General features: G+C 39.0%; 5 protein-coding genes and 1 long non-coding RNA gene across 11 annotated transcripts in view; 1 reads left to right on the forward strand and 5 right to left on the reverse strand.

Moving 5' to 3' along the window:
- Nucleotides 1–9,118: 9,118 nt before the first annotated feature.
- Nucleotides 9,119–11,125, reverse strand: LOC141646343 (uncharacterized). Its single transcript, XR_012545518.1, has 3 exons — nt 10,529–11,125; nt 10,393–10,452; nt 9,119–9,618 (listed from the first exon to the last, which is right to left on the reverse strand). It is a non-coding gene; the product is annotated as an uncharacterized LOC141646343 (long non-coding RNA).
- Nucleotides 11,126–15,140: 4,015 nt separating this feature from the next.
- Nucleotides 15,141–19,551, forward strand: LOC141648189 (uncharacterized). 2 transcript variants are annotated; one of them, XM_074456684.1, is made up of 3 exons: nt 15,141–15,375; nt 16,447–16,547; nt 17,055–19,551. In XM_074456684.1, the coding sequence occupies exon 3, from the start codon at nt 17,085–17,087 to the stop codon at nt 19,323–19,325; it is 2,241 nt and encodes a 746-aa protein (XP_074312785.1). In that variant the 5' UTR covers nt 15,141–15,375; nt 16,447–16,547; nt 17,055–17,084; the 3' UTR covers nt 19,326–19,551. The 2 variants fall into 2 exon arrangements, with proteins under 2 accessions (XP_074312785.1, XP_074312784.1); XM_074456683.1 differs by lacking the exon at nt 16,447–16,547.
- A 137-nt stretch (nt 19,552–19,688) lies between these two features.
- LOC141648191 (heat shock 70 kDa protein, mitochondrial-like) lies at nt 19,689–24,309 on the reverse strand. The gene is made up of 6 exons (XM_074456685.1): nt 24,034–24,309; nt 22,933–23,009; nt 22,751–22,829; nt 22,100–22,666; nt 21,206–21,826; nt 19,689–20,521 (listed from the first exon to the last, which is right to left on the reverse strand). Exons 1-6 carry the CDS (start codon nt 24,100–24,102, stop codon nt 19,901–19,903), a joined length of 2,034 nt encoding a protein of 677 aa, XP_074312786.1. The 5' UTR covers nt 24,103–24,309; the 3' UTR covers nt 19,689–19,900.
- A 3,099-nt stretch (nt 24,310–27,408) lies between these two features.
- LOC141648192 (uncharacterized) lies at nt 27,409–48,782 on the reverse strand. Of its 5 annotated transcripts, none has more exons than XM_074456690.1 (6): nt 48,684–48,782; nt 47,250–48,238; nt 46,408–46,487; nt 44,686–44,950; nt 44,072–44,341; nt 27,409–27,839 (listed from the first exon to the last, which is right to left on the reverse strand). In XM_074456690.1, exons 2-5 carry the CDS (start codon nt 48,004–48,006, stop codon nt 44,073–44,075), a joined length of 1,371 nt encoding a protein of 456 aa, XP_074312791.1. In that variant the 5' UTR covers nt 48,007–48,238; nt 48,684–48,782; the 3' UTR covers nt 27,409–27,839; nt 44,072. The 5 variants fall into 5 exon arrangements, with proteins under 5 accessions (XP_074312791.1, XP_074312789.1, XP_074312788.1 ...); XM_074456687.1 differs by lacking the exon at nt 27,409–27,839 and adding an exon at nt 43,296–43,717 and having other exon boundaries at nt 48,684–48,781; XM_074456688.1 differs by lacking the exon at nt 48,684–48,782 and having other exon boundaries at nt 47,250–48,672.
- LOC141649808 (uncharacterized) lies at nt 35,405–39,103 on the reverse strand. Its single transcript, XM_074458485.1, has one exon. It carries the CDS (start codon nt 39,101–39,103, stop codon nt 35,405–35,407), a length of 3,699 nt encoding a protein of 1,232 aa, XP_074314586.1.
- Nucleotides 48,783–68,934: 20,152 nt separating the features above from the next.
- The window catches only part of LOC141648193 (uncharacterized), a 6,144-nt gene continuing 2,989 nt past the window's right edge, over nt 68,935–72,089 (reverse strand). The window contains exons 5-10 of the mRNA XM_074456691.1: nt 71,765–71,834; nt 71,549–71,616; nt 71,287–71,402; nt 71,102–71,208; nt 70,106–70,245; nt 68,935–69,291 (exon numbers count right to left, since the gene is read on the reverse strand). Coding sequence (XP_074312792.1) covers nt 69,050–69,291; nt 70,106–70,245; nt 71,102–71,208; nt 71,287–71,402; nt 71,549–71,616; nt 71,765–71,834 — 743 coding nt within the window. The 3' untranslated portion in view covers nt 68,935–69,049. The remainder of the gene's footprint in view (nt 69,292–70,105; nt 70,246–71,101; nt 71,209–71,286; nt 71,403–71,548; nt 71,617–71,764; nt 71,835–72,089) is intronic.

The raw sequence follows: 72,089 nt of genomic DNA on the forward strand, positions 1-72,089 counted from the left end.
TAAAATATATAAACTTGATTTTTCAATTATTTTTGTAATTTAAAATATTTAAAATAATAATAATAATTTCTCATTATTCTTCAAATATAACATACTCAGTATAATATATAAGTATTAATATTGAATTAGTCAAGGCTTTTATTTAACTCATTAATTATTTATTCTACGAAGAAAAACTTACATTTTCTTTTTTTTTGATGACGAGGGGTTGAATCCCCCCGGGTCCATGCATTCCCGCACCACCACATGGACCATGTAAGCCACCCCTTTGGGGGCTGCAGTGGCCAAGTGATCATCGCCCCAGCTGGTAGTCGAACCCGGGACCTCTCAACTCCTGCACTTCTGCAAGCTTCAAGGTTTAACCCGGCTACCACTGGACTAACACCACTTGGTTAACTTACATTTTCCAGATGCAAAAAAAAACTACATTTGTATTGTACAAATTGTACAAGCTCACCTACAAACAGAACACTATTTAGTTACTCGTGCATGGCGATTATAACTTTTATATACACAAATCATAAAAAAAGGTTAATTTATTTGTATATACTCATATTCTAAAAAAAATATTTCAATTTATTACTATATACTCACATTCTCACGAGAAAACTAATGTTAAGAAAGTAAACATAACTTCTCAATTTCGAAGATACAATTAGAGACGAATCAATATTATAACCCGTACAACGTACGGGCACAAAATCTAGTTCATAAAATAGAGGAGACGAGATCTAGAAGGAGAAAGAGGAGAATTCTAGCTAGGAGACCATCACAAGGTAATTTTCTATCGTATCTTGACATACTCACCTTAAGACGAATATAACTCGTTAATTAGACCACCATAGGACATGCTAGGACCGTGACCTTGACCGTGGGACACCAGGGTGTGACCGGACCTGGGTTTGACCACCGTTGACCGGCTGGAAGGGAGGTGTTGGAGGTGTTTTACGTGGTTGGTTGTGTTGTTTGCTTTGTGGATTTTTACACGGTTTTTACCCCTTGCCTTGCTGTTTTGAGACCAGACCATGGGTTGGGTGGTTTACTGGTGGTGAGTCGACCACATTGGGTGATCGTGGGTGGTTAAAGGTAGAGTTTTTCCACGGTGGTTGGCCGGAGTTCGTGAAATTGGTGGTTGTTGGTTTATGGTGTTGAAACCGTGCATTGAGACCTTCGTGCTTGACTAAGACCCTGACCAGGGGACATGGGTACTGTCGGTGGACCACCGTGGGTCAGAGGAGACCACCGTGGTGGCCTTCGGTAGTGTGTGTGGCGGTTGTTGTGGGTGGATTGTCGGGTGTGCTCTATTTTCGATATTGTCGCTGTTTGAGTGTTTCTGGTGGTATGGTGGGCTGCGGGTGCCACCGTGGAGTAGTGGTGACCACGGTGGTGACTGGGTCGAGTTGGGGTGGCAGTGACATGGGCTGTTGAGTCGGGTTTTGGGCTGCACTCGTGATTTGCGTGTATAAAGTAGGACGTAGTGTAGGGATGGGTTGTGGGTTGTTAGGGCGGGGGTTCCTGGTCGTGTGTGGTGGCAGGAAGGGTTGTGGTGATGTCAGTAGTGGTGGTTGTTGGTGATGATCGTGAATGGTGGTGTAAAATCGTGATTTGTATAAGGTTGCATCGGTCTTGAATGCTATTGTTGGGTCGTGGGAGTAACAGCTAGGGCGTGAGGTTGTGGGGTTCTGGTGACGGTTAGGCTGGTGGTTAGTGGTCGTCGGGATACGGCATAGAGCAGGCTGGAGGTGGCAGGTTTGGGTGGTGTCGATGGTGGCTAGGGGTGTCGGATATAGGCGGGTGAAGAGTGGTTGGTAAACACGGGTGAGTGTGGGGGTATTAAGGGTGTGTGACGTGGGTTGTAGGGTGCTTTTGGTGATTATTTACATGTTGGGTTAATTAATTATAAGACGGGCTAACAAGGGTTTTAATGGTAATCGGGTTTTGGCTTATTGAAACGGGTTTTTGAATTATATTATACGAGATTATAATTAACATAATTAGTTAATTAATTTATAATTAATGAATTTATTTGAATAAAGTAAATAATTAAGTAATTATAAATATATTATTTATTTATCTATAGGTGACAGACTTGTGGGACGGGTTTGTTGAAGAATATTTTTAGTAGATTGCATTATACGGAATTGCTTGTCAGGTAGGAATTTCCTACTCAACTCGGGTTTTATTGTTCAGTGAATGAATGCTTAATTGTGACGATTTATGAGGTTAAGGTTAATATTGTGATTTATTAATGGAAATAGAGTAATTGTGTATGCTAAGATGTTGGTTGAGCAGTAAGACGGGATTGTCATTGAGTATTTGATTGTTAGAGAGTTGATTATTGATTGAGCATAACACGGAGGGTGTTTCGCGATTGTGCATAGCGAGCAATCGTTATCGCGGATGAGCATAGTAAATAATTACTACTGCCAGAGATAGTTGTGCATAGTAATTAATTACTACTGCCAGATGAGCATGGTACGCAAGTACTACTGCCAGTTGAGCATAGCACGATGTTAAGAGAGTTGTGCTACTGCCAGTGACGTAAGTGAGTTGTACGGATGAAGTGATGAGAATTCGAAGGATGTCTATTTTGGTTGGATTATTATTGTTGTTTAGTTTATTCCTACTCAACCTCGCGGTTGACTGTGTATTCGTGAACACCTGCGGTGAACCATAATGGGGTGCAGATTTGACAGGTACTAAAGATTAGCTGACTTGGGAGCTATGGGATGCGTGAGGACTTGGCCAACCTACCTAGAAGACTAGACCACATAGAATGTTTAATCACTTTATTTATTTCCGCTGCGAGTTGTAATTATTTTATATTAACTTTTAGTTGGTTAGGTTGTAATAAACATGTAATCATTAAGTTTTAATTTAAAATACTTTGGTGAGTTGGACTTTGTTATTCTACCTCGGAAAACCGACATGGTAACAGTTCTATTTATTTGGGAATTTCTAGCTAAAGGCTCCTGAATAAATGGGGGTGTTACATACAATCTCTTACAAGATGTTTGAAATGGAAAGTATGCTCTGTGGTTGTCACACTTAGTGGATCTTCCACAACAGAAATTCATATTAAATACATGAAAAAGAATATGAGAAAATAATACCATGGAGTTCTATGTGTCTTGTACCTGGAGGTGGAAATTAATTGGTTGAAGAATCACCTCGGTTTTATGACAATATAAAGAAAATAATGGAAGACATGAAGTGATAGCTAAATAGTAGTCTAATAAAGGAATGATGTATAATATAAGCTTTAATTCTTTGGCGTATATTGTGTGATGTGATTGGCATATGCTTGTAATATTCTCCCTAACTTGTACTATAAATAGGAGGACTTGGTACTTGCAATAACCAAGCTAAGTCTAAGTGTGTTATCTCTCTAAAAATATCTCTTATAAAACTATTTAAAATGAGCTCCATAAGTGGAGTTATCTTTAGTGTTACTATTAACAAGGTTCACCAAACCCTAAACCACGAAACTTGGCTAGTCACTTTAACATAACCAGTGTTACACACAAACTTGAGCAATAGCCTCACATCCACGTTCTCCAATTTTAGAATATCTACCAAAAAAGCAACTTTACAGAATCCAAATTTCCTATTCATTCATGTTTATTCTTTCCTGTATGGATTTCATGGAAACATGGGCGGATCTAGGGGGATCCGGGTGGGCACGTGCCCACCATGAATGTGCAGATATTATTTTGAAAGTATCCTATTTTGGCAATACATTTGCGTGGCTGAGTTCGTAAGCTTCCTAGTTGTTTGTCTTAAGGTACAAGGTTTGATTCTTGGTGCCCCTAATTTTTGTTAAATAATTTTTGGTTGAAGCCACATCTCCTTTAAATCATGTAAAAACTATTTCTTTCGAGAGTCGAACCTCTGACCTCAAGATAACACATTAATTTCTTTACCATTGAACCACTTGTATTTAGTGTTCTTTGTAGTAGTAGAATATAATATATCTTATCATAAGGGATATTATTATCATTACCTACAAAGTACATCTATCTATATTATTAAAGGAAGCTTTTTTCGAGCGATTATAGATATTCCAATTTTTACAAACTATCTAAAATATTTTTTAATGATCATATTTTAGAGATAATAATCAATACGTATAAGATAATATTTAATAACATCATAGACATAAACACAACAGTTTAAAAAGTGTAGTGCTAATTAAATTCTACTTCGTATTATCTTATACGTAACTAAATTGATTAAAAATAGAACTACCAAAGAATTAGTATATATAAATCCTACTACGGATGAATGTTTGAAAATTAACTTTCAATACCCCTGTCCCCATAAATTAACTTTTGTGAATGTGCCTAACCTTTTAATTGTTGTTTAGTTTGTCATGTTTAATATTATTATTTTACGATGCGATCTAATATTATACCGTACTTTTCCTGATTTTTCAGGAAGGGTGTTGAATAATTGCAACCTCAACAATCATCGGCGATTACATGTCTAGAGTACCTAGTATGGCTTATGTTATTATTGTAGTGTAGTTTTATTTGTTATTATTTTTGTTTATGAAACTATTAGTTCATTCTAGATATGTTTGTGATTAATAAACTTCAATTATAAACCAAGTGGTGTTAGTCCAGTGGTAGCCGGGTTAAACCTTGAAGCTTGCGAGTGTGCGGGAGTTGAGAGGTCCCGGGTTCGACTACCAACTGGGGCGATGATCACTTGGCCACTGCAGCCCCAAAAGGGGGTGACTTACATGGTCCATGTGGTGGTGCGGGAATGCATGGGCCCGGGGGGATTCAACCCCCTCGTCATCAAAAAAAAAAACTTCAATTATATATTGTTTAAGATCACTTATCATACGTTTCTCTTAGAGTTGCAGGTGTTCATATAATCGTTCAGAGATGCGATTACTACTGCTTATTAAGCTTAAGAATAATGAGGTAGTATCATATGTAAATGTGGTTATGACGATTCTTTTCTTGATCAATTACTTTGTAGGAAAAGTTTTATAATTGTCGTTTTGATTTTATTTTTCCGAGCTTAATCAGATAGATTAACTTTTGTGAATGACTTTTGAACGAGAAAGAGTCCATTATCTTTTATGAATTTAGAGTTAAGAGAATTTAGTTAGAGATAAAGTTTTGAATTACCTCAACCATGTAAGACGTTTCTTTGATAGAAAAAGTCGATGACCGATTTTATAAGTCGCACTATTGTTAGAATTTAGAAAGTTGTTCATTGTTGGTTTTTGAGTACCTTATTCTCATGAAGTAAAGTTTACCAAAGTTGATATTAGTGATAGAGTTGGAGTAGAAGTTTAAGAGTAACTATTTCATCCACCTATTTATTAAGTAAAATTTAAGTATTTGATAAGCAATGAAAGGTGTATTATTTCAATTTTATAAACGTAAATACAATTTTCTATTGGTTATCTTGTGTACTTAAATACAAGATGTCATAAAAACAAGCAATTTAAAATAAAAATAAAAATTGCAAAGCTAACATAGGAGTACATAATACATATATATTCATAAATAAATTATCTACTATAATGAGTTTATACATGTATAAAAGTATTAAAAGTAAATTTATGCACACTAGACACTAAAATTTATGAAAGGATATAATACTTCTGTCCCGGTCATTTATTTACCTTTGTAGTTAGGTGGATGATCAAATTACCCTTGAAAAATGTTTCCATATAGAAAGGTAAATAAATGAATGAAATACTCATAAATGGAATAGGTAAACAAATAATCGAGACGGAGGAGGTATAATATAGCAAAAAATAAGATGTACGGTTCATAAAAACTTCAAATTAAACATATAGTGATTTCCAATGCAATTTAATGTCAAAAACCTAAATTTACTTCATCCTTATATCGATAGATTGATCAGATGGGACTCATGCGTGAGGTCTTCATCCATAATCCGCTCATCTGCTTTTATTGTTGTACTATATTCTACTCCCTTTGTTTTTCTATATATGACTTTCTCACATTTCGAGACACACACTTCTCTCTTCAATATCTCTCAAATTATATGCTTAAATATAGTGATATGTATACTCATATGAAAGAGTTTTTCATAAATAATTTAATGGTATAATTTTTATAATTTTTTACCAATTTTTTTTTTTAAATATTAAAGTCAAAGGCTCGCCTCGAAAAAGCAAAACGTCATATATTAAAAAGAAGTACAACCCTCATGATTATTTCGTCTCAATCATTTAAACAAGTAATTAGGAGAAAAGAAGTACTTATTAACCTACTTTTTTCACATATTCATCAATTTGTCGTCTATATCCTCATTCTTTACTTCAATTTTGCAGGTGAGTTTGTTTTTCTGTCCACATCGACATGTTTATAACGAAGTAAACTTGGGAACAATTATAATACTAATCTAACTATCAACATGTATGTTTAAGAGTCGTAAACACAGTGAAAGTGTACCTTACTACGAATTCAAATTATGTAATGTACTAATTAGAGTGCCATTGGAGCTTTTGTACCCATTATTATTATTAATGGGTATAATCAATCAAAATGATTCCAGAACTCACACCAAAAAGTATATTATGGGGCGTAGTTAAAGTCAATTTGCATGGAAGAAGTTTGAATAGAGCAGAGTTGGGATTTGGAACTTATTACAGTAATTTACAAGTATAACGTAGTACTTGCCTGCGGTTCATAAACAAAATATTACTACAGGTCCGTGCATCGCACGGGCATTAAATCTAGTTTATTTTAATTTAAGTATTTTGGAAGAATGTTTTAAATAAAATATTAATTTTTGAGTCATACGATGAAGTTATGGGAGCGGGTAATCGAGCAAAGGCTTAGGAGATGTGTAGACATCTCGGAAAACCAATTTGGATTTATGCCCGGGAGATCGACTATGGATGCGATTTTTATCATGAGACAGTTGATGGAATACCATCGGGACAAGAAGAAGGACTTACATATGGTTTTTATTGACTTGGAAAAGGCATATGATAGGGTACCAAGAGAAGTACTTTGGTGGGCTTTGGCGAGAAAGGGTGTGTCGCGAAAATATATTGACCTCATAAAGGACATGTATGAGGGGGCTAGTGCAAGTGTTCGCACTAATGTTGGGAGAACGGAAGAATTTCCTATTACCATCGGGGTGCATCAAGGTTCCGCACTTAGTCCTTTTCTCTTTGCTATAGTTATGGATGAGTTGACAAGGGATATTCACGACGACATCCCTTGGTGTATGATGTTTCTTTGATGATATTGTGTTGATTGATGAGACAAAAGAGGGGGTGGAGAGAAAGTTGGAATTGTGGAGGCAGACTTTAGAGACTCGTGGGTTCAGGCTGAGCAGGAGTAAGACTGAGTATTTGAGGTGTCAGTTCACTAAGGTGGCAGGGTTGAGATTAGACCTGTCAAAACTCGACCCGACCCGAAAACCCGACCCGACCCGACCCGTTTTCTTAGGGTTACAAACCCGGTTTTTTCGACCCGCGACCCGTTTGACCCGAACCCGAAATGACCCGTTATTTTAGGGTCGAGACCCGACCCGAACGGGTCGACCCGTTGGGTCAAGGGAAAATCATGAATTTTATTAAAAATATTATTATTTATATATTATATTTGAAAATATAGTTAAAAAATTATTTTTTTATTACTTAAAATTAAAAATTCAACTAAAAAGTCAATTTTATATAACTTTTATAATATTTAATAATAAAATAATTATTAAAAAAACTTTATTTTAATAATTATATCAATATAATTATTGTATATGATGAATATGACTAAAATAATAATTTTAAACATATTTTAATTTTTAAAAATATATTTTTTAAATTAAAAAAATCGTTTAAAAAAGGCGTTAAAAATTATTTCTTGACCCGTATTCTGACCCTAACCCGACTCGTGACCCGTATGACCCGACCCGTATCTGACCCGACCCGTATTTGACCCGACCCGTATTCTGACCCGACCCGTATGACCCGACCCGTATGACCCGACCCGGGACCCGACCCGCCCGACCCGTTTGACAGGTCTAGTTGAGATCGACAGAGGCGGGGAGTATTATTTTCGATGGAAATGTTGTCGAGGGTTCGGATTTCTTCAGATATCTAGGATCTATTATTCAAAAAGATGGGGAGTTAGACGGAGATGTGGCTCACAGAATTAAAGCGGGATGGTTGAAATGGAAGAGTGCTTCAGGGTTTCTATGCGATAAAGATATGCCCCAAAGATTAAAGGGAAAATTTTATCGCACGGCAATTAGGCCTGCCCTACTTTACGGCTCCGAGTGTTGGGCCGTGAAGCATTGTCACATTCAAAAGATGAGTGTGGCGGAGATGCGCATGTTGAGGTGGATGTGCGGACATACAAGGAAAGATCGGTTAAGGAATGAGGTGATTAGGGAAAAGGTAAAAGTGGCGCCAATAGAGGACAAGATGATGGAAAACCGACTAAGATGGTTTGGCCATGTGAGAAGGAGACCTATGGACGCACTTTTGATTGGGTTAGGAGGCTGGAGACTTGGAGAACAGAAAAGGTCCCTAGAGGCAGAGGAAGACCGAGACAGACATGGTTGAGAGTGATAGAGCACGATATGAGAGTTCTGGGGCTTGAGGAGAGTATGGTGACGGAGAGGGCACAATGGAGGGAAAGGATACATGTGGATTTTTAGTATTTGATGTTTTTTGACAGATTTAGTGTTTTTTATTTAATTTAAAGAAATTAATTTATTTATTTTTCTCTCCTTTATTACACTTTTTAACCAACCACTTTCTTATAGATTTTACCTGGATCATTCTGGATCCTTAACTCTATTTCGGTTTTTAAAAATCGTTTTAATCTTTCTTTCGATTTAAATTTTAAGTTTTTATAAAAGAAAGACGGAATTCGACTTTAAAACCCCTAAGTTCACCTTGACTTTTCATTACATTTTCGTTCTTCCTTTTTGTTTTTCATCTTCCCTTTTTTTATTCGCATTTTGAGGCGTGCGTTCACCCATGGACGGTTCGAAAAGATGATTCATGTCAGCCGACCCCAAATCATTTTGGGATTAAGGCTCTGATGTTGTTGTTGTTGTAAATTAAAAAATTATTAAAATCAATTAATTTTCTATTTTTTCGGAGGGAAAAAAATCCAAAATATTAAAAAATGCGGTTTTAAGTGAAAGATAATGAATCGGAAAATTTTTTGTGCCCACCTTTCAATAAATTTCTGTATCTGCCCCTGCATGGAAAGATTTGAATTTTGATCGCAACAGCCTGACGTCCACATTCTCCAATTGAAAGGTATTGAAGATTAGCAGAATATAGGCTATTGGGAATAGTGTTGACTACTTCTCATTTCTCAACCATCTGAATCTTTATACATGGTTAAGCTCACTAAGGTTTTGTATACTAGTGTTACAGCAGCAAGCAATTCGATTTGTTCAGATGATACATCCCAAAGCATAATTTTCACTATAGTATTATGTGTGCAGTTACGTTTGTGAGTTAATGTGAAGTGACAGTCAGTCCCAATGCAACTTCATCTTTTTCTCAATCCTAGATCCATCTCTCTGACTTCTTCAGTTCTTCACCTTCGTACTTCAATTCCTTGTTGAGTGGAAACGAGAGTTACATGGCCATAAGATCTGCAACAATAAGCCAACACATTCAGCCAAGAAAAATGATGCAAATAAGCAACAAGGATACATCATTATACGAAAATCACCGTTACTCGAACAAAACAAGGCTAGTCTAAGGAGCACTACACACAAAAGAGTTTCATATATTGATCCATCGCTAAAAGGCATTCTATTCAGGATCCAACCCTTCTAAACTTTTCTATTTATAGGCATCCCAAATAGAACCCAAAACATTGCACTCCTTTCATCCCATTTCCATATGCTGTTGGCAAAATCCTCGCGTATTTTGAAAAACATATGGAATTGAAACGAATGGAGGGGTCAAGTCGTTCACTAGTTGTGGCACCACGCCCTATCAGGCATGACACCTCAATTTCGTAAAATACTACTTCACAACTGGTTTTAGGAGTATGATTGTAAACTATGCTAATCAAACGTAACGGGACAGTGTTCACTAAAAAAATACAGTAGTTTGCAATTGGTATAGTGTTATATCACTTCTGAAATTCCTTCAACTGAAACCCGACAGAGACATTAAACGCATATGGGATTCATGGAACTAAATTAATTGCCTCTTAAGATGGATATAAATAGTTTAGATGCATCTTACAGCACTTCCAGTTCCAGCCAATCTTCCCCTCTGGCCAATAACCACTCCTATCTCCCTCATTTACCTCCCTCTGTATCCCACCTACCAGCATACCCAAACAAGCCGTGAATTTCATCTTGTGGAAATTTCATTTGGGTAAATTGAATTGCTAAGTTCAGTCAGTAACGTACCAAATCCAATCCTGTACCCAATGATCTTGAAGCTCGGGAAAGGTTGTCCTATCTTCGTTACTGCATAAACCATAACATTAGCACACACCTATCTTTGGGTTTACAATGATATTACAGTAAACGTAGATGATCATACCTTCCTATTAGAAATAGGACATGTTCGATAGCATATAATTCGTCTTTCGGCACAAATTTTGCTCGTGGCATCCACCCTAAAGCTTTCTTCCCCCAATCACCATATGAATTTCTGAAAACCCACATTTCCTCCTCCAGGCACATAACAAAACTGCGTGTAGTGGTCCAGGGGTGTATTCTGAGAGCGGAATGGTGTAAACAGGGTCGACCTGCAAAAATAACATGACATAAAATTGTACCCCTTCAAACATTAATAAAGCTATGACCTATGTTACTCAGACTCGTTTAGAAGTATCCGACACGGGTACGTGTCCAAGTGTCGGACTAGGCTATAATTTTGAAAAATATGCACATTTTGGTCTAAAATGAGGTGTCCAAGTGTCATACCCATGTCCGAGTGTCGAGGGTCGGACACGGGTACGCGAGGAAATTAGAAGAGTCGGAGTAACATAGGCTATGACACGATTACCTGTCAACAAATGACAATCAATCAATAATCAATCAATAAATAAAAACATTAGAATTACATGTGAGAGTTTGGCGAGCCTTGGAATTGCCCTTATCAACGCTAACATAGGCCTTCTCAGCAAACCCTTCATGATGCCTATGTCATCTGTTGGATTTGCGAAGGCGACGAACTCGGTTGGTTGATAGTTGAACCAACCCTAAACAAAAAAAATAGTTAAAAAACACTTCTAATCAAATCTGGAAAAAACGATTATAAGTTACATAGCTACAAAAACTTGTTGGATTCTTGTTTTTTAAAGAATTTAGGTGATAGATTCATCTTTTTTTTATCTTTTTTTTATCTTTATTATTGTTATAATCTAACTTAAAAAAGAAGGTTCCGTTGGAACATACCTCTCCTCGAGGAATAGGCCGCTGTTTTCCTTGAAAAGTATCGGGGTAGTCTTCACAACTACCAAAATCATTTAGTTGGTTGTCCCGAAAGCCGTCGATATTTGGGCGGTCGTCGTCGGTGGGACCCACGTGTTTACCAGAAGCAACAATAGGTTGTTTAGAAGCATTGCAGGCCCTGCAATCAGGCACTTTCTTGAGCCTTTCAGTGCAAGAGTTAATTGACAAAGTCCCAGAATTCACTTATGTACTCCGTATCAAATATTGCCGAATGGGTCGTAAGTAACGGGGTAGTCTTCACGAAGTTAAAAAGTTGTTATTATTGTAGTTATATTTCTTTTTCTATTAATCAGTACGTATATTGCCATAATATATCGTCAAGGTATAATTATGTTATGTATATGACCACAATTTACTAAAATTTTGCCACAGATTATTAGTATTTTGCCATGAATATTGTTATATTATTAGTGTTTTGCCACGATTATTGTTATTATTGTAGTTATATTCGAATTTTTTCGGCTTGTTTATTATACTCCTTTCCTCCCGGTCATTTCTTCTCGGTCATTTGTATATTAAAATAAAAATTAATGTTGATTTTGTTCCTAAGATTTATTTTAACAATAAAATATCTAAAAGTATTTGTTTTGATGTTTAATGATGATAAAGCTAAAGTCGTATCACATATATCAAAATAATCCTATCTCTTTATACTAAAAAAGTAGCTTGTGGCAAGAAATGTTCGAATCCACAGGGAGACGAGTTAATAATCTAGTTTGTTTATATTTAAGTTTGTCTTAAAGGTAAATTTTTTATGGGGTTTTGTTTGCTTGATTTCTAAACTAATTGCAATAAAGTAAAAGACAAATTCAATAATATTAAAGAGTCTAGGGATCAATTTCACTAGGCAGTTATACGAGCTGTCATTAAATTCATTGGTAGAGCTTTACGTTGTTTAAGGTTATATGATCGGTTGATTCAATATTCCTTTAGGTCTAATTTAACATGCTGTCGCTATCATTAAATTATCTCTATTCAGTTATCACAGCCTATATTGATTCTAATCCGTCGGTGAAAGTCTCAATTCGCTTATACTAGTCAATTAAGCTCGACTAGTAATTAACTAGCTAGATGAAGAACAATAAACTGAACAACAACGAATAACCAATTTAACTATCAATTCATTAATTAATCCCCCTTCTAACAATCTAGATCCCCATTCACCCTAGATAAGTAAATTAGCTACACATGATAGAAAGAACAATAACAATAATATGAATGGAAAACATAGTTGCAAACATAAAAAATGAACAACGAAATTTTAATTGCATAAACTAGAACTTTGAATCAATAATATCTAGAGAAAGATTAATGAATACCGTAATTAGAGAGTGCTTAGATCCGGAATAATAGCAATAAAAACGAAATTAAGAGTTTTCTAGGGTTTTAGAAGTAAATAAAGCGTAACGTAACATATGGTACGAATTGGGTATTTATAGTAAAACATAACCGACTTAAGGAAATTGCGGAAAATCCTAAAAATAAAGTGCATTCGATCGAGCCTGAGTGTACTCGATCGAGTACATACTCAACTGATCGAGTCTGCTTTGCTTGATCGAAGACTCTCCCTGTTTCAGCTCTTTTTTTCGTGTTGTTTTCTTCACTTCTCTTCCTTTATTCTTCTAGATTCTTGTGCCATGCTCTGTATATTCTTTCATGGCCACTACACGGTGCTCATTTCATTCCTTTGCTTCACAAATGCACCATTCCTGCATTAAACACCGAATAGCGGAAGTATCGACATTCTAGCATAAAAGGCATGTAATTAATATAAACTAGTTTAAAATCGTATCAAAAGTAACTAAGGGAAGGCATAAATATGTATATAATTATGACTCATCAAACTCCCCCAAACCATCTCTTTGCTTGTCCTTAAGCAAAGCATCATACAATACAAAAGGCAATCATACAAATGACGAATAAACAACTCAGAGCTAATGTTGATGCACATAAAAATCCCAAGCTATCCATATCTATAACAAAGCAATGACCAAGGAGTACCAATAAAACAAATTTAAAGGCACGGGTAATAGAAAACGCAGCTCAAGTCTCATATCACTATGTTAAAGACAAATGTCAAATACCTTTCGATCTTGCAAGACAAATTAGTCGGATTCTCGCGGATTCACTCATGAACTCATAAGTAAGGGTGATTTATATGTAAGATAGAAAAAAGTAGAAACACTCACTCAACTTATGGAACATGCATGCAATCTAATGTGATAGAGATTTCCCCAACTAATATGCATTCATAATGTAGACAAAAGTACATGTATCAAGGATAATAAGGGTGGCAAATGGGTTAAAGGGATAGAAATGGTTTGTGCCAAAGCACGTTATGGATATGTGGAGCTAAGAAGATAGTCGCGGTGCTAAACCAAAACCAATACCAAATCTATGATAACAAATACAATTGAACCCAACTTAGAGAAATAATCTTGACTTTACAATACATGAGAGCGTAAGAAGTACTCTCTAAATATGCATTAGACTCTAACGACCATTCTTTTGATCCTTGACAAAACCAAATGAAGCAATCAATTTCCTAAATTTTTCGGTTTTCTATGTTCTACCCCCCTTTTTTATATTCCACATTATACCCCTAAACTTCTTACTTATTTCTTCATCATAACCTTATTTAACCCTCCATTAACGTTATCACTATCAAATAACCGTACTTTGACCTTTATTCTCACTCATTAATGTTGTATCATCATTCTATATGAAAAGCATCACAAATCACTTTTGATAAGCACAAACTACTATTAAAAACATCCGCTATGATTTAGGACATGACGATGAAGATTTGATGAATTTTTAGCTAGATTCTTATAATATTTGGTGGATATTGGTAATTCCGTGAACTAATTTTCTTTAGCAAATTTAAGAGTTAAATGTAACAACGGAATTTACTAATGTTAACCGAATTGGTCTCAGTTTAGGTTCAAATAGTCTAAGAATGACCGAAATAGCTAAACTTGAGCTCGACTTTCATTTGATTAAAAAAGGTAAAAGCTCAAGCTCACATTATATTCTTCATTTTCACCTTTTAGAAATCTAACTAATACTAAATACATAATTATAAAAAAAAAAGTATTATAAAAAAATTCTTAAACGGAGTAAATATATAACAAAAACTTACAATAAAAACTAAATTGAATATAATTATAAAATGCTAAAACTATAACTAAAAAAACGAGCTTTCAATTCAAGTCTTTTAAGCTTGAGATCAGCTATTTATTTGGTCAAGCAAGGCTCGAATTAAACTTGAGCATGGTCATACCGAATTCAACCTAAAATTTGATCAAAACAATTCCGAGCGCTTGTCAAGAGACATACTACTCCATTCAACTCCACTTTACCTATTTGTATTTTGCACAAATATTAAGAAGGGTGGGGTTGGGTGAAAAATATTGTAAATAAGTAATGGGGTATGATGTAAATAAGTGGGGTATGAGTGGAAAAAGGGTGGAGTTTGATGTAGAAGTAGTGGGGTATGAGTGGCAAATATTGTAAATAAGTAATGGGATATGAGGACAAAATGGTCATTTGGCATTCCTTTTTAGGAAATAGGTAGAGTGGAGTTGAATGGATGAAAAATGAAATATGGTAGAGTGGAGTTGAATGGAGGAAGTACCTTTTTTCGTGACTATTTTATATCCTTTAATTACCGTATCACTCCTACTAAATAATCCACAATTAATTATTACGAGACCGTGTCAAGGCCAAGGGAGACCTACCTTTACCCTTTGTCTATATCCGTTCCTACTTACAAACCCAAATGTCCCTGAATCCTGATTATAAGGGGTGCGACCGTACGAGTAGTACCTTATACATTCATGCTCAGGGTTTTTGAGTTGTGAATTGTATGATGCGTTACAACTTTTACAAGTTTCCAACATCTCATCTCAACAAATTAAATTCAATTTGGTAAACTAATTGCCCTCTTTTTTTTTCTTCTTCTTCTCTTAATTTTACTTAGCTGTTATTCTGCTTTCAGCAATTTCTTGCATACATGATGTTTTCCTTTTTATTTTGATAGATCTAATTTTTTATTCTGCTTTTGTGTTATTAAGAAGGATTAAACGGATATATTTGTCTTAAGGACAGGTGGAAGACTAGCTGTTGGTCAAAAGATGAAGTCTTTCCTACTTTGTTTCTGCAAAGTTATGTTCTTTATAAAAGTTTGCATTTTTTATTTCGTGGGTTTTGGCTGGTGGTTGATGAAATAGGACTGTAGGACTGAAAATAGCAGAAAGACTTGTAAAGAGACGGTTTTTGACTAAGTTATTGAGATTCCACCCTTTCCGACTTTCCATACCCTTGATGTGTTTTTTCTCAATTGTACTGAAACATGTTTATCAGTAAATTGTTTTATAGACTTAAGACTGTGCCAATGTAGGACTGTACGAGTATCGACACAAGTTTTTGACTGTAGGAGTTGTGTACCTTTTTTTCCATAGACTTGGGCTGTGCCAATGTTTATCAGTAAACCGTTTTATATACGTATCCATTTTAGTTCTTTTGGTACCATTTTTACTTCAAACGGTAAAATGGTCGCTCAATATCTTAGAGTGAAAGATGATGTGCATGGAGCTTTGTTTAGCTGATTACTGTGTAGAAATATTAGTTCAAGTCTATGAAGATGCTATTTGCCTGATTTTGCTACTGGGATTCCTTTCAACAGATGGGGTGGCGGAGTGTAGAAGTCGCTGGGATGATGTAGTTACAATATCATTTTGATAACCAATAATAATGGTCAGAGTGTAGCATATGATTTTTATTTTGAATGATCACCGACTCACCGTGTCCTGTTTGAATCGATTCTGTTTTCCAAGTTTGTTTGCGTTTGTACTGCAAAATTGCTCGTGGAAAACTATTTTGTGTAAATTATTGTTAGAGAAGCTAATGTTCAGTTTTGGTCCCTGTTATTTGCTTTGTTAAAAAGGAAATTAGTAGTAGTAAAGTATCTAACAAAATTGTGTTCTAAAACAAATCTAGGAAATACGGAGTATGCATGTAAGAGTAAAAGGGAAGTAGGGGGCATTAGGGTATCAGGATTCGGATTGGGGAAGAAAAGGACTAAAGAAAAACCGATTAAGGTATTTTTAATCTTTTGAAAAATACTTGTGTCCTCCGGGAGGCCTGCCCTCCTTACACCTAAAGGCAATCCACCAAATGGAATATTATGAAGGCTTAGGTGTAAGGAGTACGGTCCTCTTCCCGGAGGACACAAGAATTTTTCTAATCTTTTTACTTTGGAGAAGTCACTAAAAAAAATTCTTCTTTGGTAATTACAAAATAACAGGTTGTGCTACCATGAATCCATGATAATTGCTTTGGTAATTACAAAATAAATAAGTTTCGTGATAATTATAAAAAAAACATCTTTTTTTTCATCCACCACCTTTGTTAAGCTCATATATCACACCACCTATGTACTCACTTATCCGCACAACTTGACGTGCATTTTGCAATGCGTCTATGTTTATTGGAAAGGGCCATTGCCCAAATTGTTTGAATGACTGGATGTGTATGGCTGGCTGGCTAGGAGTATATTATCACATGAATTGTTTCTTGGATTATTAATCTTTGTTTTTTCGCATCAGTGTTGGCATTAGGAAATAAAGTCAAAACCTATGCCGTGGGATCAAAGCGTTGGCATCCCTGGCGTGAAAGCAAGTATGGCTGTGGAGGGTGATCTGCAGGCTGATATATCTGAACTAGGCAGTGATATAATATCCGAAGATAAGCTTAATGTCGAATCTGAAATAATGGACCTAGGAACAGGCATGACTTTGAAGGAGAATGTAGGAACTGACACCTCTAATTTAGCTTCCGGAGAAAAGATGACAAATGATTCTGAAAGAAACAATGCTGCCGGAGATGCATGTATGGACATTTCGGGCGTGGAGAAGAGCCAACAAGCTCATGTTACTGAACTAAGCCGTGTTTTACCATCTAATGCGAATTTAAAAGACTATCCTGAACTTAAAAAAGATGATGTAAGGGAACATGCTAGGGTTTGTGATGCTTCTGAATTGCTCTCCCCTATGAAAGGTGAGGTGCCTAGGAATGTAGGCGAGGTGCCTGACGCTTCGAAAGTGCTCCCTCCTAAGAAAGTTGAGGACGGTGATGCTACTATGGGAATACATATCTTCAGGGCTGAAACTGAAAACCCTGATGCTTCTAAAACAATCTCTCTTATGCAAGATCAGGATGATGATACTGAAATAAGAACCAAGAAGTTAACGGATGAAGGCGGGGCCAGACTAAATTCTCCTCCTGTCCTTTCCAAGTGTTCTTTTGCTGTAGATGGTATCGTTTTGGCTGCTCAAAATAGAGACGGGCAGAGTGACTCTAAAAGGCTTGTGGTGTCAAGACAACGGAAGCAGAGTAAATATCTATCTCCTCCCTATGTGAACCTGAGCAAAGGTGTCAAAGCCTCTGATCAAGAAAATTCTGCTGTGCTTGGAGATGAGGAGGGTAATGATTTGCATGGTTCATCCCCTCCTCCTTCAAAGAGTGGAAGCAAAGGAAAAAAGAGAGAATTGTCGACAAAATCTGTTGTCTCGGCTGATAATTTGCAGGACATAAGAGCATCTTCTGGTGAATTACTCTCAGAATTGCATTTAGCCGCTTTAGACTGTCTTTATCCGTGTGAGAATGAGTATTTTGATCCTATCGAGATATTCTTCACTATTTTCCGTTCTTCTGTTTTTCGAGACAAATCTAATTCTGAGGCGGACAAGAAAGATACAGGTGTTCGTAGAAAGGAGTTATTGGGCGGGATATTTGAAGAGAATGCCAGTGAGATGGAAATTAAATCTGAAGCAAAGAAGAGAAAGAGAAAGGAGAAACCATCCAATGGCTCTACCACAAATTTGCTCCCTGCTTCTCTCAATGATGGTAATGTAAATGTTGATCTTACTTCGCCATTGACGGGAATCCCAGTTATCTGGGAGGCTAAACCAACTACTCCAAATTCCTTGGACTTCTCAGAAAAGGATACACACTCAAATTCAGAGTCTGTAGACTTCTCTAAGGATTTAAGAAAGACAATATCTGTGTCATTTGAGGACACGGAACCAGTTTCTATTCCCGATTTAAATGGTAATTCTATGAACAGTAATGTGCTGGCGGCTGGTTCTCAATCGGAAGGCCCATCTGTTCTTACTGGTATGCCTGGGACTAAAAAACGGGGGAAGAAGAAAGGAACAGTTCGTGCTATTACAAACCTCGATGCAAATGAGAGTTTTATGAACAGCGAAGAGCCGGCGGCTGGTTCTCAATCGGAAGGCCCATCTGTTCTTACTGGTATGCCTGGGCCTAAAAAGCGGGGGAGGAAGAAAGGGATAGTTCAAGCTGTTACAAACCCCGATGGAAATGATAGTTCTATGAATAGGGAAGAGCTGGCGGCTGGTTCTCAATCGGAAGACCCGTCTGTCCTTAATGGTATGCCTGCGCCCAGAAAGCGGGGGAGCATGGAGCGGACGGTTCTCGCTAATACAAACCCTGTTGGAAATCACGAGAGAAAGAAGAGACGGAGGAGGAGGAAGGATGGAACTTATGCCAATGATTTGCCTAATGCTGATGCTCATATTCTGAACACTACACCCATTTCATTGGAGGTATGTCTTCGAAATGTGGAACCGACCCCACCTGCTCCAATGTGTCCATTGAATACCAGCCTTTCCCCTGATGCTCTTCCTGCTGAAGCGCCATCCCTTGATCAGGTGAAAAAGAGTCTTGGGTTGATAACAACCATGCTGGAGAACTCGTGGAACAATCTCTTACCCGAAATGAAAGGAACATTAGAGATCGAGATACAGGGACTTTTGCAGAAAATAAATACCATGTCCAGCTCATCGTCTTCTTAATCAGGCTTTGGAAGTAAGATATGGTGTCGACTTTGCGTCTCGTGCCAGATTATTATGCATTGGTTTTAGTCTTTGTAAAGATCCTCATAGCCCAGGCTAGATAGAATTCTTCATTTAGATACACGGTAAATCGTAGAAATCTTGGTTGCTTCATCTGTAGTTCACCTAATGAGAATCTATTAGTTCGGATCTCCATTGTCGATGCTTAATTAATCTGAATCTAGCTTCTCCTATGGTTTATCCTAGGCATCTAGGACAAGGATTTTACGTGTTCTCAAGACATACACAATACATGGTATAAAATTTAATACCGCAATTGGCGTTCTTGCCAAAAACTAATATGCAACAAATTGGAAGACCGACTAATCTAAAATTCTTCACATAAATTACGGCGAAACAAAAACACGATTATTTTCGCTAGTTCTCACAGTAGTACAGATCCCCAATCTAGTTTCATGTTTACTTTCACAACCAGCTTTGACACACCAGATACGAGATGAAGAACATCTAAAGGCAAAAAAAGGGTGTGAACAATTTACTCTTAACAAAGCTATAAACTAAACTCCAGTTACGATCTACTTCTTATTAGCCTCCTCATACTCGGCTTCTGGTGTCTGGTCCCCACCTGAAGAGGAAGCACCACCAGCAGGCCCACCACCAGACATGTGCTCTCCAATCTTTGAGACTGCCTTGTTGGCGGCATCCGTCTTTGCTTTAATTTCCTCAACATCGTCCTTTCCCATGGCACTTCTCAAGTCAGAAACAGCATCTTCGATTTCCTTGGCGACTTCGCTTGGGATCTTCTCCCTGTATTCTCCCAAGCTCTTCTCTACACTGTAAATGGTTGTGTCGGCTGTGTTCCTGGCATCAATTAGGGCTTTCCTCTCTTGATCCTTTTGGGCATGCAACTCGGCTTCCCTAACCATCTGTTCAATTTCTTGTTCTGATAGACCACCCGAGGACTTTATGGTAATTTGCTGTTCTTTTCCTGTGGACTTGTCCTTGGCAGAGACGGTGACTATGCCATTTGCATCAATGTCAAAAGTGACCTCAATTTGAGGAAGACCTCGTGGGGCTGGTGGAATGCCTTGGAGCTCAAACTCCCCAAGCATCTTGTTGTCAGACGCCATTTCACGTTCACCTTGTAATACTTTGATGCCGACTTGAGTTTGGTTATCAGCAGCTGTTGAGAACACCTAAATTGCAAATGCACAACAAAAGACTCTTAAGAAGCACCCAACACACATACTAAAATTAAAAAAATGAATTTTTAGGATAATGAAAGTTATATTCATTAATAGCCAAATACGATTCTTTCTCTCGCATGGCCACTATCCTTCCTGTCACGGAATGAGAAACAGGTTCCAAAGTTGTTACCCCATACACATGGACATTAAGGGCAGCTTGCTCCCTTTAGAAGAACTGAAACTAAAAAGTCGTTTATCATAAACCTTTTATTATAACTGAAACTAAACAATCGTTTATCACAAAACCATATGTGATTTATTCAGAATACCAACCTTCTAGTAACTACTTTTCACCAGGATATTTTTTTTTTTTTGGGAAAAATGACATTAGGTCTTGCTATACTATTAGGTCTCACTATAAAATTCCCATAAAACCGCCTTACCTTACCCAAGTATTTCTCTATGATATAACTAACATTAGCCCGTAGAAGAACATGTTCATTACAGTTGCTGGTGCCATTCTTATATTCAGGTAGTCAACCACCCCAACGACCAACCTATACTAACTAAGCTTATCTAATGGATAAACGGATAAGCTACGTACAATCACTGCCTAAGAATAAAACGGTCATACATAGTGGACAATGAAACATGGATTAACATGATATAAAAGAGAAAAGTGAAACGGCCTACCTGACTCTTCTTCGTAGGAATGGTGGTATTCCTATTGATAAGTCTAGTGAACACACCACCCAAAGTCTCAAGACCCAATGAAAGAGGAGTGACATCCAAAAGCAATAACTCCTTAACATCCCCTCGCAAAATACCGCCTTGGATAGCAGCACCCATAGCAACAGCCTCATCAGGGTTCACTCCTTTGCTTGGAGTCTTGCCAAAGAGCTCTTGGACAATCTCTTGAACTTTAGGAACCCTGGTCATACCACCGACAAGAAGGACCTCATCAACATCCTTAATGGAAACACCGGCATCCTTCAAACAGTTCTTGCAAGGAGCACGTGTCCTCTCAATCAACCCATCAACAAGGGACTCAAACTTCGATCTTGTGAGTGTGATGTTCAAATGCTTTGCTCCTGAAGCATCTGCACTGATAAATGGGAGGCTGATATCAGTCTGAGAGGTAGAAGAAAGTTCTATCTTGGCTTTCTCTGCTGCTTCACGAAGTCTTTGCAGGGCCAGACGGTCATTTCTTAGGTCAATTCCGTCAGTTCTCTTGAACTCCGCAACCAGCCATTCTAATAAAGTATTGTCGAAATCCTCCCCTCCAAGGAATGTGTCACCGTTTGTAGCTTTAACCTGAGTAAATGTCGGTTGAATTAGGAGACAACCAACGTATTAACAACATAGCACTCCCTCTATGTCCTATCCCACTTAAATTGTCCACATGTGACGAAGATTAAAATTAAGACACGGAGATGAAATACCATAATCACCCCTTACTTAAAAATTATGACTACCACCAGTTCAACAGAAAAGGGTTAATATTGACAATTCAATTTTGGGGAAAGGAATAAGGACAATATAATTGTGATGAAAGGAGGAACATTCACATTTGGAAGAGAAAAATACCTCAAACACGCCACCTGAGATTTCAAGGATAGAGACATCAAATGTTCCACCACCAAGATCAAAAACTGCAATTAGACCTTCCTTGTTGCTCAAACCATAAGAAAGGGCAGCTGCAGTCGGCTCGTTGATAATCCTCTGAACATCAAGTCCGGCAATACGCCCAGCATCTTTTGTTGCTTGCCTTTGGGCGTCATTGAAATAAGCTGGGACAGTGACGACAGCCTTTGTAACAGACTTGCCAAGGTAAGCCTCAGCTGTTTCCTTCATTTTTGTCAAAACAAAGGCTCCTATCTGGCTAGGAGAGTACTGCTGGCCATTCGCCTCCACCCAAGCATCACCATTAGGCGCCCTTACAATCTTATAGGGAACCATCTTCATCTCTTTTTGGGTTTGTGGATCGTCAAATTTTCTTCCAATTAGACGCTTGGCTCCAGAAATGGTATTTGTAGGGTTGGTCACAGCCTGCCGTTTAGCTGGGGTACCGACAAGTAGCTCACCCTTTGGATTAAAGGCCACAACAGAAGGAGTGGTCCGAGCACCTTCTGCATTTTCAATAACTTTTGGGGTCTGCATAAAATATTCAAACGCAATCATCAAGAACAGGTAATAAAAGGGAACAATAACAAAACAGAAAGTAGGGTTATATCATACCTTCCCCTCCATGACTGAAACACAAGAATTGGTGGTACCCAAATCGATACCAATGACATCATTCCCAGCAGGCCTTGAACTGTTGAGAGATCAAACAGTGCAGAAATGATCACATATTTAATTACAAATTGCAACATTAAGAATTTACCACACATTTCTGTAAAGTGGATAAGTTACAATACCTGAATGGTCTCACCAAATTCGCTAATCTTTGGCCCATAAATGGGCTGACAGAAGATGAACTTCCATTTCCAATTACCTGAGAATAATGAATATATAGCAAGATCACATAAATTAGCATCACAAGTCCATGTTTTAAGAAAAACAAAGAAAGAATGATGGACAAAATAGCACATCGCCTCTGTAATTCAGAGAAATTAATACGGTTATTTATCCAATTAATAATTACTCCCTCTGTCCCGGTCATTTGTTGTCCTTTTCCATTTTTGGGTGTCTCAATCATTTGTTGTCCTTTCTATTTTAAGAATGAATTTGATGAGTAATTTGATCATTCACACTCAATTTATTCCACTTGTCATCTAGTAATTGGCCTTCCTCACATTTCCTACTTCCTCACATTTCCTTGATCTTTGTGCAAAAATCAAAGGACAACAAATGACCGGGGCGGAGGGAGTACAATAGAATTTCAGCTTGAAACTATGACAGAGAGAGCTTCAAGAACTTGGAACAACATAATAGGAGCAAATTGAAGACCCTTCATATCAAAAGCTCCAAATTTTCATTTTTTTAACAACATAACGGCTCAAATTTACAATTCCAAATCTTTCATCAATAAACCAGAGAAGCCTGGTGTTCATTTTTCGCTTGAATTTTCGAGAAACTGTAACAACTGAACAATACGAGTGACTACTTAGCCTTCCTATGACTCAATCCAGTCGATACTGAATGATACGAGGAAGTACTTAACTTTACTATGATTCAATCAGTCTATACCTAGCAAAATTAACAACATTTCAATCCATAAGCAGAAATCGATCGCAAGCGACATAAGCAAAACATCCCAGGCAAAACCAATCGAATCACACATAACTACAGAAATAATCAAAAACTCGTAGCGCAACTGAAAGCATAATCACAGAATTAATCGGAATTAAGATCCTACAAGAAAACATTTCATAATTGTGCACACCAAATCATTATATTGATGAGCGATCGAAGAAAAATAAACTTAAATGAGTTAAGTTATCATCATATATGGTAAAAATCATCATGATATATTAAATTAAAGTTGGTTAGATTGACATAATAATTGAGAATCGTACCGATTTGAAAGGGGCGATAGAGCGAAGTTCGCAACGGCGGAAATTGCGTAGGATAGTAGAGGCCGCCATAGTTGTGTTGCGAAGAAAATTTAGTGAGAATCAACAAAGAGACGAGGAGACTGAAACGGAGAAAATTGAGAGTGTTGAATGAATTGGGGAAGAAAGAGAAATTAGGGTTTAGGGTTTAAGAAGGAGATGGCCCCTACACAACGAACATTCTAGATTGCCCTTTCTTTTTCGTGAAGACACATTTCTCGGTTGCCGCATTTTTATTTTTTATTTTTTATTTTTTCAATTCTAGAAGAATGTGTGAGTTTATGTTTTTGCGACTTACTTACAGAGGGTGAAATTTTAGGGTCTCCGGTTAAAGTTTATGACCTAAGTCCGCATTTTTTAGACTTGAGAGTCTGTTATCCTCGGGTGACTTAACTGATATATGCGGTATGCATTCTACCTTGTATATTCGGGGTTTACTCAATACACGCTAAAAATAGTGGTTACGGTTCTCTTGTCAGAAAAAAAAAAAATGTTAGTTTATCCATCCATATATAAGGAATTAAGGAGTACTTGTTAAACTAATTAACCTTTCCTACCATTGTGAACATGAAAATGTTCAAATAGAACATTTTTCACAATGATTTTCACTTACTATTATTAGGTATATCCGTATATGCGTTGCTTAGAGTTTAGACCCATTTTTTTTATTACAATCATCTCAATAAGAATTTGAGCTAATAAAGTGGTCATTGAGATTAAGTTAGAGTGTATTTTAGATTGTTTAGGCATTTTTCTTTGTGATTTATGTGTCAACTCATATCTACCATATTTGGGGAAATATTTAATACGGATATCGACACCTTAGACGAAGTGGTACTCGAATTAGGAGATCCTATGGGCATCAAGAATGGTTCGAATCCAAACACGTCAATATTGGCGCATCAAACATGGATGGGTACTAACAAGAGGCAAGAGGTTTGCATGATCTCGACTCAAGGATCCGAAACACGCGAAGAAACTCCCTAGGACCCGTGAGGAGCCGTGGAAGTGCCGCCCAAGGAACAACCTAGTTTTCATCATTTTAGTCTTTATGATAGTGCATGTTTTTTTTCATAGTCAAGCATGTTTTTCTTCATAGTCAAGGGTATTAGTTAATCACCTTGGAAATCAAGGTTGGCATTTATTTTTACCTTGGAGCCCAAGGATATTCGGCCTATATATAGTCCGAATTCCTTCATTGTAAATCATTCAAGTTTTAAGAAAATTTCACATTGTGTGATAAAAATCGTTGTTGCGAAAAACCTTTGTTTTATTCGACGCGTTTTCGAGTAAAACCCGATTATTCTCAATAGTGATTGATTAGGTCTTGAGAATCAATCATTATTGGTCGATCTATAGGTCTAGATCGAGCAAATATCCCTTTTATTTACGTTTTGCTCAGCTTCAAGTAACACGAATTGATCGGGTTGCACCTAGTGCATTCGGGTCCTTCGTTTATTTGTAGCACAATTAAGACTTCCGCCCACGATACGCATCAATATGTGATTCATTTTTTAATTAGCTTTTTTTATGTGTCATAGAGAAACCATATTTTAGGTTGCTGGTTTTGCTGGAAGTGTATCAAACATGTTATTCGGGAATCGGGATTAGTTAAATTACGAGTGTATTATTATTAAGTCATTTAAAAAGTAATTTAAGCTTTCAGTTAAACATATTGGATTTTGGGTAGTTCGCATTTATCTATTGGGTTCAACTGTATACTTATCTCCCAAGTCCGATTATAACAATATACTTATCTCCCAAAATCCATTTATCTACCCTCTCCCCTTCCTCCCAACATCACCCACCTATCATCTAGACCAAACAACCGGACTCGAACACTCTACTACTGACACACCACCAGATCCACCATCAGCCTCCACTACACACCCCCAACGAAGACACATGTATAGTGACGACACAAACTCATCACCGGCGTCATGAACCCTGCCTGATATACCTTAGGTCCTAGACAACATATTGTAGCATTTAAATTCAAAACTAGAGAATGTATAACAGATACTTCAGTGCGGACTGCGCCTGTATGAGTTCATTCACTATGAATTATCAGTTGATGAATTATATATGTTTCATGTATAATAGATAGGGGTTATTTCACAACAATAATCCATCCTATGTCATCTCTTCTCATATTAATCTATCCTAACGTTTAACTGAGAATAATCTCATCTTTGACATTATTTAACTTGTATTAGACCAACCCCATTTTTGACCTGTTATTACATGTTACTAAACAGGTGACCATGTAGGTCCTGTTATTTCTTCTATTTTTTCTGTTTAATCTTCATAATGTCCATTAACATTTCTTCATCTTCATTTCTGCCATTTTTGTTTCTTCTTCTTCATTTCTTCAACTAATCAAATTTATCAACAACCTAGACACAACCACTAATCAAATAACCAAAACCTAAAATCGTTTAAAAGGAGTCTCATGACTTCCCCCAAATCAAAAACAAAACCCATAAATTACACTTACTAAAAACCCAGAAAAATCAAACCAAATAAACCCAGAAAGATGAAATAAGAATATCGTGGAAGGGCTTAAAAGCTAAGACTCCAGTTTCTTCATGGGATTTGACAAGAATCCTAGCCTCAAAAAACACGAGTTTCATCAACAATATTTAGAGTAAGAAAAGAGCCTTAAAAGGACTCCCATGACGCCGGAAAAAAAGAGTGCTCCCATGTCGACGAAACCAGGAACGAAAAAGACGATTCCCATGTCCTCCCAAACTTAGAGGGCTCCCAAATCTGTTTCCACAAGCCCACCGAAATTGGTCAGGCGTTTGGGTCGTCCGCCCCCTTACCCCTCCAAGATCTCGAGCAATCATCCCCGTGTATGTGCGGTGGCATCCCCCGTTACGAATAAAACGATTAATTTTCTAATTTTTGGTTGATTTTGTCTTCATTTTGGTTGATTGATTCGATGCACAGTTGAATGAGAAAATCAATTTGGGGGAATTAATCTAGGGTTTTTATTGATTAAGAAATTGAAAAGATTTGGGGAAATAAAAGTTAGGTGTTAGTTTTGTTAATAAGTAAGGAATTCAATGGTTACATGTTAAATATGAGAAAGGAGTTTAATGGTTAACCGGTTTTCTAGGTAGCCTTTCCACTAGTTTAGTGTAAGTTAAATGACGTCAAAGATGGGATTATTATCAGTTAAACGTTAAGATAGATTAATATGAGAAGAGGGGGTATAGGATGGATTATTATTGTGAAATAACCCTAATAGATACAGAATACTTATTTTGTTTACGAAGAATTTACTCTTTTCGAGCTTGAAACAACACAATAAACAGCCATGAAAGAAACAAAAGGATGGTGGTTACGCGCTACTGGCTAGTATTACACTTAATAAACTGTACTGTTTGCTTACAAGTTCCAAGTTTACAACTATTACAAGCCTGAAACAATAACAGCCATGAAAGATACAAAAAGGGACAACAAAAGCCTTGTCACAGACTCACAGTACCGAGGTCACTAAGCTTAAAATACAGTTACAGATGTCGGTCATGACCTGGCCAAAAAAACTCTGATGCTAAAAGGAGTTCTCAAAATTTAGGAACAACAATGAATTGAAGAATCTGTACAGTATATATCAGACTAAAAGTGACCGAAAAGTTGGGAGTTTGGAGTTTGAGGTACAGTGAAAGGCGCTGGTGCTCACGAACTACGACCTGATAGCATATAATCCAGCTTGTGGCTAGACCTGAAAAAACTGATCCAACCTGATTTGCATCCACCCAAACCTGAAAAGAGAAGTAGTCTTGAAGCTGAATTTGACGTGACTTGAAAATGGAATAATAACAGTATTAGCCATGACCATACAACACCAAAGCCATAATCCGAAAATGGTCTGGGGTCGGCTAACATTAACCAATATCTACAATAGACATGATCAAAAATGTACAAAAATGACCACCCGAAACTTACTCAAACGGGTCCAATAGCAGCGTACATGAGTTGACCAGACGGAAACCAACCTAAGAGATTCATTTTTAAGGTCTGCATACTGCAAAGATATTCTAAAGGTGTGGAATGAGTTTTTACTTTTTAGTGCGACAAATCTACATCACAACCTGAACTTCTTATGTCCCACAATCTAAGATAGTATTCCAATCTAGGAGAGTATTGATACATTCAAGAGTATTGCTATTTACCTCAAATACGGACAAAACCTCCTCGTTCTTCGTCTCCATCTCTAGGGGTTCTTTTGATAAATGACCTTCGGTGTGGAATAGTGTGTATATTGAGTGTAGTCGGATGTCGCCCGGCAACATGGGCAGGCGCCGTCGACGAGTGTTGGCAGTGTGGCGGTGGTGAATGGAGTAGTATAAGCGTAATACTGGTACATAGTTTTGATTGGGATTTTTTTCAATATAATTGCTAGTCTGCTACTGTACGTGGTAGTGGTAATTGTTTTGATTTTTTTTTTTTCAATGTAGTACATAGTGTTGAACAAACTAATGCTACGTCAAACTGAAGTCAAAACAGAAGCCTAGTTCCTCTCCTATTCTTTAGCTTACTGTTTTACACTTTGTATTTTGCACATGTGTATTATCTCTTTCCTAGTTTATAGCTTTTAGTTAGCTCCTAGTCTCCTAGTCTCCCTAACTAGCTAACTCTTTTGTACTATATATACTTGTATTTATAACCTCTGTAAGTCGTCAATTCAATAACAATTTTCTATCACTCTACAACCTATCTTTATTCTTTACATGGTATCACGCCTTTTATCGATCCTAACCATACTTGTTGTTTTTCACGCGACCATGTCGAACCAACAAAATACCCTCATTCCAAACAATGACGAACCCAACAAACCACTGCTTTCCATCTCTTTCCCAAATTGCATTAAACTTACCCCGACAAACTATCGTACTTGGCATTACCAAATCACTAGACTTCTTAGAGGCTATGGACTGATTTCCTACCTCGATGGGTCGAACCCGCCTCCACCTACAACCACTACCCCACCCGCCACAGAAGCCAAACCCAACCCAGACCCGGTTCCTAACCCCGCCTACACCACATGGTTTAAACAAGACAACTTAATCCTCGGTGCCCTAGCCGGAACCTTACATGAATCCGTCTCCACCATTATCCTTGATGCTAATACCTCTCATGAGGCATGGCAAACCTTAGCCCTAACCTATGCCAAACCTTCCCGTGGCCACATCCTTCAACTTAAGGACCGTCTTCGCCATATCACACTTGGTGACGGTACTATTTCCGACTATATGCTTGCCATAAAGTCTTGCACAAATCAATTAGCCCACCTTGGTAAACCCATGGATGATGAGGATATCATTGCTCAAATCATCCATGGTCTCCCACGAGAACAATACAAAGACGTCATCAATGCCGTTCGCGCACGGGACACACCAATCCCCTTTGACGATTTTCATGAACGACTCATTCAACATGAGCTCGTTGTCAAGCGCGACCCACCAACTCCTACCTTCCCACCCGCTGCTAATGTTGCATCTCGCAACCATAACAACAACAATTATCGCTACAACAGTCACCACACCATGTATTCCTCAAACAATCGCACCTACTCACCCACCTCCAATAACCGCACTCAGCACGCCAACCAATCCTCAACCCAGCAAACCCCACGGCCCTTCAAGGGTCGTTGCCAATACTGTCGTGAGACGGGCCATGTAATCAGCGACTGTCCCAAATTTAAACGTGACTATCCTATGGTTACGTTTCCACCACCAAAACCGAACCCACCTCACGCCCACACTGCCACGACCTCCACTCCGTCCACCTCCACTTATCTCGTTGACAGTGGTGCATCGAATCATATTGTCAATGACCTTGACAATCTTGCTCTTCATAGTCCCTATGAAGGTCCGGATGACCAATTACCCACCATGGTTCTTTCACTGTTCCTTCTTCCTCTCGCTCTCTTTTATTTAATAACGTTCTTGTCGTTCCAACCATTGCCAAAAATCTTTTATCTGTCTCTCAATTTTGTTTTGATAATAATGCTATTGCCTATTTCTCACCTACTTTCTTTTGTTTTAAGGATCACTTGACGGGTGAGACTCTCATCCAAGGACCGTTTCGAGATGGCGTCTACCAATGGCATCCACCAACCATCAAACCGACAGCCTTCACCAGCCTTAGCTCCACTCCCAGCGGCCTGTGGACTGGGCCACCCCTCAAATGTTACCCTTAAGAAATTAAATTCCATTTACAATTTTCGCATTTCTGATTATTTGCATTGTAATTCTTGCTTAGTCAATAAAAGCCACAAATTGCCATTTAGAACCTCCAGTTTAACATCCCATGCGCCCCTTGATTTAATATTTTCCGATGTTTGGACCTCACCAATACTTTCGATCGACTCATTTAAATATTATATAATTTTCGTCGATCACTACACTCATTACTTTTGGTTGTACCCTATTAAACACAAGTCCGACACCTTAACAACATTTCACCGTTTCAAAAAAATTGTTGAAAATTACTTTCAAAAACCGATTAAACAGTTCTATTCTGATAATGGGGGAGAATACAAAAAGCTAAACCCAACTCTCCTAGACACTGGAATAACCCATCTCACGTCCCCACCTCACACCCCCGAACATAATGGTTTTGCCGAAAGACGCCATCGCCACATTGTCGAAACCGGTCTTGCGCTCCTTACACATGCTCAAATGCCAAATAAATTTTGGCCCTATGCCTTCACTACCGCTGCTTATCTGATAAACCGTCTTCCGACATCTACCCTACAAAATAAAACACCATATCAATTACTTTTTGGTCAAGACCCAAATTACAACAAATTACGACCTTTTGGATGCCTTTGTTACCCATGGCTCAAACCGTACACGTCTCACAAACTCGACCCAAAATCAACTCCCTGCTTTTTTGTCGGTTACTCAACAACTCAAAGTGCTTATCTATGCTACGATCCCGTCTCCGCAAAACTATATACATCCCGACATGTCCGCTTCATTGAAACTAATTTTCCTTATACAAAACTTGTCAAAACAAAGGATACACTCCCTCCCTCTGTTGATAAATGGTGTGAGTTAACTATCCCTCTCCTTGACCCCTCTCTTCCCATTTCCCATACTCCCACCCCAGACCCGTCACCTAAACCACCCCCCTCCCCAAACCCGACACCTGACCCACCACCCTCACCCACGTCCACTCCTTCATCACCCAACACTCCCACCACCACGACATCACCTGCTGCCCATACACCCTCCACCACGACTAACCCGCCCTCTGCCACGCCCCCACCTCCACCTCCACCGCCTCCTCCTCCACCCTCTCGTGTTGTTACCCGTCTGTGTAATAACATTGTGAAACCAAACCCTCGATACGCGAAAGTCGCCACTATACTCAGTCCCCACGTCACCCCTACAACCACAAAACAGGCCCTCATTGATCCCCGTTGGCGAACCGCGATGCTTGATGAACACCAAGCCCTTCTCCGTAACCAAACCTAGACCCTTGTCCCTCGCTCTCAAGCTGAAAATATTGTTGGTTGCAAATGGGTATACCGCGTGAAATACAACCCGGATGGTACTCTAAAGCAATACAAAGCGAGACTTGTCGCAAAAGGTTTTCACCAACGACCCGGGGTCGATTACTCGGAAACTTTTAGTCCAGTAATAAAACCCGCGACTATACGGCTCGTTCTCTCTATAGCCGTGTCACAAGGCTGGTCTCTAAATCAAATTGATGTCAATAATGCATTCCTTCAAGGTAAACTTACTGATTCCGTCTTTATGGATCAACCGCCTGGTTTCATCGACACGGATAAACCCGACCATGTTTGTCACCTTCACAACGCTATTTACGGCTTAAAACAAGCCCCTCGAGCTTGGTATACCGAGCTCAAAACCTACCTTTTAAGCTTAAATTTTAAAAACTCGATTACAGACCTCTCGTTATTTATTCTAAATACCAATCACATTATTTTATTTGTGCTTGTTTACGTTGACGACATAGTCGTTACCGGACCCAACCCATCTCATATTAAAGAGTTCATTGCAAAAATTTCTCGTAAGTTTTCATTAAAGGATCTTGGTCCTCTTTCCTTCTTTCTTGGAGTTGAAGTCACTCCAACCAAACATGGTGTACATCTTAATCAGACAAAATACATTTCTGATTTATTGCATAAATTCAAAATGCATGAGTGTAAACCTGCGACTACACCCATGCTAACCCATCCACCCCTTCTCAAAGAACCTACCAAACCCGTTGAAAACATCACCGACTATAGAGCGATTGTCGGCAGTCTCCAATATCTATCACTTACGAGACCCGACATCGCCTATCCTGTTAATAAGCTAGCACAATTCCTCACCCATCCTACATCCACGCATTGGCTTGCCCTAAAGCGTGTTTTACGGTATCTCCATGGCACCATTAATCTGGGCATTCACTTAAGCCGCAACACTCCTCTACGTCTACATGCGTATTGCGATGCGGACTTTGCACGAGACACAGAGGACTACACTTCTACCACTGGTTACATAGTTTATCTAGGGTGTAATCCTATCTCATGGTCTTCAAAGAAACAAAGGGCTTTGTCTCGGTCCACAACTGAGGCCGAATTTAGGGCCGTCGCTGACACCTCGTCTGAACTACTTTGGCTCACTTCTGTTCTTCAAGAACTCGGTTTCACAGACCCAACGCCGCCGGTAATCTATTGTGACAATCTTTCGGCGACTACCTATTCTGCTAATCCCGTGTTCCACTCACGTATGAAACATCTTGCCATATCATTTCATTTCGTTAAGGAGCAAGTTCGGAAAGGCTTAATTCGCATTCAACATATTCATGGTACTGATCAACTAGCTGATACGTTGACGAAACCGCTCCACAAATCCAGGTTTATTGCTCTGTCCTCCAAGATTGGTCTCCGTCTCCGACCGTCCATCTTGCGGGGAAGTGTTGAACAAACTAATGCTACGTCAAACTGAAGTCAAAACAGAAGCCTAGTTCCTCTCCTATTCTTTAGCTTACTGTTTTAGACTTTGTATTTTGCACATGTGTATTATCTCTTTCCTAGTTTACAGCTTTTAGTTAGCTCCTAGTCTCCTAGTCTCCCTAACTAGCTAACTCTTTTGTACTATATATACTTGTATTTGTAACCTCTGTAAGTCGTCAATTCAATAACAATTTTCTATCACTCTACAACCTATCTTTATTCTTTACACATAGATCGTTTATGAATACAACAGTACAGTACAAGGTAAAATTAGAGGAAAATGAAGATTTGAAATTAGAGAGAATACATTAGAGAGAAGTTAGAAAGAGAAAATGGAAGGGAAAATGAGAGGGGTATAATTGTCAACTGCGTACTGTGATGAGTAAAATGTGTACTGCGAAAATCAACACCCTTTTTTTTTGTCAAAAACTACATTATATTTAGGGGTCTTTATAAAATAACTACCTTACTTTATTTTTTTTTGTCAATTGCTACTTTTTATATTTTTTATTTGTATTTTTAGTACCTATTCTAACTTTCCGGCCAAAAAAAAGTCAATACTCAGGCATTGACTTAAAGTTCACATATAAGAGCTTATGTTTATGTTCTTGTTTTCTGTATATCCCTCATTCCCCGTCTTTTCTACCTCTTATTTCCCCTCTTTTTTACTTTCCCTTTTCTCCCTCCTATTTCATTTTCCCATCTTCTCTTCAAGATAGAAAATCTTTTGAGGAGAATTTGTAAAGACTTGAATCCAAGTACAATGGTACTTATAAAGACTTGGAGATATTGAAAAAGGAGATGAAGAAGTACAAATTACTTATTGTTAAAAGTAGGGTTTTTCTTAAAAAATAATACTAGTCAAGTGCTTGAAGTAAACTCGAGTAGCTGAGAACATGGATGATGATAATGATCAAGACAAATGTAAGGACTTGATGAATGATTAACAAAGGTTTATACTTGTTTTGTTGAGAAAGAGGTAATATGAGGGGAGTGTAAAAGTGAAAGTGAAAAGGGGTTGATTAGGGTTAAAAGGTAAAAAGGTAAAAAGGTAAAACAAACACATAAGCTCTCACGTGTGGACTAAGTCAACGCCTCAGATTTGACTTTTTTGGCCGGAAAGTAAAAGGTAGCATTTGACAAACAAAATAAAGTAAGGTAGTTATTTTACAAAGACCCCTAAATATAAGGTAGTTTTTGACAAAAAACCCTTTTTTCAATTCTTTTTTTTTTTTTGATAAAAAAGGGGGGGATTAACCCGAGAACCTACAGCGAGTAGAGTTCCAAAAAGAAAAAACAAAATAGAGCTACAAGCAGCCATACAACATCAGACCAAACATAAAAGACATTCGACCCTAAAAACTTTATCCCCTCCACGACCTTAACGTTTTCCAGTTGTTCATCCAATCTTCTAACGAGTACGGCATTTTGTCTTTCCAAGCTTTACTCCACATCCCTACCCTTAAAACCACTTTGTCCGTCATACATAACCAATTCGGTGCTTTGTTTTCAAAAATGCTTTCATTCCTCACTTCCCAAATAAGAGTCACAATAGCAACGAACATAGCCTCCCAAATCCGTCTTTCAAAACCAGAAAAAGGGGAGTCATTTCACCATATAAAAGCGTCCTCAATCTCCATGGGGCAAATCTAATTTATACTCCACTCATCACAACAATCCATCCATAGCTTCCAAGAATATTGACAGTGTAGGAATAGATGATTAGGAGTTTCCAAAACATCTCGGCAAAAAACACACGTCATCTCATTCCAAGAAAGTGTCTTCCACTTCAAAATCCAATTCTAGAAGAATGTGTGAGTTTATGTTTTTGCGAGTACACAAATTCTCATTTGTGACGGTGATATCCGTCACAAACTTGTGACGGGTACTGTTTTCTCTCACAAGATGCCCATGGAGAGGTGAGTGGGAAGCACATGGGGGTGCCCCACCTTGTCCCCTCTCCCTTTTTGTGAGAGACTGAGAGGTCACAAGCTTGTGACGGGATTAGCCCGTCACAAGCAAGACTAGCTGTTGCGAGTAAAAGAAAATGTTACTTACGGAGGGTGAAATTTTAAGGGTCTCTGCTTAAAGTTTATGATATGAGTCTGCATCTTTTAGACTTGGAGTCTTTATCCTTGGAGGACTTAAATATGCGGTATGCACTTTACCCCGTCTATTTGGGGGTTTACTCCATAGACACCAAAAATAGCGGTTACGGGTTCTCTCGTTAAAAAAAAAAATGTTAATTTATTCATCCATATAAGGAATTAAGGAGTACTTGTTAAACTAATTAACCTTTCCTACCATTGTGAACATTTTTTTTTTTTTTTTGGCAGCTGTAAAAATAATAAACTACAGTCCCAATTTAGCCCGAGCTAGGTTATGGGCAACCTTATTAAGACGTCGTGGTACGAAACTAAAGCAAATACAATGAAACAACAAGAGGTCCGACTCAATATCAAGCAGAATTCCCTTGACCAAGTGATGCAACGACTCCACTCTAGCAAGCTGAAGAAGAAGTTGAAGACAATCAGAGGATAAGTCCAAGTGAAGCAAATTACTTCTAACAGCCCATCGCAAAACTTCCCTAATGCCGATCGCTTCAGCTTGTAATGCAGATTCAGCATCAAAACTGATGGCAAAAGTCCCATAACAATCCCCATTAGGAGCATAGACAATCCACCCTGCAGAAGCATGTAAAGAACTTACCCAACTCGCATCAACTTTAACTCGATAAGGAGCACAAGTCCCCTTATCTCCCACCAAAAAGAACGGAAAATGATTACTAATCTCATTCCGCAAAGTATCCAACGGATCGTAGCAGACAGCCCCCAAAGCCGAGACATTAGAAGCAATCCGTGCCTCCGCTTCCAAAGCCACATTAGTCGTGTTCGTAAGAGATGCAAAAAAGTACTCAGTCGAAAAGGACTTTCCTGAAAACACAATTTCATTCCTGTTGCGCCATAGACTCCACAGAACAGAAAGGAACCGAATGACGGTATTAGAAGAATCCTCCTTTGTGTAGAAATAATTTATCCAATTTTTAATCCAATCACGTAGCCGAACCGACGTAGAAAATTCAGTAGAAATACCAATCGAGGAACATGCCCAGAGACGCTTAACCAAAAAACAATCCCTAAAAAGATGCTCTAAAGTCTCCACCATACCATCTTCACCACACCAAGGACACACCGACCCATTGATGAGATTTCGTCTAGCAAATTCAGCTCCCACCGAAAGTGAGTCTGTCAAAATTCGCCAAACAAGAATCTTCCAAACCTGCGGCCCTGGTAAGCGCCATAACCGTTTTTTACAAAAAACCTTAGTAGAGGCATCAATTCTACTCTCATCCTTAGTCGAACTATGGGTACGTAAATAAGAAGCAAGACAGACCGCATAACCGCTCTTGACCGAATAGATCCCCGAACAAGTAAGCTTCCAGTAGACATAATCATCAACAGCAGTATTACAAATAGGCATGGCACAAATCCGACGAGCCCACTCGGGTTCAAACAAATCAAAGATAAGCTCATGATTCCAGCACAGTGAAGGAGTGAGGAGATCCTTAACCGTAAAACACCACATAGAGTCAGGCGGCGGAAATCCCAATCTCGTCGTTTGAGGCGGTACCTCTCCACTAACCCATCCACAATTCCATATACGCAGCTTTGAATTGACACCAGGTTTCCAACCCACGTGTGCCAAAAGCAACTCCATTCCAAAAGATAAACTCTTGCAACCCCAAGATTGATACGAGCAAGACTTTAAAGACCCAGGCATCACGAGATCGTCATTGCAAATAAGCTTGTCGTAAAAAACTCGACTTACCAAAGAGTCTTTCATAGACAGGACTTTCCAAGCTAACTTACCTAACAGTGCCTGATTCATACACTGAATATTTCGAATTCCAAGGCCACCTTCCGACTTAGGAAGACTAATAAAGTTCTTGCTACACCAATGGATCGTAGACCTTAACCTCGTTCCAGCCCACCAAAAATGTGACAATAAGGAGTTAATCTTATTAGCCACACTTACCGGTATTTTAAACACCGATAGGACATAATTCGATAAAGTAGACAAAACAGAAGAGATCAAAGTCAACCTTCCCGCAGGTGATAGAAAGATAGCATTCCAAGACGAAATACGACGTCGCACCTTTTCAATTAGCGCATTAAAAATCTCCTTTTTAGACGAACCAAACTCAGTACTGATACCCAAATATCGACCAATACCCTTATTTTCTGAAATATGTAAAACCCTCAGACCTTCCCGCACGGAGCGCATCGTGGTGCTTGGACTGAAAAGAATACCAGATTTAGACTCATTCATAATCTGACCCGAGGCAGAACAGAAATCAGCCAAGATCTGTTTAAGCTTACTGTAAGCCTCCTCTTTATCTTGGAGAAAGAAAATAAAATCATCCGCAAATAATAAATGTGAAAGAGAGGGCGCATTTCTTGATAACTTAATACCATAAATAGACCTATTGGCTTCAGCTGCAAGAACATTATGAGACAATATTTCCATACATAAGATAAATAGATACGGCGAAAGTGGATCCCCCTGACGTAAGCCGCAACTAGGCTGAAATTGCTTCAAAGGGGCACCGTTAACCAAAACCTCATACGAAACCGTTGTGACGACACTCATAATAAGCTTAATTAAACCATTAGGAAACCCGAAACAAATAAGAGTACGATGTAAAAAATCCCATCGAATACGATCATAAGCCTTACTCATATCCGCTTTAAAAGCAAATCTCCCGCAGGCCCCAGAAGAGTGCTTATTAATATTCTGAATTGCTTCATGGGCAAGAAGAACGTTATCCCCAATATGCCGACCGGCAACAAAACCATTTTGGTACTCACCAACCAGATAACTCATAACCCTAGACATCCTATTCGTAATGCAGCGCGTGACCACCTTCATAACGACATTGCAAAGACTGATAGGTCTGAAATCCTCCACCCTTTCAGGACTCTCACATTTCGGAACAAGAGTAATAAAAGTCCTATTAAGCTCTTTTAGAACTACACCACCATTGAGAATATTTAAGACTGCCGAAATAACATCATGTTTCACAACATGCCAGCATTTCTGAAAAAACAAAGCCGGGAAACCATCGGGACCAGGAGATTTCAAGGCACCAAGTTGAAAAACCGCCCGTCTTACATCTTTAGCAGTAAAAGCTTTAGACAAGAAATCCAAATCATCCTCCTTAACAATAGATCTTACCTGATGAAAAAGCACATCATACTCCGCCAACCTTGGAAAATCAACGGAGGATGGCGATGCAGTTTGAGAATCAGCAGAGGTCATAACAACAACGTCACTAACCGGATTATAAATAGCATAAAAGTGGTTGTAAAAAAGATTCCCAATACAAACCGGATCATAACTCCAATTCCCCAGCGTGTCTTTAATGCCAAGAATAAAATTACGACCCGCACGGCCCTTAACCCAGTTGAAGAAGTATTTAGTACAAGTATCCCCTTCAACCGCCCAATTCATCTTCGCACGTTGCTTCCAATACAAAGCCGACGCTTTAGCAAATTCAGTAACCTCATTATTAACTTGAACAGCTAGATCCGAGTTTCCCGTATTAATGGCGCAATTCATAGCATTCACAATTCGTTCATCAAAACAATCCCACTCCTTACACCAAGCCTTTCTTTTCTCAATGGACCATTTTCGTAACAAATTTCGAATAAAGGCAAGCTTCCTTACCAATTTAAACGGAAAAGTACCTATAAACTCGGATCTCCAATTTCTCCGAATTAGAGACAAGCACTCTTCATTATCCAAATTCCAAGATTCAATCTTATACGGCTTCTTACATGAGTTAGTTCTTGACAAGATTAAAGCATAATTCAATGGGAGCGTGATCCGAAATCTGAATGGGCAAATGTTTAACTCCAGTATTAGGGAAAAGATGAAACCAATCCTTTGAACCATAGGCCTTATCAATTCTTTCATAAACTCGCTTAAAACCTTTTCTATTATTGCACCACGTGAATCGCGGCCCTTTGAACGGAATATCAACAAGTTCATGTTCAACACGCCAGTTATGGAAACTCAAAGCTCCCGCGATACTACCCGTCTTCGAACTAAGCTTATCGCAACTAAATTCGACTTGATTGAAATCTCCAACAATTACAAAAGGATAATCTAAGGAAACTAACCATGAGCCCAAAACATGCATACAGAGAGATTGCTCAGGTTCTCCATAGAACAAAACGAGATACCAAGGCAAAGAAGGATTCATTTCATTCAAAAGGATGATGAAGTTATTACATGTAGTTACACATCTCATCATCAAACCCTTCTTCCAGCCACACCAAAGGCCACCAGCACTACCCATTGCATCAACACCGACGGACTCGATAAAACCCATACTACGAAACATAGGACTAACAAAGCTTGCATTACATTTTGTCTCACTAAGGAAAATAAAGTCATAATTATTAGTACTAATAAGCGCTCTTAATTTCGGAATTATAGGGGAGAGCGCATTATTCAAGCCCCTACAATTCCATTGAAGCCCATTCATGGTTGGCAAGGAGGTTGATGTAGGCCAACCTCCGCAACTCCTTCCCCACGAACAGATGAGCCATCACACGAGCTCACACCATCATCCTCAGTAATTCTTATATGAAAACCAGACCCAGAAGGAACTTTGCCTAGCTCTACAGAACGCATATCCACCATGCAAGTTTTCTTAGCCAATTGAGTGAGATAAGCCTTAGCATAACCAATAGAAGGAAGAGAGGAATCCTTAAGATCATCTATACCAGCTTCAGACCTGCATTTCCGTTTCTTGAAAGGTAGCCTGTACTCAAATTCACCCCCAGAAACCAGAATACCCACATCTGACTTTTCCAAACAAGCACTCGCAGATTGAGCTCTCTGAGTCTTTCCAGCAATAGCAGGACCAGCAGCAACACCCATCAAAGCACACTCATCCACAGCAATAGGGACACAACCCGTTGATTCTTGTAACACCATACCAGCCTCCTGATCAGGAACATCACTAACATGGACAGAACACGAAGCAGACTGACCCATATCCTTCACAGCAGCTACAACAGACGATCCCAAGTTCAAAGATAACATAGTGTTTACTTCAGATCTTGCCCTCACATCAGCCTCAATAAAAGCCTCCTCACCCTCAGAATCTGAACTATGAAGTGGCCATTCAGGAGTTGAGTAATGAGAGCTCGAGGAATCATCAATATTAATAGTAACATTATTTCCCAAATGATCCCCCACCTCATCAGAAGGTCTTTCATCCCCAGGGGAGTACTGATAGAAATTATAAGGGTACACAATAGGCACCCCTTGAGGAGGGGGGTCAAAGGTCTGACCATAGCCCCTGTCATCATCCTCAATACGTGACCAGTTAAAGTCACTCTCCACACGACTTAGAATAGCCTCCTGAATATGAAGATCACGGTCAAAATGACTCCCAGCAGAATGGAAATTACTGTAAACAACATATGGATCAGCCTCAATAAAACCTTGACCCAAATTAGGCAATGAATCTGGTTCCACTACCCATCCACCAGTGGCGACACCAGGAGCAGCAGCAGCTCCAATCCCATCAGAAACGCCAGCTCCAATCCCATCAGAAACACCAGCAGTATAACCATTCATTAGCCCCGGAACATTAGTACCCACCCCAGTAACAAGAACACCCCCATTTGCCTCCATCTGCATAGGCTCAGGGACAGAAGCCGGCATACTACCCACATTAACCAGCCCATTATTATTAAAAACCCCAGCATCATTCAGACCCATGCTTCCAGCTACACCCATATCAAAAACCGGTTCATGCACACCAACAGAAACAGGAACCCCAGAAGCAGTAGCAACATGCATAGGGTCAACAGGTGGGTCCGCGTACTCAAAACCACCACCACCCACATTAAACAGTATAGGTCCTGCAAAGGGTTGCGCAGTCACACTGAATCTCATCCCAGGGTGAACCCTCCCCCCCCGGAGTTGTTCCAAGTTCAAAATCAATAACTTGTTCATCTTCAAAATTAGCTTCATTCGAAGACACAGAACCCCCCTGCCCACCAAGACGGATATTAGAAGAAACATACCTAGTTGTAGACGGTGTAGCCCTGAGATCAAGATTAAACATCGTATGATTGCTTTGAGTCTGAAACACAGCGAAACCCCGCTCCTGAGCACGATCAAGAAGACCATTCACATTTGAAACAATCGAAATAATACTCTCCCGACAACATGCAGCAATATGGCCCACCTTACCACAACGAACACAGTACTTAAACACATCTTCATAACGGAACTGGACCCATAAGAGATATCCACCATCCATAGAGAGAAAGAAACCCGGTGAAAGAGGTTGATTCATCTGAAGACGAGCCCTAACCCTTAAGTAATCCTTGTCAGGAACAGGATCAAAGGAATCAACCTCATAATGATGGCTTAATAGATGACCTGCCACGTTAGCTACCTCATCAGTCAAATACTCGAACGGCAAACCACAGACTCTCACCCAAACATCAGCATACGGAAACCGAATAGTCCTAGGAATACTATCCGGGAACCACCTAGTAAATACCATAAAAGCCCCAAAGAAAGTAGCATAAGTACGTCTTAACAGATCCTCCTTATCTTCATCATCTTCACAGTGTAGTGCATAAAGATCACCAAGCTTTAAAACCTTAATTGTACCCCTAGTCTTCCATTTACGTTGAATTAAATCATTCAACTTCGGTGCCTTGAAAATACGATAATCAACAAGAAACCCAAGAACACACTGATTCCAAAATTCCCTAGACTTACCAAGAGTAGCAGGATCAAGATTAAACACAGGACCCGACCTTGGGAACCGCCAAGCTCTTGCATGCAAAGGATCATTAGGTTGAAACGCTGCATTAGGAAAAGGTTGATGGAAAGGCTGCTGATGTGCATTCGGCATAGCCTCAGAAAACCCATGATTCCCAAATGGAGGACCATTACCAAACTGGTGAAAAGAAGACATGAGATCAAACAGAGAAGACAGAGGGAGATGATTGATGAGAGACAACCCCAAAAACCCTCCCTTAAATAGTGAAAAAACGAAACCAAACCCTAGAGTACAAAAGCAAACTTGTCAGGAACACTTGGAACACCAATTGGTAGAACGCTTTGAAACCCTAGGAAAAGCGAGAACTGCCAATAAAAGAAAAGAACTAACAATGATTAAAGTAACTAGCACACTCAAAGAACCCAGAAAACAGTTGGCGTTTATGGGAAGATGAAAAGACCCAATCCAAGGAAAGGAAAAATAAAATTTTAAGGAAAGGGAAAAAAGGAAGCAGTTTTAATCATAAGAGGAAGCAGTTTCAAATAGAACATTTTTCACAATGATTTACACTTACTATTAACTAGGTATATCCATATGCGTTGCTTAGAGTTTAGACCCAATTTTTTATTACAATCGTCTCAATAAGAATTTGAGCTAATAAACTGGTCGTTGAGATTGAGTTAGAGTTTATTTTAGATTGTTTAGGTATTTTTCTTTGTGTCTTATGTGTCATCTCATATCTACCATATTTGGGGAAATATTTTTGTGATTCATTTATTAATTAGTTTTTTAATGTGCGCCATAAAGAAACCATATTTTAGGTTGCTGGTTTTGGTGGAAGTGTATCAAACATGTTATTCGGGAATCGGGATTAGGTATATTACGAGTGCATTATTATCAAGTAATTTAAAAGTAATTTAAGTTTTGAGTTAAACATATTGGATTTTGGGTAGTTCGAATTTATCTATCGGGTTCAAGTGTTCAACTATTGTATACTTATCTCCCAAGTCCGATTACAACAGTATACTTATCTCCCAACATCACCCACCTATCATCTAGACCAAACAACCGGACTCGAACACTCTACTACTGACACCAGATCCACCATCAGCCTCCACTACACACCCCAACGAAGACACATGTATAGTGACGACACAAACTCACCACCGGCGTCATGCACCCTGCCTGATATACCTTAGGTCCTAGACGACATATTGTAGCATTTTAATTCAAAACTAGAGAATGTATAACAGATACTTCAGTGCCGACTGCGCCTGTATGAGTTCATTCACTATGAATTATCAGTTGATGAATTATATATGTTTCATGTATAATAGATACAGAATACTTATTTTGTGTACGAAGAATTTACTCTTTTCGAGCTTGAAACAACACAATAAACAGCCATGAAAGAAACAAAAGGATGGTGGTTACAAGTTACTGGCTAGTATTACATTTAATAAACTGTACTGTTTGCTTACAAGTTACAAGTTTACATCTATTACAAGCCTGAAACAATTAACAGCCATCAAAGATACAAAAAGGGACAACGAAAGCCTTGTCACAGACTCACAGTACTGAGGTCACTAAGCTTAAAATACAGTTACAGATGTCGGTCATGACCTGGTCAAAAAAAAACTCTGATGCTAAAAGGAGTTCTCAAAATTCAGGAACAACAATGAATTGAAGAATCTGTACAGTATATCAGACTAAAAAGTGACCGAAAAGTTGGAGTTTGAGGTACAGTGAAAGGCGCTGGTGCTCACGAACTACGACCTGATAGCATATAATCCAGCTTGTGGCTAGACCTGAAAAACTGATCAAACCTGATTTGCATCCACCCGAACCTGAAAAGAGTAGTCTTGAAGCTGAATTTGACACGACTTGAAAATGGAATAATAACAGTATTAGCCATGACCATACAACACCAAAGCCATAATCCGAAAATGGTCTGGGGTCGGCTAACATTAACCAATATCTACAATAGACATGATCAGAAATGAACAAAAATGACCACCTGAAATTAACTCAAACGGCCCCAATAGCAACACATATGAGTCGACCAGACTGAAGACAACCTAAGAGATTCATTTCTCAGGTCTGCTTACTTCTTATGTGATACACAATCTGTGATTGTCGGAAGAATGGCCTTGGTGATAGTATACAATCTAGGAGATTATTGATACATTCAAGAGTATTACCTCAAATACGGACAAAACCTCCTCGTTCTTCGTCTCCGTCTCTAGGGGTTCGTTTGATAAATGACCTTCGGTTCAAAGACCAGTTTCGCTTCAAGGTCTTCCTTGTCCACCAAGCACATATACGAGTGTAAAGAGATCCAAAAGAGAAGCATAGAAGCACTACCAAGAGCATTACCAAACAAAGGAACATGACATTCCGGAACCCATCTTTTAACTCAGGGTGCTTCCATTGGTTTGTCCATGGAACACCTCCCACATTCATTCCAAACACTGCAGACAAACATCAGGGACTTTAGGGCCATTTCATCATTATCATTACCCCAATGCCTATAAAGGATCCCGCTCAAAGCAAGGTAAGGGTTCAATCACTTGAGCAGTTGAACATATGCAACATAGATAAACGGTTTCCAAGAGACCCATAAACAAAAACTGGAGTCATTGGACAATCATCAGATACTTCATGGAAAAATAAGCTAGAGTAAATGAACCATTTCGATTTATTGGGTTATATCCAAAGTCAAAGAGCAATACATAGATGGACATTATGAAGGATTTTACTCTCAATAAATCAAAATGGCAAACAAAGAATATGGTTCCTAATTGAAATGACTTACCTCCGGTGATGACTGATAGAGGGAGGAACACGATTGAAAGAAATGAAAGGTAGTATAGTTTCTTGTTTATTTGTTCAGACTGCCAACTATCTAGACCAGCCTGAATTGCAGTTACACGGTTAGCTATGAAACCGACGTTTTCCTTTAGTCTCCTGAGTCGCCCGATCAGCTCCTCAAGAGAGACAATGTCTTCATGAGAAAACCAATGTTTCGACGAACACTTTTCTTTGATGCGAGGAAATACTTGCTCCCCATGTGCAATTACCTGCTCCCAAGAAGTAAAAGCATAATGATTAACCTAAAGATCAATTTTTTTTTACTTTCACTGGAATTTTTATTAAACCTAGAAAAATACTTTCATGATGCCTTTTCAATGCCGATTGATCAAGAATTCTTCAAAAGTTATACTAACATTGCCAGTGAAGCAAATTTAAAGTGCTTCCACGAGCTAATGCAGTAGCTAAGTTGACCTCCTAGCTAGCTAGCCCTTTGTGTGAATAACTGAATACCAAGGACTTGGCAATTGTAAGAAAGTGTGAACATAACTGGTGGCTTAGTTTGAGAAGGCGCGAGGAGCACTAAGGCGATGGGGTCCCAAGAGGATGTAGCGCAAGGCGCGAGGCGGAGACGCGTGCCTTTTAGACACGAGGCGCATGATTTTAAAAACGAACATCTATATTTACAGTCAAATTTTGTGCGAGAATGAATAGCCCCTTTTTTGTTTTAAAGAGGGCTAACATGTATTAACAAGTGCAAATTAAGGATAAGGGGGAGGAAAAAAGGGTAAACTAAAAGAGTTTGGAAAAAAAAAATGGAATTGCACTGTAATGTGCCTCACTAGTTGCACCTCATGCGCCTTAGGTGCGCCTTTTGTATTGCATGCGCCTCAGGCACTTTGATGCGATTTGGTTGGCGCCTCAATGCGCCTTGCGCTTAGGCACGCCACAGACGCGCTTTTTTAAACTAAGACTGGTGGTATCTGGTAGGAGTGAGTAAAAAAATATACCGAACAGATTTTCTGACCCAAAACAGATGCAATATCCGGTTCCAGTGGCCCAATAACCTGAATATTAGGGTTTTAGGTTTTTTCCCTGGATCAGATGTTACAATTCACAAACTTGTACCTTGTCCACCATGAAAACGTTCGTATAGTATCTGGCGTGTCTTAACAATGCTCAGCAAACTCATAACTTGTCTAGCATGAGCTCAGCAATCTTCTCAGTTGGTGTCTAGATTCTAGAAGCAATCTTACAGGTGACATACTAGTCTACTAAATCCTCAAAAGGCTAGACTGTCTATAAGCTTTATCATATCATACGAGAATATATAGTTTACGATGCTGCAACAAATATTATTTTTGAATAATTTTATGTAGTTATAAGTAACAGCTGACAGCTATTTATTCTCATATAATATTTTTTTGTTAACTAAGAGGTAAACCAACTTTTTTTCGCTGCTGTTCGAAAAAACCACCTTGTTCGAAAAATAACAGGCGAATTCATATGAGCTCATAACTATTTCTGTAGCAAATTAAGAGTTAAATGTGGGCCTGAATTTTGAATGCAGCTCCGCCATTAATTTCGAACATCATTGTTACCCTCATGTCTTAAAGGTTCTACAAGTGGCGAAGCAAGGGGGTTGGATTAACGGCTTAACGAAAACACACCCATGTGTCTCAGATTCAACCATTTGATCAGAAAATAATAAAATGATAGAAAATACCTGAAGTAGCCTTTGCAAATTCAGATGCATCTTGGGGAATCTTCTATCATCTAGCATTTGCTTTTTCAATGCGAATCCGCCTGCAGACAATCAAACAGGCATGGATGAAAGAACAACTAGGGAAAATGTAAATAAAAGAAGTTTCTCGACTACATGATACTTGAAGCCTACTGAGAAAGAATAAGATAATGATCTCTGAAGTCACGGAAGAATATGGCAGAAAATACTGATTCTAAAACAGATGAATGTGTCCAATCGGCCCACACATATTCTCAAACGCATGAAGTAACACTATCATAGGTGTGTCTAGAAGTATACACGAATCATGTATGTCCAAATTCAGAGTTTCCGTTTGTAGCCAAAGACTTGTTACACTTCTCATTTAGTAATAAAGTAACCAAGTATCGATACAATTGACAACACAATTTTCATTATGAATCATCCGATAACGTCTCTTTGTGTTTTTAACACAAAGGTGAAATTGCATATTTCCGACTCCTTACGCAGCGAAGACTCAGAAGTTATAACTTAATGAAAAATATATAGGTCTAAGCATATTCAAAAAACAAAACCAATATCAGTTAACTTGCTTTGCAACATCAAGACATCCCATATCCTCTAAATTAGTGACATTTTTTAGATATGAAAGCAATTGGTGTGAAGAAATAACTGAGAAAGTAGAAACATCTGTTAGCTATTTGGTGTTCTCTAGTAAGTCACTAAATCAGACCCAATGCAGGAGTTATATCTCGAGTGAAACAGTCTGTGCCCGAACAACTGACTATAAGGGTTCTGGGAAAATATGTTAGAAACTGAAAAAAGATATCAAGATGAATACCAACCTCTATCCATCTCAAGTTCGACTGAATCCAACTCAACCTCGAGTTTAGTCACATTATCTTGAAGATGATCCACAAATGTATCAATAACATGAATAACAAGATTAGAGACCGAATTCGGGACTGGATTATCAGCCTCTTCAGAATGGTTCATTGTCAATAGAAATTCGAGCACATGCTCTTTAATAACAACCCCTCTACCTTCCCTGGCCTCACCATTGCGGCTTCTAGGAGTGTCCACAAGTGGTATCTCCGACAACAAAGACTGACCAGTTTGAGAGAACCCCAGTCTTGGAACTCGTCCAAGAGAAACAGTAATGACCGAATTCTCAGTAATCCTAGCAGCAAGCCTAAAAGTATAAGCACTAGAAGCCTGTCCCGGTGAATTGACCCTAAAAACAAGGGCACCATCAACATACCCACAAAACGAACCATTGCTAGTTAGTGATAGAATATCCTGCAGCTTTAATGGAGGACAAAGCACATCAATCAGATACTGTGCTGACATCGAAAGTTTCTGATTTTCTTTAGGAAGTTCTACATGATACCAACAAAACTCTTTGCCTCTCCCTTCTGTAAGGTCCCAATCTTTGGTATAATAGCTTCCATTCCCATCAAATATGTACGCCCATCGCCTCACAGTACCCGAAAAACCACTCCTAGGGTTTCTCCTATTCCTAAGAGGGGTGTTCTCTGATGCTTCTATGTCTAACTCTTCCAAGCTTTCATTGCTAGTTAATGGATCCCTAACTAGCTCCATCACATACTATAAGCTAATATCAAGGTCGAGGAGGGTCTGATGTACGCAACCTTAATGTACAACAAGCAAATGGATACTTGGCCGTAATTCGCAATTTCGAATCCCCCTCCTTTTTATAATTGCACAACAGCAAGCATTTGAAGACTTTCAACAAATCAAATCCAATAGATTTACTCACCACATCAAAATCAGAAGAATTTCAACAAATCAATTCCAGCTCAATTCAATTCACCTAAATGGATACTGATCATATTAAAATCAATCAAATAAACACAATAAAGATCCCCAAATGCAACAAAACACCCAAAAATCAAATCTTTTCAGATACCAACTAAATTAAACAGATTCTGCAAGACATAAATACCATCAAATTCTGATAGCTTGGCATAAACATTAAAATCAGCAAATGCATAAAATGGATAGAAATTCTAATGAAGATGAAACCCAGAAATTAGAAAGGAAAGCTGAAGTCTTTAGAATGATGGAAACTCAAAAATGAGGAAAAAGGAGAAGAATTGACCAAGAAAATATGAAGAATGTGCAAAGAAATGGTGCAAAAGTTATGAAGAATATCAAGTAATTGTTTTGTTAAACAAGCTTCAATAATTCATATTCATGGCAGTTGGAAAACCTCAACAAACAATTTAAAAGATTATTTGCCGCTGAATATGGTATACCTCACGTGAAGAACAAGTCGTATGCCATGCTGTATAAGTACATTAATACGCCATAACGCGGAGTATTTTACTAACATTGTAAGGCCGATGATTTCGACGAAGTTGCTCCCTTAATAGAGCTGGCAAGTAGCAAGTAGGGATGTTAGTGGGGGCGGGTACCCAACCCACCTGATACGGGGGCAGGGGCGGGTAATAATTTGATGGGTCGTGGGTCGTGGCCTCGTGGGGCGGAGATGGGTTTCAAAAGTGTCATTTGTCGGGCGTCGTGGGCGGATGTGGGTATCACATGAGACCCACCCCATACCTACCCCGCCCCGCCCGCCCCACCCTGCATGTCCCGCTTCGCTTATACCCGTTTTACTCATAAACCTAGACAAATTTATACTATATAAAAATAACAATAAAAATAAAATTTATAAGTTAGATAAAAAAAACCCTAATCTTCAAACTATTTTGTGGTTTGAAAAACTTCTGTACTAGTTAATTGAATGTTAGACCATTTTGCGGAAACTTATTTGTATAAGATGTACGAGAGTACGAGACTAGTATGGTTTACATTCAGAATTTATAATTTTAAAAATTGTTTTGTGAGGAGATAGGTAATTTGGCAGGTCAATGACTCAACGGGTCCCCACCTTGCGGAGACGGGTTAGAAAAGTTCAACTCGATGCAGGTCGTGGGGCGAGTGTAGGTACGTATTATAGTTCGCGGATGCGGGTTACCCCTCCTCCGCACCCACCCCGCCCCATTGACGTCCCTACTGGCAAGTTTGACCCGACTCGAGTGGCCCGACCCCAACCCGACTCGACAGGACCCGAGAATTTTGTGAACTTGATCCTATGAAAACTCGTAACCCGATATGACCTAAACCCGACCCAGACCCGACCCAAGTGGCCCGAGTAAACCCGACCCGATAGGACCCGTGAACTAGAACCGACCAAACTCTATGACGACTTGTAACCCGACGCGACCCGAAAATCAGTTACCTGAATCCGACTCGGTATTGACCCGATTAAATTAATGACCCGATAATTATTAAGCTTAATATTGATCAAATTAAAGCAACTAGTTTGGAAGCCCGTGCGATGCACGGAGCTCTCATTAGGATTATCTGTAAAAAATATATTTTTAAGTTGATAAAAAAGTCCTACTATGTTGTCATTGCTGAAAGAAAAAAAAATCGTGATTGATATAAATGATAACCGATGAATTATTAGTGCTTTTAGCATAAAAGTTTTGTCATCGATTAGTATAACATCAAGTGACATAGTTATAGTATGTGGCTAGCTTTTTCATTGTTACAAGGACAACCGGTTTTTAATTAAATACAAAACGCTTTCTCTATAAACATGGTGGAGCTCACCAATATCAATCCTTAATAACGGAGACATATCTTTATGAGTTTTGCAAATTATTTTAAAACTACGTAAAACTGAACGATGTTACAAAAAACAGTTGGTATTATAATTATATATATTTAGTGCGTTGAGAGAAAATGTTAGATCTCTTACAAAATAATTTTTTCTTGACTATTTACACTTAAAAGTATTTGCTCTTTATAGACATCTCGCAGTATCACTGATTCTATTAAATAGAATGCACAAGCACCTAGTAGTATTATCTGTGACAACATCAGTTAGTAGTTTATTTCATTTTTTTAAAATAGTTGGGTTACCAAGTTAGTATAATAATCTCAGTTAGTAGTATATATTTTATGGCACCTCTGAAAACGTTATTTTACGTCACCGTAGTCTGGTAATAGAAAGCTATTAGATTTAACAAAAAGTCAAATTATGCTATAAATGGAAGCAAACAAAATTCGGGGGTTGATATAGATGAGGACATATTAATCATCAGTTCCTATAACAAAAAAGCAACGAAAGCGTTGTGGCATTTGATATTTAACTATATCAGTTGTATACTAACATTCAGAGATATAGTTGGATTATAGAGTTACAATTCTTATTGTCTTAGCACCATCTATTTTTTACCGAAATAGTCTTTAACTACTTATCCTTAAAAACTTCATGCAAAATATATAATACGACATCTTAATTTGGTAAATTATGAAAACTTTTTTGTAAACAATGTCCTTCTTGTGGCCTTGATACATTTGGTCTCTATCATCGATGTAGAACCTTAATCACTCGGATGACGTTGTTCTTGAAATTACATAAAGTTGGCCATTAATAAAAATTGGTTTCGGCAGATAAATTTCAACATGATTTAATGACTGTCCATAACTCTTGTTGATTTAATGATTCAAATAACTGCTTTTATTCTTTAAACTGTCGTTTCATAACTTTTAATCGTTTTTATTTAAACAATTTTACGACATCAGTTTTGTTTTCTAAACGGGTTAGTGGCTTGAACATAGTAATAATCATATGATAAGAAAGTGAGCCTTCTATTTGATTAAATTTCATTCAGATTTTGTATTTTTTTAATCAAACAATTGTTTTGGTTTGCCTTAACATGAAAATATCTTAATTTAAGTCAATTTGTGAAAATAGCGAATTTGGATTTTTCACTATTTTATATTTGTTCGAAAAATGACGGCAAATAGATGGTAAACGAGGTTAAAGGGTTTTGGTTGACATTTAACGACCCATTTATATTATGTAAGTGGGTTGACACGAACATGACACAGATTTAATTGGGCTAGGTTTGGGTTGAGCACTCTACACACGAACCCGACACGAATAACATATTTACTAAATTAATCCCAAATTTTCTTGATCCTCACATAAATATACTTACACTTTCCAAATATTACATGACACGAAAACACGATACGAAATTAACGGATTAGGGTTGGGGTTTGATGACCTATTAATGTAATCAGATAAACCACGAACACGACACGAGATTTAATTGGGTCGGGTTTGGGTTGAAGAGTTCGTGACCCGTTTAAATGTGACACCTGAACCCGACACGATTAGACTTGTTTTTCACGTCTACGTAGCATGGACTCAACATATATTGTCTCTGCTTAAGAACGAAAAGAATCTTTGTATCTAGGGAAGTTATTACTATTCTCCGGTTCAGTATCTTTTGCCAACGTTGGAACCCGTAAGTATCTTCCTTTCTATTATGAATTTTCCAGGGCAATTGATAATAAGACAGGTCCTGTTAGATAATTCTCTTACAGAGTTAATGTTCCTCTACAACGTAAAACGGGCATACCACACTTGGTAGAGCATACTATTATGAGTTATATTAAAAAAATTCATCATGATGTATACTCTTTCCACTTCTTAAACTCTTCCACCTTGCTCCTTAGAGGTCAAACTTTTATAACTGACTATTAATATGTCAAAAATCATGATCAAACGTCCGCAATAACAATTATGTAGAAGCAATACAGAAGATCATTGCGAAGAGGATGAAATACATTTAGTGTGAAATTTCTAAAAGATAATGAATCTTACTCCCAAAGTCCACACCAACTAAAATACCCGACCAAATCTCGCATAATGAAAATAAAAGCGACGCCTAAAAGTAAGAATGCCAAATGGCGGATAAGACATGACGAGTGTAGGCCTTATCATACCCGTATTTAATAGAAAAATTACATGCCCCTACTTGTCGCAAGTAAATTTTCAAAACCATAACCGCTTCAACTTTGGGAGATCTTAAAATAGTTGCGTTCCATTTAAATGTCATATACTCTTCTATTCTATAACTTTCTCAAATAATTCTGATATTATTTTACCCATATATAACACCTATGGTTGGCACGATTTAAAATTCAGTTTGAGTCTAAAATTTTATTTATATTCGCTACATCCAAGACAAATGCGATATAGTTGGACACTGTGATAGATTTTTCCTTTTGATTAAATTAATTTGCTTTTTTATCTTATTGTAGAGCTAATTATAATTTTCATTCTTATGTAGAGCTAACATTTATTTTGAACCAATTACTTATTTATTTTGTTCCTCATGATTTTGGAGTATATATGTACCTTGTGGTACAGTGCCTAATTGCTAATATTTATTTTGAACCAATAGCTATAATGGAGGTTATAAAATAAAAAATGGAACTTGAGATCAACTACTAACAATAGGGGCAAAAATAAGTAAACATTGGCAAAAAAAAAATATAAAGGAGTAATTAATTAGATATGAAGAAGCTCAGATCATGAAAAATCTCATATTTAGGCTTTATTTCAAAGAAATTAGCGTTTGAGCAAAATTTCATTTATCTTAATACTTTTGTAAATATTTGATAGATAAATTATTTACCAAAATAAGAGTAGCATGTGAGAAATAAGTTACCTGTTTTTTTATTCATTCAACTTATAATATTAAATATAGAGAACTTATTACGTCCTTTTACCAAAAAAACGGCTACCTTTCGGTTAGTTGCCAAACATTTCTGGCTTAATCAATTAAATTATCATCTCTTAATTTTCAGTTACCTTTTAAGCTACATTTTTAGGTTTCAGTGAACTTTTCAGTTAGTACGTATAACAAATGGAATTTAAGATTAGTAGAGTTAATTATATTTTACTCCCTTTTGAAATCCAAATTTTAAAAATTACTCCCTTTTGAAATCTTTTGCTAAAATTACTCCCTTAAGTTGCATTTTTTTTCCTAAAATTGTTTCAAAATTTCAATTTAAGTGACTTATTTTCTTTGTTTTTGAACTCTCCCTCCATTTGTCTACATAGTTGTACCTTTCAAAGTATAAATTGGCTAATGCACAAACGGAATAAGTTCAAAAACAGACAAAATAGGTCACTTAAATTGGAGTTTTGAAATAATTTTAGGAAAAAAATGCAACGTGGGAGTAATTTTAGCAAAAAAAATCAAGAGGGAGTAATTTTAAAAATGTGAATTTCAAAAGGGAGTAAAGTCTAATTAACTGGATATAGAATATGAATAATGTTTATATTATAATTAATGTTTCGGGTGTAATTCCAGAGCAGTTATTTGTTACCACCCGTGCTTGTAGAATGACGTCCTTGATTGAATCCTCCTCTCGGTGTCCTGAAACAATGAACAAACTGAGGGCTCGGCTTTGGACCGAGCGAACTCACTCCGACGCTCAAGTCAGTAAACTTAGAGAGATAAGTTGTTGTTACTTGGCGAAGTATATATTGTAGAGAGATAAGGAAGATAATACCAGATGAATAGTGATTCTTAGGTTAAATTGTGGATCCTTTCCTCAATGAGAGTTGAGGAGTATTTATAGACTTTCACCTCTTGTCACGTAGTGGCCAAGTGGAAAGACTGATCTACCCTCGGCCGAGGGACCCATGGCAGGCCGGCGGGCCCTGTTGACTCGCCGCCGAGGGGTCTTGGATATGAGTTCGCGGATGTGTGCCCCGGCTGGCTAGTTGCCCCGGCCGGGACCCAAGAGACAGCCGACAGTGCGTCGGTTAATTTTTGTCTAAGTCGTTGACTTGCTCGTGGATATCTTTGACCTTGCTCAATATGTTGACTTTGGTGGTGGTGCAGAATATGCCCCATCAATTTGCCCCCAGCGTAGTCTATGCCGTGGTATGGGCTCCGATGTGTGTTGAGCGTATATTCTGCGTAAGAAAATTTTTCTGCCCCGGCTTCTTCTACCTCGGCTTGGTTCTGCTTAGGCCGTACCATATCCCCCCTCCACATGGATGTGTAAAGGGCGTCCGATGTGGAAAAGAAAGTGACGCTGGCCGAGATCTGGGTTGAGAGTGCCGGTTGTTTTTGATTGCCCCCCGGCCGGTGCTACCTAGCTTGGTTGATCATGTGGCCGGCGGAGAACAGATACTTAGGAATTTGTTGAGGAAGATGAATAGGCAGAGAGATATGAAAGGGGCGTGTTGAAGACGCTTGGTCACTGTTACATTGATTGACGTTCAACTGTTGCAACGATTGACATTCCGTGGTTGCATGTCCGACACGTGTCGTTCGATTGATTGGTGACGTTTCATGGGTGTGCCCTGATTGGTCCTTCTTCATGGGCTTTTCCCTATAAATAGGGCAGTTAGTCCCTGAAATTGGCCACCAATTTCATTTTCTCTAAAATTTTCTTCTCTCTAAACTTTCAAGGACTTCTCTGTCTTCTAATCTTCAGAGTCGTTACTTCGGCTAGCACTTTTCTTCAAGGTAAACAACCAAATTTTTCTCTTTTTAACTTGTAAGTTTACTGTAAACATGTCTTCTGCTAATGCCGGACCTAGTAAACCTGCGCTGGGGGGTTCCCCGTCGCGTCTTGATGAGGAGGAGATACTAGACGCCGTCCCGATAAGGTCCGGGGGCCCTAGGTCTCCTTCTCCCGAAGTTGACCCAAAGGTTTTGGAGGATTGGGAGGACGATGATGATGTTGATGATGACGACGGTGATGCTGAAAGGGCTCGTCCTAATGAGGGGAGGCAGTATGTCATGGATCACGGCGACCCTTGTAAGGTCGGCCCTGACCGTACTTGGACCCATAAGTTCGCCAGTTGTTCCGGCGGAAATCTTTTCGAGGGTCATTTCTCCTTCGGTGAGGGGTACAAAATTGTTATCCCTGAGAAGGGTCAGGCGGTCTGTTACCCTCCCCCGGGTCACATCGGCGTATATATCAGGCACCTGGAGTATGGGCTCCGGTTTCCTTTGAATGAATACGTCCTGGCCATCATCAAAGCTATGAACGTCGTTGTGGCTCAACTGCATCCGTTGGCCATTAGGACGATAGTTGGCTTCGTGTGGCTCTGTCTCTTTAAGGGGGAGGTCCCTACAGTTAACTTATTCCGCCGGCTTCATCATCTTCGGCCATCGACCCCGGTAAAGTGGGGTGGTACGGCGTGCGAGATGGAGCGGGCTACATCTCCGTTGATAAGCTTTCTTCCTGCAAGGACTGGAAGGGGCGGTGGGTGTATGTCGAAGTGCCGGATGACTATCCGCTGCCCCGGTCCTTCCAGCACCAAGTTAATTTGCGGTGCGAGAGCGAGGCAGAGCGTGACAAATGGGTAACCCGGAGTAAGCTTAAGATGGACGCTTCGAAGGTCTGTCTTAATGCAGATGAGAAGCGGGCGATGCAGCTGTTTGATGCTGAGAAGGGATGGGTGCCCCCGACTCAGATTATTCTTCAGGATGAGCTGCTTTGCCGCGTCGGCCTCATACCGGCCCTCAACCAGGGTGAGTAGGGTCGGTGTGAGGCCCATTTTTGCCTGTTATGCTCCTGTTTTTTAGAACTTTGTTTTACTTCTTTCATGTAACTCTTGTCTGGTTTCTTGCAGACCGGTTTGGCCAAGATCTGTCTGAGAGGACCTTGAAGAGGTTAGGGCTTGACAAGGACGGGACGATCGTTCAGCAGCATCCTCAGGCTGACGCGCGTGATCGTAGACTGGCTCCCAACGAACTCATGGACAAGCAGTTGAAGGCCCTGGATCCGGCGGTGGCTCAAGCACGGGTTCTCGGAGGCGTGCCGGAGAGAAAACCAAAGGCAGCGTCCAGGTCGGCGACGGCGTCAACCCCAACTCCCTCTTCAACCCCAACTCCCTCTTCAACCCCAACGGTCCAGAAGGAGCATGTGGAGGTCGTCGATATTACCGCGGAGGTGGTGACTGTTGCGAAGGGCCCTCCTCCTCCAAAGAAAAGAAAAGAACCACTGCCGGCTTCCCCCGTTTCTGGGAAAGAATGATTCACCCGGTCCTTTATCTAAGAAGGTCCAGACGGTACGGACCTAACTCGTGGTTCGGGACTTAGCTGGTTCATTATGCATTCCGATGACAGACTCTCTGATGTGTCAATGAATGTTGACATGGATGCGCTGTGTGAATTTTTTGTAGATCCGCCGTCAGCAGCCGCCGTCCTCACTGTGCGGCAATTAGAGAAGCAGCCTGAGAAGGCGGGTGATAGAAATGTCACCGTTGACTCCTTACTCCAGAAGGTTTCCCCCATCGAGCTTGTGGCAGAGAGGACGAGAATATACAAGAGGCTGGCGAAATGGACTCAGCTAGCCGGCTCCCACATTATGGAGCAAGAGAAGACCATGGCTGAAGCTGGGCCATTGATCGAACGGCTTAAGCTTGATCTTACCGCTGCAAAGGGGGAAGCGGGAAGGCTAAGCTTGACCTCCTTCTTTGCCGCACGAAAGCGTGTGGAGGAAGCCGAGAAGCGCCTATTGGCCGAGAGGGCCAAAGTTGAGGCCGCTTGATGCCAACGCCGCCAAGTTCTTTGGAGGAGCGGGAAAGGTATAAGGCGATTCTGACGTCGTAGTTGCCAAGAGGGATGAATGGAAGGAAATGTACTTGGCTCGATCGGAGGCACATAGGGGCACAAGGGATATCCTTGCCCAAAAGAAGAAAGATATTGAGATGCTTGATCGAGATCATTCCTACCATGTGCGCCCAATTAGGGACCAGGCCGAGGAAGCGACCGGGAGGCAATCGAGAAGCTCATTCCTGAAGGCTCCTTCCCGTGGCAACAATTTGAGCAGCTTCTGGATGAGATGGCCGATGCTGCGGAAAAAGCGGCTGCGGAAAAGGCGGAGGTGGCGAAGGCGGCTCAGATAGCTGAGGCCAAGGCGGCCTACGATGCAAAGGTGAAGGAGGCCGAAGAGGAGGCTGAGAGGATAAAGGCACGTGACAATGACGAGCTTTCCTGCGGGGCGGCCACCGAAGATGATCTTTGCTGCTTTGCCGATGGGGGCAAAGAACAACAAGCGTAGGGAGACGGGCGGTCGTCACCAGACTCACCCGGCATCTCGGATAGCTTTAGCTGTTCGGGGGCCAACTATTGAGCCTTTCCTCCCTGCCATCTTTTGGCGCTTCAACTGTCATGTTTGTAACCTTTTGCTTTTCTTTTCCTTGTTTTTGTAAAACTTTGGTAGGTTGTGTTTTGGCTCATCCCTATGGGGACGGCCGTCGTCTGTATTCTTATCATTTGTAACAAAAGTTTGCTCATTTTGCCTCTGGCTTGGCCGAGGTCTTCTCTTGTCTTCTTGCGTTATTAATTGAGCGCTTTTTTTTTATTTCTACCTTCGGCTTGGCCGAGGCAGCTAGAATGCGCATCTCAACTGCGTTTAACGTCTTTTTCTTGAACATGTTAGCATGTTGGTCGCTTCCTCTTTCACTCTCGGTCTAGCCGAGGCGTCGGAATTGCGCTTCCCAACCGCCGTTGTGAACATGTTGGCGTATCGACCGTTGTGTACTCTGCCAGGCCTTCGGTTTGGCCGAGGCGACTAGAGGTTACGGCGCGATAGCGTCTGTTAGCGTATCGACCGTTGTGTCCCCTGCCAGGCCTTCGGTAGGCCGAGGCGACTAGGGGTTACAACGCGATAGTGTCTGTTAGCGTATCGACCGTTGTGTCCCCTGCCAGGCCTTCGGTGGACCGAGGCGACTAGGGGTTACGGCGCGATAGCGTCTGTTAGTGTATCGACCGTTGTGTCCCCTGCCAGGCCTTCGGTGGGCCGAGGCGACTAGGGGTTACGGCGCGATAGCGTCTGTTAGCGTATCGACCGTTGTGTCCCCTGCCAGGCCTTCGGTGGGCCGAGGCGACTAGGGGTTACGGCGCGATAGCGTCTGTATCTGGCAACTGCGCTGGTAGTGACTGCCGTGGCGTCTACTTCCTGGTAGTGAATACCGTGGCGTCTACTTCTTGGTAATGACTATGGGGGAAAATGAACACTTCGATGGAAAACTTGGACGATTCTTCATTAGATATAAACATGCGTCGGGGTACCCACAGTTATCTCGGGCACCTCCGCCGCTATACAAAATTTTTCCCGAGATTGTCAGTGTCCTAATGGCTCATCAAAGGCACACCCTCCATGTCTGTCAGCCGGTGTGTACCCAGCCTTATTCCTTCAACCACTTCGTAGGGACCTTCCCAGTTAGCCGTCAGTTGCATCCATGAGGTCGCCCTCCTGTTGTAAGGACGGGCTTTTCCCTTTCTCTGACTTCTTCGCCACTTTGAGGGATTGCATGTTGCATCCTCTGGCAGATATATGGACGTTGACCACCTCGTCCTTCTCGTCCTTGGAGACGAGCTTATGTGCTTCCCCCCGGTCCGAGACATACATCAGCGTCAGGGCCCGGATGGACATCACTGCGTCGGCCTCGCTCAGAGTGACTCGGCCTATGAGAACGTTGTAGGCGGACGAGCCGTCAATGACCACGAACTCAGCTAGGACATTCTTAGCCGCATCCCCCTCGCCGAACATCACTGGCAGTCTGATCGACCCCAGGGGTACCAGGCCGGCCCCGGAAAAACTGTACAACGGATTGGTGCAGGGGCTCAAGTCTTCAACCTTCAGACCGAGGTTGAGAAAGCACTCCCTGAACATGATGTTCGTGTAGGCGCCTGTGTCAATCAGGCACCTCTTGACCAGGTGGTTGGATATGTCCAAGTGGACTACAAGTGGGTCGCTGTGAGGGGCGATGACTCCCTCGTAGTCCTTCTTCCCAATAGTCATGTCGGGGATGTTGGAAGCGGGGACCGCTGTTTTGGGCACAAAGTTGATGGCCTGATACAGCTCGTTCAGGTGCCGTTTGTGCCCATGAGCGGACCCACCATTCTCGTTGCCCCCGATGACAACATGGATCACACCTATCCGTTCAAAGACGGATTTCTTATTTGAACCGCCGGCATCAGTCTTTTGGCCTTTGGCAACATACTTGCCGAGGCTCCCCTTCCGGATCAGCTCTTCAATGGCATTCTTCAGATGCCGGCAGTTGTCAGTAAGGTGACCGGTGTGGCCGTGGTACTCACAGTACTGGCTCGTGTCACCGTCTCCCTTCGTTTTGGGGGGCCTTTCCCACTTCTGGCACTCGTTCTTGCTCAGGGCGAAGACCTCGGCGGCAGATACGACCAGGGGGGTGTGATCACTGTACCGCTTCTGGTAGTACGTTCCCGAACTCCCCCCGGCGCCCGCCGAGCTCTGTTTCCTGGCGGACCTGTCAGACCGTGACCTATTATTGTCACGGCGTCCTTCCTCCGGGTTGTCCTCCCGGCGGCTCTTTCTCTCTGAGTGCCCGGCCTCGCTGGGGCCTACCCAGGTTTTGTGGTAGTCCTCCACTTTTATGGCTTGATCGGCCATCTTCCTGGCGGCGTCTAGGCCCAGGCCTCCGTACTTGATGAGCTCGTTTTTTAAGTCTCCCCTTAGGAGGCCTTTCATCAGCGCGAAGGCCGCCAGTTCGGGGTTCAGCTCTCGAATTTGCTGAACCTTGGCGTCGAACCTCTTCACATAGCTTCGTAGAGACTCGCTCCCCTCATGTCTGATAGTCAGGAGATCCGATGTCTCCACGGCCCTTCTCTTATTGCAGGAGTACTGGGCTAAAAGGCGTCACTTAGGGTCGGGCGTAAAGATACCGAGCCGTCGGGCAGCCCCTTGTACCAACTCTGAGCCATCCCATGCAAGGTCGTTGGGAAGACTCGGCACCAGACTTCATCGGGTTGTTCCCACACCGACATGTACGACTCAAAGGCCTCGGCATGGTCGGTGGGGTCGCTATCCCCTTTGTATGTGAACGCCGGCAACTTTAGCTTGGTTGGCACGGCCGTTTCAAGGACGTAGGCACTGAGGGGCTGTCTGACCACGTGTCGAACGACACGCGGCGATCGGCTCCTCGCATTCCTAGTCCGGCTCCTCTCCCCGTAGCGGGAAGGGCTTCTTATCCGACTCTGGTGAGTCGGGCTTCTTCTCTGACTCTGTTGAGTCGGACTCCTTCTCCGAATCTGGCGAGTCGGGCTTCTTTCACTCCTCTGGGGCATGCCTCGTCGGTGCTGCGGCGACGTCGTCCTCCCGCGAGTGCGGGAAGGACTCGGATCTACCACTAGCACTCTGGGCTCCCCCGACGTCTTGACAGGGCCAGCTTCCTCCAGTGCTTCGTTCAAGTCCCTTGGAGTCACATTCTGAGCCCTGGTCTCCTGGACGGGTTCCGCCGCTCTTGTCGGTGTGACAGTGTGAGCCGGCGTACTACCTATTATGTCCAGGAGTAGCTTCAGTTTTGCTGCATCAATCACATGTCCCATGATGGTGACCTGGTTGGCGGGCAGCGGCGTATCTGGTATTATTGGCATCCCATACTCCGGTTGAATTACCCGGCCGGTGGAGGGCTGCGCAACTCCAGAATTGTGGACGGTATCATCTTGGTAGAATTCGGTTTCGTCAATCACGAATACCTCTTGTTGTTTCGACATCCTCTTAGCTTTTTGGGCGGGTTTTTTTTTTGTGTTTTTTTTTTGTTTGGGAATGAATGTGACTAGCTTCTAGTATCTTTTTCCCACAGACGGCGCCAATTGTTCCGGGTGTAATTCCAGAGCAGTTATTTGTTACCACCCGTGCTTTTAGAATGACGTCCTTGATTGAATCCTCCTCTCGGTGTCCTGAAACAATGAACAAACTGAGGGCTCGGCTTTGGACCGAGCGAACTCACTCCGACGCTCAAGTCAGTAAACTTAGAGAGATAAGTTGTTATTACTTGGCGAAGTATATATTGTAGAGAGATAAGGAAGATAATACCAGATGAATAGTGATTCTTAGGTTAAATTATGGATCCTTTCCTCAATGAGAGTTGAGGAGTATTTATAGACTTTCACCTCTTGTCACGTAGTGGCCAAGTGGCTAGCAGGTGGAAAGACTGATCTACCCTCGGCCGAGGGACCCATGGCAGGCCGGCGGGCCCTGTTGACTCGCCGCCGAGGGGTCTTGGATATGAGTTCGCGGATGTGTGCCCGGTGAAGCTAGTTGCCCCGGCCGGGACCCAAGAGACAGGCCGACAGGCTGCGTCGGTTAGGCTGTCTAAGTCGTTGACTTGCTCGTGGATATCTTTGACCTTGCTCAATATGTTGACTTGGTCAGCGGGTGCAGAATATGCCCCATCAATTAATATACCATATAATTAGTTACATTGTGTATTTTGAGCATCACCTACTTATATTAGAATAATCTTATTAAAATAAATTTAATCTATTTATAGTAGGATAACTTTATTAAAATATTAAGAAATCTACTTTTATTAGGAGAATTTTATTAAATTTGTTTGAAATCTACTCTTGTTAGGAATTCTAAAAAAATTGGACTCTCTAATATTGCGCACAAACGGAATAAGTTCAAAAACAGACGAAATAGGTCACTTAAATTGGAGTTTTGAAATAATTTTAGGAAAAAAATGCAACGTGGGAGTAATTTTAGCAAAAAAATTCAAGAGGGAGTAATTTTAAAAATGTGAATTTCAAAAGGGAGTAAAATCTAATTAACTGGATATAGAATATGAATAATGTTTATATTATAATTAATATACCATATAATTAGTTACATTGTGTATTTTGAGCATCACCTACTTATATTAGAATAATCTTATTAAAATAAATTTAATCTATTTATAGTAGGATAACTTTATTAAAATATTAAGAAATCTACTTTTATTAGGAGAATTTTATTAAATTTGTTTGAAATCTACTCTTGTTAGGAATTCTAAAAAAATTGGACTCTCTAATATCGCTCGAAAAGTTTCTGCTTTATATATATACTAGCTGGAAAGCCCGTGCGATGCACGGGGCTCCTATTAGAATTATCTGTAAAAATATATGTTCCGGGTGTAATTCCAGAGCAAGTATCGTTACCACCCGTGGCTTGTAGAATAATGTCTTGAGTTGAACCCTTCTTGCTTTTATCGTTCCTCTCGGCCTCTCCTGCAACAATGAACGAACTGAGGGCTTGGCTTTGTGCCAAGCGTACTCACTCCGACGCTCAAGTCAGTAAACCTAAAGGATTAAGTTGTGTTACTTGGCTAGGTATGTATTGTAGAGAGATAAGGAAGATATTACCAGATGAATAGTGTACTTAGGTTAAGTTGTGGGATCCTTTCCTCAATGAAGGTTGAGGAGTATTTATAGGCTTTCACCTTTTGTCACGTAGTGGCCAAGTGGCCAAGTGGCTAGCAGGTGGAAAGACCGATCTACCCCTCGGCCGAGGGACCTATGGCAGGCCGGCGGGCCAAGTTGACTCACCGCCGAGGGGTCTTGGATATGAGTACGCGGGTATGTGTCCCGGCTGGCAGGTTGTCATGCCGAGACCCAGGCTAACAGGCCGATGGGCTGCATCGGCTAAGCAGTCTGAGTTATTGACTTGCTGTGGATATCTTTGACCTTGTTCAATATGTTGACTTGGTCAGCGGTGCAGAATATGCCCCATCAATATATATTCTTAAGTTAACAAAAAAAGTCTAACTATGTTGAATCATTGATGAAAAAAATTCATGGTTGGTATAGTTGATTGAAGAATTATTAGTGCTTTTACCGTAAAAATTTGACATTTAATAGTACTTATAACATCAAGTGATTTATTTATAATATGTACTTTGCTTTTTCATTGTTGCAAACACAAATTGGTTTTTAATTCAATAAAAAACGCTTTCTTAGTAAATATGGTGCAGCTCACCAAAATGAATCCTTAATAACGGAGACAGACCTTTATGAGTCTTGTAAATTATTTTAACCTACAACAACTACGTAAAACTGAATGTTGTTACGTAAAACAACAATTATCATAATTATATATAGTGTGTTCAAAGAAAATGTTAAATCTCTTAAACATAATTTTACCTTGATTATATATATTTACAATTTAGAGTATTTGCTGCTTATAAACTTCTCGCAACATCAAATCCAAACTGATTAGTCTCTAAATAACAATCATAAATATATGTGATTCTATTGCATAGAATGCATGGGGCAACATCATTTATTAGTTTTATGACATCATTTAAAATCGTTGAGTTACAAAGTTAGTATTTTATGGCAACGCTGAAACGTTGATTTAAGTTACCATGGTCTGGTAATAGAAAACTATTAAATTTAATAAAAAGTCAAACCATGCTGAAAATGAGAGCAACAAAAATTCGGGAGTTGATTTAGATGAGGAGAGATTAATCATCAGTTCCCCTCACAAAAACGCAACAAAAATGTTGGCATTTGGTATTGACTATATCATCAGTTGTATAACATTCACAGATATAATTGGATTGTTGAGTTATTATTCTTATAATCTCACGCGTCATTGATTTTTAATAGAAATAGTCTTTGACTATTTACAATTAAGATTACTTGTCCTTAAAAGCTTCATGCAAAATATATAATACGATACATAATTTGATAAATTTGTGAAAATTTCTTTGTAAATAATGTCTTTCGTTTGGCCTTGATACATTTGGTCTCTATCACGATGAGAACCTTAATCCCTTGGATGACTTTGCTCTTGACGCTTCTACGTAAAGGTGGTCATTACTAAAAACTGGTTTCAGCACATAAATTCCAACATGATTAAGTGATTGTCCCTGGCTCTTGTTTATTGTCTAGCGAAGCATAACCTCAATGTATATTGTCTCCGCTTAAGAACGAAAGGAATCTTTGTATCCGAGGAAGTCATTCCTATGCTCGGTTCAGTACCTTTTGCCAACTTTGGAACCCGTAATTATCTTCCTTTCTATTTCGAATTTTCCAAGGCGATTGATAATAAGACAATGTCTCTTTAGATAGTCCTCTTACGGAGTTGATGTTCCTAACCAACATAACCGACATACCACACTTGGTAGAACATACCATTATGAGTTATGTTAAAAAATTCATCATCTATACTCCCTTCACTTCTTAATAAACATCTTTCTCATTACTTCTCAAGGGTCAAACGTCGTTTATAACTTTGACCATTAATATGTCAAAAATCATGGTCAAACTAATGTATTGACGACTCTGCAAAAACAATACATAGGATTATTGGGAAGAGGATGATGTACATTTAGTGTAAAATTCCTAAAAGATAATGAATTTTGCTCCCAAAGTCTAACGGGACTAAAATACTCTACAAAGTCTCGAATAATAGGGGAAAAAACGACTCCTAAAAGCAAGGATGTCATACGGGCGAGGGGACAGGACGAATGTAGGCTTTCTCATACCCATATTATTAGTTAGAAAAATTACATGCCCTTAATTGTCACAAGTAAAAAATTTCAAAGCCATAGATGAACTTGTGTAGATCTTAAAATAGTTCGTTCCATATAAATGTTATATTCTCGCTTATTCTATAGTTTTCAAATATTTCTGATATTTTATTTACCCATGTCCCATGGTTGACATGATTTAAAATTCAGTTTGAGTCTGAAACTTTCTTTATATTCGCTGCATCCAAGACAAAAGAGATATAATTGGACAATTGTGATAGATTTTCCTTTTGATCAAGTTTTTTTTTTTTTTTTATTGTAGAGTTAACAATTTTCTTATATGGAACGCTATTTATTTTGAACCAATTGCTTATTTATTCTATTTCTCATGATTATGATATATACGTACTTTGTGTTACAATGTCTCATTGCTAATATTTATTCTGAACACATAGCTATTTATTTTATTATTCAAGTTTATAAAATTAAAAATGGAACATGAGATTAACTCCTAACAATAGGTTCAAAAGTAAGTAAACATGAGTCAAAAAAAATATCAAAAAGAAATTAATTTGATATTATAAAGGTCAAGAGATCATGAAATTAAAAATCTCATATTTAGGCTCTGTTTCGAAAAAAATAAAACTTTCATTTTTTTGTTGTAAGTATTTAGTGAATAAATTATTTACCAAAATAAGCGAAGCATATGAGAAATAAGCTACCTGTTTTTTTTTAATACTTCAATTTATAATATCAAATATGAAGTACTTACAATGTCCTTTTATGCCATATTATAAAAAAAAAAGCTTTCTTTCGGTTAGTTTAAAAAGCAATTGTTATTTAATCGGTTAACTGATCGGTTCCGAATTTTCAGTTATCTTTTAAGCTCGTTTTTTAGGTTTCAGTTAATTTTTATAATGAAATATAAGATATAGTATATGAATAATGTGTATGACATTAATATACCATATAATTAGTTACATAGTGTATTTTGAGTATGTAGCACTTACTATTTCGTAATGGTTAAATTACTTGGATATATGCTGGGGGTTTATATGAAATTTTGTAGTAGATGAAATTAGGTGATACTACTAATGCGTGAGTCTACAATCGATCATCAATTCATCATATGAATAACACTGTGAATTGTTCCATGGTTACACAAAAGCTTTGAGTTGTTTAAACCCCCAAATTCTATTTCAGGTTTTCTCGGTTTCATTCCTCCATCTAATGGTCTCCACATTCTTATAGAAAGTAAATTAGTTAAAAAAAATAGTAACATATATAGATTAGTGAAATGTTTTATGTATTGATACCTTGAATGTACACGGAGGCATTTATGTTTATGATTTCTATACACACACTCCAATGATTATTTAGTGATTACATTTTGATGAAATTGTAATTTATACTTCGTGTAATTACGTAAGATTACACTACATCATCTTAACATAACACTTTAATAAATAAATTCATCTTTTATCCGTCAGCTTCTTGAATTTTGATGTGAGAATACAAACTAAAAATGTATGAGACCATAAGTTGGGGAAAATAAATACGATAACTTGAACTATTATGAATTTCTATTATCTATTTGATAATTTTAATCTACTTATATTAGGATAATTTTATTAAAATATATTTGATCTACTTATATTAAGATAATTTTATTAAAATATATTTGATCTACTTATATTAGGATAATTTTATTAAAATTTGTTTTAAATACTAAGAAATATACTTTTATTAGGATAATTTTATTTATTTAACTTTTTTCGAAATCTACTTTTGTTAGAATTTCTAAAAAAGTTGGACTCTCTAATATCGCTCGAAAAGTTTCTGCTTTATATATATGTATTGACTAGATTTAATGCCCGTGCGATGCACGGGCCTATTTGTAATGCTCTGTCCTGTATAATTTAATATCTAAAAAGTGTTTTCATGATCGTAACATGGTAGGAATCCATTATATCGATATCTCTTACTCCCCGTCCAGTCAATAGTTTACACTTAATTTATTTCTCTCTCATAAAACAAAGTAATTGTATACTATTCACTGGATAGAGGAAGTAATAAATTGACCTTTTTTATATAAATTAAAAAAAATTGATGTTGAAAAGCTCAATATAATATACGAAAAAATATTGAGCTTATAGTCATATCGGAAGAATAAACTTCTTCAAATGCAGATTAGATTTCATTTTTCTTTTATCATTTTGGGCAACTTATATAAGTCATATACTAATACACTTTATACCTATTTCATGACAGGCATGCAAAGCGTCAAACTTGCCCTTACACATCTAGTTTTAGGCAGATTTTACAATCGATTAATAGTTTACACTTTCCTGTTTAAGATGTGTCAGTCAATAGTTTACACTTTCATAGAAGTTCTTTGACTTCATGTTCTCGAGTCTTACTCAACAACATATCGTATTTATTTATGCAAGTCTAGAAAATTACAATATATTATACTCCCTCCAAGTTTCTATTATATTCCCCTTTCAATATTATGTTTCTCTTTATTTTCGTACATGTATATGTTCTCCTCTCTTAGTTAAAGTAAATTTGCAACTTTTAACATGCATTATCATATTTAATTAAGCTCGTATAATTTGTTGATGTATTAAGTGGAATATATTCTCTTCCTTAATTCCAAGTTAATCTTAATAGAAATTGACAATTGTATGACCGACCTATATAAGAAAAAAAAAATGATGTACAATAAAACCATTTGTCAATCTTTATATATACTATTAATAATCATACGGATCACTTTACATGCTATATCAATATAAATTAATGGCAAAGTTTATTTCATATTCATTAATCCCTTAATGTAGAAGGAAGCTTAGACATTGGCTAAAAGACTACAAAACTTATAGCAACCTTTTCACAACTCACCCAGTCATATTGATTAACAGAAATCACCAGTTTCCAAATCTACGATTCCTTGTGTATGTTCAAGTAGAATCACTAATTCTTTGTCAACTATGCATATAGTACCTATAAAACAAAATCAAGTGGTAGAATATTAGAGAACCAAAAAAAATTAAGAAGAAAGAACAACAAGTATGCATATAGAAAACGTAGTTGCTCATTCATGGACAACTTTTACTCTTTCATAGACTTTTTACCATTATTTTTCCAAACATTACCCTTGACCAAGTTCTCTGTATCTCTCTCCCTCCCAACACTCACCAAATTTGTTTTCAAGAAAAAAACTCATCAAATTGATTCAAATGATTCAATTATGGTACTAACTATCATGTTGATTACTGATCTGGATTTAATTAATTATGGATACTAACTATCAATTGATTCAATTAGGAGATTTTGTTAATTAGGGTTTACCAGTTAATGGAAATTAGGAACACAGGAAGGGTGGCTCGGGTGGAAGGGGAAGGGCCGGAATTCGGACTTTGGTTGCCGACGTTTTGTAGAATGGTGTGACGATTCCGAGTGTGGCCTATGGGCTATGGCTATGGTGGACGTTGCTGGGTGCGGTGGGTTGTACGGGGTGGTTGTTTGGTGGTTTTTGGAGTTAGTAATTATTTCAAGTTTATTGGAATTAGAACAAGATAGTAAATGAGGTCAAATAACAAGGGTATAATGGTCATTTGTGTCCATAATTGAGTAAATCATGTCCATGAATGAGCACCACCCAATACTTCAAACAAACAATATAAAAAGGAACACAAAAGATTTAACATATATGCATATCAAAAGAATGAAAGCCAAGCTTTATATAAGAAAATATTAGCATTGGTGATAACGTATAAGAGTCCTTGCAAATATCACAGTTTTATCAAACACAAATTAGATTTTATCTTCTTATAGAAATAGTTTATCTATTTGTACTTTATTCATGGAATTCTATCTTTTGTGTATCATAGTCAAACTAATTATGCTATTTTCCTTATCTTATCTTTGGGTAGTTCGTAAAACTTGGACTCTCTGTAATCGCTCGAAAAAAACTTTCTTTATTAATATAGATAGATAGATGTATTGATTGATGTATTTATTGTTTAGGTTAATTCCTTATAAAACAATTTTATATAGTAAAATATTGGTATAAGAAATTTACTCATTCAAAACAACTTATACAAAGGACCAATTGGTTATATATTGGCCTTTCATATGTACTTGTGATTTAGATTCTAAAACTTTCAACGGAAATTTTTTCGGCCCCCTCAAAAAATTTCCAAGGTTAGCCGGTGGTAGATAAGGAGACGCAGAGGAGCGGATTGAGTGGAGGGTACTATGGTGGCGGATCAAAAACGATAGTGATGGAGACTCGTATGAAACAATATGATGCCATTTCAGTCCATATTAAACCTTTTGCAACCAAGCCCTCAAAAAACGGTATCATGGTCATATGGGCACGAAAATTTGATGTCAACAGATTCTATATAAATGAGTAGTTTTTTCCGTCCATTTCACAAACGGAACATCAGTTATTCCGTTTCATCTAAAACATAAAACAATCTTAAGAGATACATAAAATCATACACCATGTTTCTCGTCTTCATATCCTGCAGCTCTCCCAGTTCTACCTATTAGCAAAGGCTTTGGACTTGAGCCATCGTAGTTAATATCCAAGCCTTGGTATGATCGCATAGCCAAAAACTCTGGGCCTGACTTTGGGACGATTTTGGTAAGGGGGTTCGTGTTGTCATCTCTCAACCGGAGGGCCTTTTCTGTCGCAACTGCCAGCGGAAGACCTTCTTCACTGTCGTCAGCGTTCTCTGGAACAAGTTAAAAAGCATTAGCTATGAATAGGAAGACTGTTTAGGTACATTTGTCTGCAAGAAAGCCGAACAAGCTTAGAATAGTACACCATCTTTATTTTAAACCGATAGTATAAGTAAAGAGGCCGTAACTAACAACTTTTGTTGCTGCTTCCTCGCGGTAACGACTATCGCTATTGAGTATGACACTTCACTATAAAAAGATTTTCAGATACCAGCTAAGCTAGCTGGTAATCATCAAAATAAGGTGATCATGACCTAGGAACTCATCAATATCGAAATTGCTTTTGTGGCTCAACAACAACAGGAGCAGCAATACCCCTATTTTTCAAATCTCAAGGGCACACGCAAACGGTGGGGTACAGAAAAGTGCTCTCTTGGGCTCGTGGCTCCATCAAAATAAAATAAAATTGCACACTGAAAACACCTTCTCTCCTTTCCGATGCTTTTTTTTTTTTCATCAAAAGACCGTCACGTAAAGCTCTTTGCTTTAGCGGGAACGATGCAGAATTTTATTATTTATTTTTCTGCTTCCGTTTTCTTATGTTCTTCTAACATTGGCCTTTATGGCCCTGCCTCATCCTCAACACCTAATAGAACTATGTTTATTGGGCTTTGCCTGAGATAATTTTACTTGTCAAAAGAAACGGACACGGTCAAGGTGATGAAGGGATCGAAATTCAGTAGTAGAGAAGTCAAGTTGATTGGATGGATGGAGGCTTAGATACTCTTACAGGAAATGGAAATATTTACCGTTAAATGAGCCCTATGCAAAGTGCACAAATGTTCTAATTATAAATTTAAAGCTTACCTTCATGATCAATTTCCTCAACATATCCACCTTCAAAGAACGAATATCGTGGTTCGGCCAAGTTACTTTGAGTTTCAGATGATGCCATGTTAATCAAATCCCTGAACTCCATGGTGTATTCCCCTGTCCATTGGCTCCCTCTGATAAAGCATAAAAATGAAGAAATCTCAGCCATAAGCCCATACGCAGTTTAGCTAAAGATTTTAGACTCTCGGCAATGGATTATATATATCTGATATAGGAGCACACTCATCTCAAGTAACGCTAAAAGCACAAGACAGCTACATTTACATATGTTCCACAAAACATTGCATATATTTCATGGATAGAGTTAGCGTACATTTTGTTGGGAAACAATATTTCTTATGTTGTTAGGAAAGGGCAACCACCAACTTCCAAAATGTGCAAAATGTACAAAGCCATTTTCTTGGCCTTCATAATAGCCATAATCAGAAGAACATCGAAGAGTCAAAAATCTTACGCCAATACACAAGAATAACTATGCATTCAGTACTGACTTAGTCGAAGCCATCTAAGCTCAGTCTGGAAATAATAACGCCAGCAAAAGACTCAGTAGGCTGTAGAGAAAATGTTCCTAAATCCTAAGGTAGGGTCAAACTCACAAGTCACAAACGCCTCAAACATGCGGTAAAGGAGATAGTTTCAACTGCGAGAAATTAATCCATTAAGCTCTCACTGATTCATTGATTTTCCAACAAGGTTCAAGAATCATTTGTAAGATGTGCATAGACACGAAAGAATTTACACAGACAAAACATTTCACTACGAACAGAAGGTACAAAATTGACAACAAATCAATCTTTCTGTAATTTCATCTGACCATAGAGATTTCTTGACAAATTTCAACATAGTTAGCTTCACGAACAGGTAAATGATGTTTCATTTGTATCAGAATTCCTAATATTTACAGCTTAAACTATTCATGTTCAGCAAATCTGAATATCGAAGCAAAAACATATATTCTGAATACAGTACCTGGTGAAAGCAAGTATGGCCTCGAAAGGAGTGATAACTGGAGCCATGAACTCTTTGCTATCCAAAAGTGTAGTTTGTGCACAAGAAACATAAACAAAAACATTACACTGCCAACAAAAGAAGAAAAGAATTAACGTTGCAGTCATTCAACTTTTGATGAAAAGTAAATATATCAACTCCTTTACCTCGGGGAAGTTGGCAAGCTTTGCTGGGTTTGGTCTTCCCACAACAAGCATATAAGGTTTCTTCCCTGCTTTCGTAACTAAATCTTTTATTTGATTTATCATGTGAAGATAGCCAGCTGCAGAAATTGTTAAAGCATAAAAAAGCTGAGAATTGTTACTATCAAACAGAAGTCACCTTATATCACATTATGAAAATGACACGGAAGTAAAATGACATATAACACGAGAAACGTTCAAGATTTCTACAAAGAATAAAGTGTACCTACACCAAGAGTTCCAACCACGATTCCAACAATATTCGCATCTTTTGCCTTCTCCACCAGGTAATATCTGCAAACATAAGCGCTTAAGGTTACATAAGGTTCTCACACTAAGTTGGTGTTATAAGCAAAGTAAAGTTGACTGATGCTGTGATGCAATGTTGAAAAGGGACAATTTTCCGAGGCAGATAATAAGACCACTAGTGAACAAATATTACCTACGTTTAAGAATCCTTGTCTTTTGAGATACATCCGTTGTTAGGCACTTCTCTGTTGCATCGTACCTCACTGAAATAAACACCAAACACTCAGTTTGAAATTAACAGACATGAAAATTTTCAACTATTGGTCTATGTCTTATAAATGGCCAGGAAAGCTGCATGTACACTCCACCGATACAAATCCTTTTGCCACCTTGGGGAAAATCCATTTCTGTTCCCAAAGATATAGATTGAACAGAAGGGCTTCATCAATTTTGAACCTAACGCGTATATTGTTCTCACAAAAGAAGTAAAAGACAAGACTAGAGTTACGAGTTACTAG

Source organism: Silene latifolia, chromosome 3, assembly GCF_048544455.1.
Source record: "Silene latifolia isolate original U9 population chromosome 3, ASM4854445v1, whole genome shotgun sequence".
Lineage (NCBI taxonomy): Eukaryota > Viridiplantae > Streptophyta > Magnoliopsida > Caryophyllales > Caryophyllaceae > Silene > Silene latifolia.

Bases quoted from the DNA above. Each gene is read 5' to 3' on its own strand.
- LOC141648191 (XM_074456685.1), bottom strand. From the start codon at position 24,102: ATGGCGGCCTCTACTATCCTACGCAATTTCCGCCGTTGCGAACTTCGC. The intron at 23,010-24,033 runs GTACGATTCTCA...CATTATTCTCAG, and splicing joins CTATCGCCCCTTTCAAATCG to GTAATTGGAAATGGAAGTTC. The intron at 22,830-22,932 runs GTATTGTAACTT...ATCTCTCAACAG, and splicing joins AATTTGGTGAGACCATTCAG to TTCAAGGCCTGCTGGGAATG.
- LOC141648192 (XM_074456690.1), bottom strand. From the start codon at position 48,006: ATGGAGCTAGTTAGGGATCCATTAACTAGCAATGAAAGCTTGGAAGAG. The intron at 44,951-46,407 runs GTATTTTCTATC...TCTTGGGAGCAG, and splicing joins ATTTGCAAAGGCTACTTCAG to GTAATTGCACATGGGGAGCA. The intron at 44,342-44,685 runs GTAAGTCATTTC...GTTTGTCTGCAG, and splicing joins TCTATCAGTCATCACCGGAG to TGTTTGGAATGAATGTGGGA.
- LOC141648189 (XM_074456684.1), top strand. From the start codon at position 17,085: ATGCCGTGGGATCAAAGCGTTGGCATCCCTGGCGTGAAAGCAAGTATG.
- LOC141649808 (XM_074458485.1), bottom strand. From the start codon at position 39,103: ATGAACTTGTTGATATTCCGTTCAAAGGGCCGCGATTCACGTGGTGCA.